The sequence below is a fragment of the Chanos chanos genome, chromosome 16 (genome assembly GCF_902362185.1).
Source record: "Chanos chanos chromosome 16, fChaCha1.1, whole genome shotgun sequence".
Taxonomy (NCBI): Eukaryota; Metazoa; Chordata; class Actinopteri; order Gonorynchiformes; family Chanidae; genus Chanos; species Chanos chanos.
The window spans coordinates 13,334,558-13,404,884 of NC_044510.1; the positions used below are offsets into that span (position 1 = coordinate 13,334,558).

Sequence of the window (70,327 nt, forward strand, 5' to 3'; positions counted from 1 at the left end):
TCTGCTCTGTCCAGTTCTGTTCTGTCCTGTCCTGTCCTGTCCTGTTCTGCTCTGTCCAGTTCTGTCCTGTTCTGCTCTGTCCAGTTCTGTCCTGTCCTGTCCTGTCCTGTCCTGTCCTGTTGTGTGTGTAGGATGGTTCCGACAGTCTGCCAAGTTGCGGTAGGACATGGGGACTATTCGAGCGTTTGTGGTCACCGTCTTTTTGGAATGTCTTGCAAATTGCAGAGGGTGTGAGAAGCATGTTTCTTCAAGTGGTTACCCATCCTTTTGTTCTACAGGGTAAAAACACACACATACACACATATATTTATATATGTAAAATAAAGATGGTTTTCAAAGAGGCTTTAATTGCAGAGTGTACTTTCTTACTTTATAAATGGGAGAATTTTTACTGGATCCTTTTACAAGACAAATAAGCAACAAGCACTTAAAGGGGGGGGGGGGTGCAGGGAGTTGCCCCAGAATTGCCTCTGTTGAACACATGGTAGAAACAATTTGATCCCCCTATTTGCTATCATGTGCAATTAAGGAGATTGCTGAAAAAAGCATGTGTGTGTGTGTGTTTGTGTGTATTTATGTATGTGTGTGTGTGTGTTTGCGTGTATGTGCATGTTTACAGTTCTCTTTTCCCCTTCCGATTCGATGTTTGTTTTCACAGCGAGTACGGAAATGTGGTTTGGAATAGCGGGGGGTACATATCCTGACACCTCTAATGTTCGGTATGGCTGCGTTCCGTTTTGGAAAATTCCAGAGGAAAAAAAAACCAAAACAAAAAACAGCCTTATGGAATCAGTTCAGTTCAGGGGGGACCTGTTTGCGTGCCAGCCCATCTCTGTACTCTCGATGGCATCATCTGCATTTTCACATATGCTGAAGTTCGAACTGTCAAGGTTTGCATTGAGAGGGTTTGTGGTTTTAGATGGATTTTAACACCACTGTTCGTCTTACGAGCCGGATAAAATAATTCTTGCCAACGTTTACCATATCACACTGAACTTGCTTTCCCTGCTGTTTTCGAATGACTCTGTGACGCGTCACTAACCCAAATCTTTCTTATGGTAACTTCCAGGCATGTTCGAATTTCAGTTTTAATGTTTATGTTTCTTTTGTGCTCTAATGTACTCCCTGTCTTAAAACATTGAACCTTCTCTTAAATCATGAGACAGGAGAAGATGTGCCAAAGACACCAGCTTATCATGTATTGAGACATGGCGTCTGTAGACAAAGTCTTTTAAAGCCAAGCCGACGGCTGATTATGGGTACGGCCTACCGTTAGCTACAGACACAAGTGTTTCCGCTGGCAACAGTATCAGTCACTTTATCACGAAACTCTCTGCCCGTCACGAACTCTTAGCAGGAGGTCATTTCCTATTGGGGGAGAGGAGAGTTGGGGGGGGTACAATATAACAGCTAATTCGTCTGTCTGTCGACCCCCACCCCCCCACCCCCGGGTTGCACTTTACTCAGACGGCTGACGTTATCCCTGGCCGCCCCAACTCTCCCTCCTGATTACATCTGACAGCGAGACCGGACTGACCAACCAGCCACAGACAGAGACCCCACCCCCCCCTCCCCAAACACCCCCCCCCCCCCCCCCCCCCCCCCCAACCCTTCCTGCATCACATCATTACGACATCGAGCATTCTCTCCACAGGCCCGGCTGACGCAGCGTCCCGCGACAGAAGGGACACCCGTCGTGAGCTGGGTAAATTGAAGCGGATGTGATGGTGCCTCGGAGTCTGTTCTCCAGTGACACGCGCACAGAGGCACAGATTTCTCTGTCTTTTTTATTTTACTGCTTCAGCAGCAAACGCCAACATAAAGGTGTCGTTCAAATCAAACAGGAAACCGGAGGGGTGGGGGGCGGTGGGGGGGGGGGGCTTCTCCTCAATATTTACTATGTGAATTATGTCCTAGAACAGTGTTTGTCATACAATCACAAAACGAAATTGTAGGGGGAAAAAAAAACAAACGTGATATAGACACAGAGATTATTTTGCAGACGGAAGATAGTAGATACCCATTGACTTGATTTCAAACAACTGAAAATAATGAACTTGGCTTGAAAACACATTTGAACTTCCCTTAAAAAAAAAAAAAAAAGGTACAACAAATTTGGAATAGTTTAGAGCTGACAAAAATCATTTTCGCCAGGAGGGTTATGTGGACCAGAAAAGTATTTTGGAATCTTTTGTAAAATTCCATGGCAGACTTCCTATTTTCATAACTTTCCGCTCGTTCGGAAAAGATGCATTTCATGCTGTAACACAGTGACCAAAGCCGACAGGAAGTCTAGTCCATAAATGGCAATCTCTGTCCTTAACCTCCCTCTAACACCCCCCCCCCCTACACACACACACACACACACACACACACAGACTCCCCGTTCCCCCTCAGTTTGTATGTCTATAGGAGTGTGGAGCAAGAACAAAAAATACATTGATGGGAGGGAGGAGGTGGGGGGGGTTAGTGGAGTAGGAGGTGTTTTTTGGGGGGGGGGTTGCAGGACAAGGTGTTGTTTGCAGGATACACTCCTGCCGTACACTGCGCGGCGAGAGGAAGTGGGAATTCAATCAGTCTCCTTCAAGGTCAGTTTGAGCTGAAAAGGGCCCCAGACTGTTTCTCTACCATTACCGGACAGAGCAGATTCACTCAACCTAATCCTGTTCATTCAAACTCTCTCTCGCGCACACACACACACACACACACACACCAGTGCCAGCACCGTGCAGTTTTGAACAGAAACGGATGAGACCTTGGCTTACGGAGTATTAAATACTCTGGCAAAAGCTTTGAGAGGTGGGAGGACGTCTGAGAAAATTAGCACACTTCACGTCCTTTTTTCTGAACGATTTTCAAAGAAAATATTTGAAATGTGTCTGAATACGAAGGAGAAGAAGAAGAAAAGAAAATGAAAACGTTACACGTTTTCACAGCCAAAGCTTTGGCAAAAAACCAAAAAACCAAAAACCATTTCTCTGAATTTCACTTTTGGCCATTTCTGAGTGTTACTTTACCGACGTCGAACACGATTTTATGTTTTTGCGCTTTTTTACGCTGCTAAAGTGTTTATGTCTATAACGGTACCTGGCAGCGATTTAAACAGCGCGTTGTCTCCGTGGTCGTTAGTATAACTGAACTAAAGTCTCGTTCTCTCTCCTTCTGTCTGTCACCACCTCGTTTGTCTGAAAAGAAGCGTCACGCAGACGCGCAGACAGGCCAGTCAGAGAAAGGTACTGAGATAGATTGCCACGTAAAACACAACAGCTGCCATGTTCTGGGGCTACGGCAACCACGTTCACCTTTCACAGTATCGCACACAGCCCCCCCCCCCCCCAAAACACAGACAGACACACACACACACGTACACACACACCCCCAGGAAACGTGCCCTCTCCAAAACCTTTCTAACCAAAACAGCCCCTGAAGAGGTGGGCACGTTGGTTATGACCCCTCTCCGTTCTGTACCAGCGTTCAGAGCGATTTCACACGTAATTAATGGACATAATTAGAGGCAATTAATGTAAGTGGAGGGGAAAGATGGCGTCGTGTTTGTAGCTTTAGCGTCCCCGCGACAGAGGAGAATGCCGCGTTTGATAGAATCTGCGTCACAACGCGTCGCAGAAAAGCCTGGAATCACTTAAGAGCCTTGTGTGTGTGTGTGTGTGTTTGTGTGTGTGTAAAAGAGCATGCATGCGTGTTAAACTTGAGCTTAATCTAAACGGAGAAGGGAAAAAAAACAAAGCACTCAAAAACAAGTCACGGTTTTCTGCTCAAGCAACATCGCAAAAACCACTGGCGTGTTTCCTCAACCACTTCCTTACCAACTAAAACACAAAAAAGATTAAGCACAGGTAACCGACGAGAAACACGAAACAAACAGTACATACCGATGAAAAAAAATAAAATTAAAAAAAGCATTTGCGGATTCAGGCTTTAGCCCACGTTTAAGATGGCCTGGAGCAGAGCTGAATTTAAACAGAACATTGAACTTTTTTTTTTTTCCAGAATCATTTATTTTGCACGGTATAAGAAATTTCATGTTCTCTCTTTCTCAAGCACTTGATCATAGTCACCATCAGTCTCAGTCTACCCCTCTGCTTGGTAGTACCATGTCTAGACCTCACTCTGGACTAATTGTGGTCCCCGTTTTGTTCCGTACAATGCTCTCATTTTTCCTACAAAAAAAGAAAGGGGGGGGGGGTTCCTGGGATTCTGAGGGGGCGTTCATCCTTTTCTTGACGTGACGGTGAGGACCCGCATCCGGCTACAAACATCTTCCCTGGGGGGCCCCAGCAGGTCACCCCGCAGCTGTGCCCCCCAGTCGGATCTGTCAATAGAGTGTCACTCACACTCTCACCTTCACTCTGTCGAGGAGGAGGGGGGGGCACGGGGTGGGCTGAGTGTATGTGTGTGTAAGTGTGTGTGTGTGTGTGTGTATGTGTGTGTGTGTGTGTGTGTGTGTGTGTGTCTGTGCGTGTGTGTTGCACGTCTGTAAAAAGCCTCATTTAGGGGAGCAGGAATGTGTGTCAACTAACCCTCTACACATGACCTTTGACCTCAGGATCTCAAAAGAGCACTCACCTGGATAGTGCTGACCACCTGCCTCAGGTTACACTCAGTTAGGCACACACACACACACGCACACATATACACACACACACACACACACACACACACACACCCGCACACACACACACACACCCTCCTCATACCTGCTAGGACTTCTCTGCAGTGGTGTCATTTCACTGAGAGTCATCCAGGCCATCCAAACCCCTCCTCCCTCAGTCTCAGAAGACACAAGCTGCCCTCTGCTCCACCACAAGTTACGATTTCTTCCCTCTCTCTCTCTCTCTCTCTCTCTCTCTCTCTCTCTCACACACACACACACACACACACACACAGAGGTACGTCTCATTAGCCAGATTTAGCTGGTAACAGCATGCTAAGCTGATTAGCCTCTATACCTGTAATTTTCTCTCTCTCTCTTTCTCTCTCTCTCTCTCTTTTCCACTCTCCTGACTCCATCCTCTTTAAGGGGAAGGGGAGGCTAGCTGAGGTGGGGGACAGACAGCAGGAATGGAAGGTGGGGGGAGGGGGGGGGGTTGCAGCCACAGTAATGCTGTAAACCAGCGACAATACGGCAGGGCCTAATTGTTCAGTTTAACGCCTAGCGATTACTGAAGGCCATAAAGACCACACAAGGCGCAAGTATACGAATCAGCAAACAACTTTTTTTCTTTTTTTCTCTCTCTCTCTCTCTCTTTTACTGTTTTTTGTTTTACTAGGGGTGGGGGTAGGGAGAGTGGGAGCGAGGGGGGTGGGGGGCCAGAGAGGTAAGAAGCCACCCCCCCCCCCTCAAATTCATTTGGGCAGACCAATAAACACCCCCTGATCATGGCCTTAATTGGTTATTTAGGTGGGGGTTTGGGGAGTGGGGGGTGGGGGTCATGAATCATGGCTTTTGTACTGGGGAACATTAGCACCTTGTTTCTAAAAAAGCAGAGGCAGCCTTATTCCCTAATAGGTAAACACACCCCCATCACCTGAAACAAAACATCAGTATATTTTTAATTTATAATACAAAGCTAGGTCTATGAGAGTCTGAATAATGATGCCTTACAGCACAAAGAGGATGGAGATGCAGATTTCATTTAAAACTGGATCAATTGTGTTGTATGTGCAGGTGGCAAGCTATATGATGAAGCAAGTAGCATTGTATTCTGCCATGCCTCACGGCTGTGTGCTGTGTTACGCTTTCATCGTTTACATTATTCTGATAGATTTTTTGCTTTAGAAACACAATCGCTGTAGACTCGGGTATTGTAAACACAACGCAGTGTGTCGGCTGACGCTCTATACGTGTTTGCTGTCTTTCTCCCTCCCTCTCTCTCTCTCTCTCTCTATCTCCCTCTCTCTCTCTCTCTCTCTATCTCTCTCTCGCCGCCTGAGACGCTCAGATATTTCTCGCTTGTCCGAGCGAGTGCGAGGACAGATTTCGGTCGTTTCTCTGTGAATCTCAGAAACGCTGTTTGTTCAGCTCAAATGTCAGTTATGTTTGCCCATTCCAGACCAGCTGAGTCCACACTGAACGTAATGACCTGAGCACAGAGACCTGGACTTCTAGACTACCTTCATTCCACATGACTCCGACGTCTCTGTAAACCTGAGCGTCCGACATGCGTGAAAGAGAGACAGCGAGACAATACGAAAGGCCTTTTTTTCCCTTTTTTTTTTTTTTTTTTACATGGATGGTTGAGTTTATGAGCGGGTGTTTAGGGTAAAATCTGTCTCGGTAAAGGAAGGGAGGAAGAAAGGTGGCGTGGTACCCAGTAGTCTGCAGTAATTGTTGGGCGTCTTTGAGCCGGGATCTCTGGGTTTGGTCATTACTGTAATGCAGTGGTTCATTGTTGTGCTAATCATGCACAGATGTGGACACCTAAACTGAGAGAGAGAGGGAGGGGGGAAAGAGAGAGAGAGAGAGAGAGACAGGCAGACAGAAAGAGAGAGAGACTGACAGACAGACAGAGACAGACAGACAGACAGACTGACAGACAGAATGGAGAGAGAGAGAGAGGAGGTGAATGGAGAGAGAGAAAGAGAGGGAGAGGAGGTGAATCCCTCTGTTTATTTCTCACATTTTTTTTCATGAGGGGACACATTTTAGTGTACGACTTTGTTTTTTTTTAGGAGAAGAGATTCTTTGGTGACAAAAAAGAAACATTTAAAATGGTTTAATTAAGATTTTCGTGGTTTTGTCTGGTTTCAAAAAATATTCAGTGCATTCTCCAAACACACAGCCCCACACATATCTCAGATCTCTGCAGTTTATTTACAGTAAATCGCTATCGTGTAAATCGCTATCTTTACCACCTGGTCGTTCTGAGACTTCATCGCTTCTTATTCATATTTTTCTTTTTCTGTGTTCGTCCCAACTGACAGCAAACATTCCTCTTATGTACAGATTACAAACTTGTGCGCTTGCTTCGAAGAAACAAATATTAAATACCGGTTTGAATGCGTAGAGCATATGTTTTGTCAAGAACCATTCACTGAGTGTGTCTGATAGTCATATCTGGCATTAAACAGTGCTAGTCTGAACCTGCACACCTTCTCTCTCTCTCTCTCTCTCTCTCTCTCTCTGATGGGCATGTAACTTCGCTCTCTCTTTTAAACTCTGATAAAAGTTCAAATTAATGTTTTTTTTTTCTCAACAAAAAACAAAACCCCTTCTTTTTCTTTTTCTTGTTCTTTCTCTTTTTCTTTTCTTTTTTGTGTGTGTGTAGGACAGGAGACTCTCCTGTGAAATTTCTGCTCCTTCCTTGCCGGGTTGCATTCAAGAGCACAAAACATCAGAGAGACACGGTCGTGAGAATGAGGTATGACATCTCCCAGACTTCATTCATACACACACACACACACACACACACACCCAAGAGGGGCCAGGTGTTGATCTGGGGCTGATGAAACTCTTATAAGGGGTGAGGGGGGGGGGGGGGTCAATTGTGTGCCTGTGATCCATGCAGAGGAACAGCAGTCACACCTGTTGCTTGGGGATCAAAACACAGACAAGACCCCCCCACCCCCCGACAACTCAGATATACTCTTCAAATAGTAGATTACAGCAAGAACACGGCATTCTTATCGTAATGTGGGACCAGTGACATTCCACATGGATAATGACATTCCACTTACTCTAGCACTCTAGTTTTGGCAAGACAGATAGATAGATAGATAAATAGCTAGCTAGCTAGATAGATAGATAGATAGACAGATAGACAGAGAGACAGAGAGATAGATAGATATACGTGTGCATGTGTGACATTCATCCACTCTATGTGGATGTACATATACTTATTTGGATGAATATTTGTTGCTTTTAACTAATAACTGAACCAATCAACCAGTCCTTCTCCTACGATGAAGTGACAACTGAATTCAATTCCAGCGTGACTGTGCATTAGTCGTGACAATAAGACAGATGCGTTCGCCGCATTTTTGCATTTTTTTTCTTTTTCTTTTTTTTTTCGAACGGCCGACAGCTCCACAAGCCGAGCTCTAATTCGGCCGCATCCCGTTCCTGACACTTGAGCCAACTTTAAAAGAGATGCTCTCCTTCCCCCTGATCCTCCGCAACAATGTATCACGCGAGAATGAGAGAAAGAGGAGAGAGGGGAAAGAAAGAGGGAGGGAGGGAGGGAGAGAGAGAGGGAGAGCCGACATGGAGAGCCAGGGCTCATCTCTCTCCCTGGGAGTGCTTAAAAACCTTCAGAAGCTCTTAATCAAGCCAAACAATGGAGTCTCCAGCTCCTTTACTCCTCAGCAGCCTGATCTAATAAGCCCCGGACCGAGGCAAGTATGGGGAGGGGTGGGGGTGTACGGGTGTGGGGTAGGGGGGGTGGGGGGTGGGGGGGTTCGAGTTTGCGCTGATCTCCAGGATTACCTCTGGAGATCCACCTCTATGGGGAAAGCCAGTGGAGAAGCTCAAAACCCCTTAATTTAAACCAGCTACATTCAACCCCTTTGAACCCTCCAGTGCCCGGTTCTCTATTGAGGCGGTGACCTCAAACAATGGCGTATGTGACGTTGTCAAACAGAAGGCTTAATGTCCTCACGAGACACCTCAGTTCGTGGAGAGCTGAAGAGGGATACAGAGAGAACAAAAAAAAAAAGAAGTTGTTTGATGCTTTTTTTAAGGGGGGGGGGGGGGGGTTGGGGTGGGTGGTGGTAGTGGTTTGGATTGTGACCTCTTTCCCAAAAGAAAAAAAAAAAGAAAAACAAAAATCAAAGGGCAAATATTCTGCCGCTCGGAGGAGAGGCGAATTTAATTAAAAATTAAGAGAGAGAGAGAGAGAGAGAGAGAGAGAGAGTGAGGACTTCCTTCTTCGGGCAAGCTTCTGAAAATTCCTGAACCTGCCAGTGTTTGAGCTCCTATGTTATCCTTTACACTCTTGTTGAAGAAATAAACTTTTTAACGTGGAACAGTCAGTCTAGAAGATCATGTCTCTCTCTTTCTCTCTCTCTCTCTGAAAATATAGAGATCTCAAAAAAAAAAAAAAAAAAAAAAAACGGCCCTTCAACTATGGCTTCCTCCAGATAGCCTCAAAAGGCAAATTGCACACAGGGTATGATCTGGTTACAAACAATTTTCTCTTTGTTTTCATTCCTGGTTGAAGTCTTGATCTCCCTTAGAGCTTGCCTTATGAACACAAACAGTGACTTTGAGGTTACTGCCTGTGTGCTCAGCTTGCCTGACATTTTTAATGTAAATCAATAAACTCCAAACGTGATTTTTTTTCTTGCTTCCATGAAGAGAGTAACTGCAACAGTTGAACTTAATCCTTAAAAAGAGAGGCACACAGAGCACTGACTGGTCAAGGCGATCGAAGAAACACAGAAGGCCTTCGTGTTTCTATCCAGCCCCCCCACCTCTCTCTTTCTCTCTCTCTTTCTTTAATATGTTTAAGCCTGGCAATTTTGATATTCAAAAACGTTTGATAAATATGCAGTTAGGACGTCAGACATACGTTGCTACTGTTCCAGAACTGTCTGCTATTATGTTATACAGTTTGAACTCTCTCTCTCTCTCTCTCTCTCTCTCTCTCTCCCACACACACAAACACACACACACATGCTAGTCTGAAATTGCTATGTCTTCTTTATTGGATGGGCCTTGCTCCTGTATGCGCTGGCATGGGTGTAAACTGGTTAATTACTGGAGCTAAAACATTAGAACAATGGTATGTTGTCTTAATGAAACGATGCTAATTCACTCCCCCTCAGTGCTTGAACCTTCAACAATCATTAACCATCGAACCCTCCCCCTTGAAACAAAGCCATACACACACACACACACTTTCACACAACAACAGAGGTCTCTTTTAGGGGTCTCCTTTCTATTTTGAAATTATATCACCCATGACACATGGTGATAGTCGAGAGAAAACAAAAACTGTTCTAATTCACTGTGTGTTCTAGAATAAACAGAATTCAAGTTCTAAATTCCAGTTTCTATGTTTAAATTCTTAGTTGTAAAACTGTGATTGTTAGACTCCTGTGAGTAAATTAAGAGGATGTTTCGTTTTTGGCGTAAGTTTCAATGTGGTAACATAGGAATCACGAGAAAGCCTCATTTTTGGCGTAAGGTTCGATGTGGTAACATAGGAATCAAGAGAAAGATTAAGTTTGGCTTAAGTTTAGATTTGGTAACATACAGTGGTCAATAACTTAAAAATGGTTCAGCTGCCAAAAAAAAGGAAAAAAAAAACTACCATTCTCACACTTGATCACAACCTTTACGCGGTTTCACATGGTGAAGAAGTCATTTACCGGTTACCAATCAGATTAATCAAACCTGACGAGTTCAGTGAAGGTGCAGCTTTGGGAACTGAATGCATCCCCCACTGACCCTCTGGGAAAACGCCAAGGGTAGAGAGAGAGAGACGAATGAGAAAAAGACTGTCCATCACACTATCCATCTGTGGAAAAACAGTTGGGTGTGGGTCTGTGTTTCTCTCTCTCCCTCTCTCCCTCTCTCTCTCTGTCTCTCTCTCTCTCTCTTTCTCCCTCTCTCTTTGCTTGTGTTTTGGAAAAGAAAAAAAAAACAAAAAAAACCAAAGAGGTCAAACTTACATTTCAAAGTTAGAACCTTGTATCAAAACTATTGTTGGGGACCAGTGCAGGTAATGATTAACACAAACAAGAGACAATACCCCAAGCACCAACAAACACCGCAGTTAATGAGCGACCAGCTCCTCCTCGCATTCACACGCACAGCGGTCGGCCTCTCACCGCCTGCTAACCCAAAGCTAAAATGTTCACACTGGGTCCACTATCAGGCATGCATCTGCCTAATTAGCTTATTAGCATAGGTATGCTAGTATCTGTGCTTTTCAAAGACCCCTCTTTAGAAACATCCAAGGCGTAAGAATGAATCCAGCTTATCACTGAGGATGTTAGGTGGGTCGGGCCGTAGGGTGTTGTTGCTGATTTCGTTCCAGGATGGAATTCAACGTGCTGGCTTTTTTTTTTTTCCTTTTCTCTTTTTTTTTTTTTTTTCCCGGGCCAAGTACGCAGAATGTGAGTAATGGTTTCGACCTTCATTTGAATGATAACATTCACAGAGACATGCTTATCCTAAAAGCACCAAATGCTGTAGACTGGAGGGAGAAATAAACATCTCTCTCTCTCTCTCTCTCTCTTTTTTTCTTTTTTTTTACCTTGTATGAGGGTTACGTGATTAAGTCACGCAGGTTGGTTTCATTTTGTTCTGTCTTGTATTTCCTCTTCATTCTTGTCATGTGTTTGTCTTAGATTCTCTGACACCGAGTTAGCATCAAAATCCAACCTCAAAATCCAACACGACGAAAGTAAGTCAGACCAACTCCGCAATATAGCTCCCCTCTTTTTTTTTTTTGGAACTGAAAATTAATAAATAAAGAACGAGAAGAAAGAAAGAAAAAAAAATTCAAATGTCAAGCAAATTGCTGGCTTATTTAAAGGAACGAGAGGATCTCAGAATCTGCCTTTACAGTGTAATAAGAACCTTCTATTCAAGTTAATCCCACTCTGGGGTTCTTAAAGGGGGAACTTTAGGATACAAAGCTGGGTTCCACGCCGAAACGCACTGGCCCGGGTGTTTGAAGTGCCCCCCTGTACTAAAGCGATGGTGCTCTCCAGGACCGAGCTGGGGGTGGGGGGGGGGGGGGGGGCTGGGTGGCGGGGTGTGGGGGAGCAAAAACCCCTCACCTGCATCTCATTAACACAACGACTGCTCACCATAACGTTGTATCAACATCGGTACATGTGCCTGGTAACGTTGTACCAATGTCCACACGAGAGTCTGAGGTGCCGCTGACGTTTTTATTAGAGAGCGAAATACGATATTGTGCCGGCGAAGACTTTGCGTTTTCGGGCCCAGGATTCCAAACATAGTTGGGGGTGAGGTCAGATCGCTTGCGGCCGACTTTCTTCGACGATGTTTATCGCAGCGTCTTGCCCTCTTGGCTGCGAAAGAGGCGAGCCAACCATCTATCGAGTTTTTATCTTTCTTTTTCTTTTTTTTCCCCCCTCTCTCTCTCTCTCTCTCTCTCTCTCTCTTTTTTTTTATGGCGCACCACTTTGCCCTCACTTATTTGTGTACTTTGACTTTCGCTAAGGACACCGTAAAACCTGACCAGGCCCTGCAATAAAAGTCACTCCCGGAAAGTCGGGCTGAAAAACGATGGAGACTATAAGCTCGACCTGAGTGTGTGTGTGTGTGTGTGTGTGTGTGTGTGAGGGTCGCTGCAGCTTAATCAACTCATGGCTCTCATGATCCCATTATGGAAAAAAAACCAACACACATACACACACAGACACACATACATACACACTCTCTCTTTCCCTCACACACACACACACACACACACACACACACACACACACACACACACTCACTCATGTTCCTGTACAAAACAATCTACCAAGAAAAAGAAACTGGGGTATAAACAAGTTGGAATGCACCTACATCATAAATCCATTCTGCGTTGCATGCTACGAAGCAGGGAGAATAGCAAGATAATGTGCGTACCTGATTAGCCTGGTCAGGCTAAGCTTTGGGGTGAGGGGTGCTTTAGAGAGGGGGGGGTGGCTGGTAGGGGAGGGGGGTGTGGGTTGGGGTAGGGGGAGGGGGGTGTGGGTTGGGGTTGGGGGGGTCTGCAGGGAAACAGAGGGGCTCCAGATAATAGGCTTTAATGGGGCATTCACATTCAGCAGGCTCACACAAAGGCCGGCCAGGGGGAAGTTTGGGAGAAGGGCTGATGGCGTCCCCGGTGCGTCTTTAATGCCAGGCAGAGGCCAGAGAGACCAGCCTGAGGACGAGTGTGGGGTAAAGTCTCCCTTTGTTGGCTGGAATGTCAGAGTCTTTCAAGGAGACCAAAGAAGAGCAGAAAGAGAGAGAGAGAGAGAGAGAGAGAGAGAGAAAGAGAGAGAGAGAGAGAGAGAGAGAGAAAGGGAGAGAGAGAGAGAAAGGGAGAGTAAGAAGATACAGGGAGAAAGACGAAACGACAAATGGACAGAGAGACAGACAGACAGAGGGAGGAAGAGGGAGAGAGACAGAGAGAAAGGGATGAGTGTGGAGTATAACAAGATCATGGACTTCATGTAAGATGCTGGTGTGCAGAGTACTGCCAGAACGCATGTGACACACATACTATTTCCACAACACCTCAGAAACTAACACAGGGTCTCCAGAGGAGCCTTGCAAGGGCGGGCATTAGGCAACTTGGGCTACTTGAGAGCTGCATCATCATCCTTAGCACTCAACTTGCAGTAGCTTCGGGCTGTTAAATTTTCAATTTACATTAGAGATTTTCTTTACAAGTCCAGAGTTTCTGTGACTTCAGTCTTCAGACTGACACACACACTCTTGCTTTGCTGTATACGTCCGTAGCGTTATAATTTGGGCTACGAGGTGTTTTGGCCCCTTCTGAAGACAGCGATAATTAATATGTACAGAATGATACAATACGTCCAGTATTTATTTAATTTTCAGCTTTATTTAGTTTCTGAAGGCTACAACGATTTTTAATACCCAACGTGTCTCCTAAACTGCACTGTGATAATCAGTGCGCTATCCAGATGTAATAATTAATGTGTAAATGATTTACAAATAGTGAATATGTTGTTGATTTTTTACAGCTGTGGTTTCAAATTTCCCTTGTTACACCTAACAGCTGCATCTGTTTGTGCATTTTTTTTTTTTTTTTTTTGGAGTACTCGCCACCGTCTCGCAGCACTGTTTCGCACTTGAACGGTGTTCCCCTTTAGAACACGGAGGAAAAAAATTGCTGGCGCTATGCCGGTCTGTCTCCCGTGAGGCTGAACTGGACTCCCGGGCGAACTACGCCACAGTCCGGAGATGAATGAGCGCAGCCGCGTTTATTTCAAACTCAATTCCCCGCTCAGATCAGTCTCAGAGAAACTCCCAACTCCACTCTCTCCGCCCCGGGGTCCCATTCATCACGACACCTGCATGGTTACAGCAACGTGGCCATCCGTCTCTCATACAGATTGCGATAGAAAAGCTGTTGACAGAGACTGTGAAGTTAAATCAGAATATCAGGTTTATAGAAAAAAAAAGCGGGAGAGAGCGATCGAACGAGAGAGACGTTGAATAAATTACAGTGTTATAAAAATGTAAGAGTATGAGAAGCCCTGATTGTCTACAGTTTATTTCACGGACGATTAAACGAAGGCATATTTATTAAAGACTGGTGATAACACAGGATTTGGAAAGTTCCGAACGGCAAAAGGGTTTATAAATCAGTCCAGGTATGCCGTGATGTGGCGAAACTGACAGGATTATGGTGAGGATAGAGCCGCGGCAATGATGCAATTACTAGAGAGCAATTCACAGCTATTCAATACAGTACGCAAGGGCCTCAGAGCTCCGCACGTTTCAAAGGACCATTCGGGTCTTATTTGTCAACTCGCTAATGAGCTAGGTAATAAACCAAGGTGTTTCTCATTAATGCCAAAACAAACTATTTATTCTCGGTGTTAATTTAATAGCTCGGTTATTCAACGTCTTGTATGTAAAATGTGAATACTGTATAATAATTAGTCCAACCAATTAATCATTTCAGGATATTCAATTCATTTATATTATATTTCAAGACATTTAAAATCTTTTGAGAATTTTGATTAAGGTGGGTTATTGGACTGTGAGTGTCTTGGTAGCTCATTCTATGTTCAGGGAAAGAAAGTCATTCGAAACTCTTTAGATGTTCGGACAGCTTCGAATGAATGAAGGCAACATCTTATTAGTTATTTGTCGCCGGGCCCTGCCTCCGAGGATTTGTTTTGGGGGTGGGGGTTACCAAATCGCACCCCTCCTCCCTCCTTTCTCCCTCTCTCTTTCTCCCCCTTCTCTCTCGTTTTAGTCCATTGTTGTGAAGCTCTTGTTCAGTGTAGTGAACCCTGTTGGCAGTGTTACACAGCCTTAGCCTGTGGTGAATTCGAAGGGTCGCCAATTGAGTCTTCGGATAGCTGATTTTAAACTTCCCTTGATCGTGTAGCGCGAGTCATTCACGAAGAGACTGCAGACCGGAGTGGGTCACTCAACTGTGCGTAAAGATCTAACATCGCTATAATTGCAAGCGCGCTGCAGCTGAATCCCCTTCTTGATTCTGAAAGGGCGAAGAGCGATACAATGATTCAACAGTGTACGTCGGATGTTTTCCTCACGTTATGCACAAGATATTAAGGAACTTTTTTCTCTCTGATTTTTGACGAGTTGCGGACATTTGGTAATACATTTCCTCTTGGTAAATTTCCCCCCTTGTGGATTTAACGGATTTTGTCCTGTGGGCGCAAGCACCGAAGCACGTTCTGCCTTAAGTGAGAGAGCCTAATCAGAGCGAGGGTAATTGGACTTTGTGCATTATAGCCTACTACGGAGAAGCTCTCGACTCGGCTTGTCAGTGCACCGCTGACCGTATTTTGGTATTAATGGATTTATAAAAGTACGTCCGAGATTTCCAACTATTTTCCGGCGAGTCAGCGGTTCCCCTACGGATCCATTTTGGGAGAAATAGTAACGGGGCAAATGAGGGTTACGGGACCCACCTCAGTCGTAAGGAACTAGAGAAGACTGGTACCTTATCGAACTGTACAAAGGACTGGGGCAAAGACCACGGGGAAAAGTGAGTCAGATTCAGGGTTTAATTGTGTGAGTGTGTGCGTGTCTGAGAGAGAGAATGATCGCCAAGCTTACGACGTTTGGATAAAGACTGGCAAACTTAGTTACACTGGCACTGACAATGTAAATATGTTCCATTTGCCTACCCTCGATTGTGTTACCAAATGTGGTGATGACTGTATCTTCGCCAACACTTATGTTCCCAAACAGTCCGGATCAAGTTATACGACGTTCCATTTCGCAGTGGGTAAATTAACTTAGTTAGATATATCTCGGGAGCTCATGAAATACATATAAACAAATTGAGAAATAAACGTCTGATTGTTACAAATAGCCTACATAACCGGCGAACACAGCGGTGTGTCCGAACCTTGCTTCGTTTCACGTAGTTCCTCGAGAACAGTGAGGCAAACATAAATGAAAAATGAATTTGTACAACATCGTGACACCGATTTGAGCGTCCGCGGAGTCTCGTGAGGCTCGTGTAGGTTCCTTGTACTCACATGTTTTAGCTATTCGGCTTTGATTCACACTAAAACAATGTGTGCCATTGCTCTCAACGCACACTCAGCTGCTGCGGTTTGCACGACAGCACAGAAATTGGGTGACGGGAGAATTTCTCCCATTCTGAACAGTTAAATTGTAACTCAAAGCCGCATTGATATCTGTTGGAGCGGAAGGCAAACGTTTGATTTATTGCAGGTGTATTGTGGACGACTGAAAAGAACATTCGTCGTAACTGATCGCATTTTCAAACGACTATGAGCATTTTTTTTTTAATTAGTGGTGTCTTTAATACACGTTTGCAAGCTGCTAAGCCTACAACACTAATCTTTGCTTTCTGAGGATGGACTCCAGGGGTTTAGGGCGACGCATTTGCCAAGTGGTTTCACACTTCTGAATGGCTGTATTTATCTAAACCTAAGTCGCACTCCGCTGTGAAAACTTCGTTCAGACTGGAGCATAGTATGTGTCTCTGTGTGTAATATCTTTATTTAAGAATCAAAAACGTGTGGAATGATTTCGGCTCCACATGGTTCCCAGTTGGCCCATTGAGTCTGGCGTCCGTATTGTGGCTTGTATGTATTCGTCTGGCATCTTCTAAACTGGGCTAATATTTTCTGCTTGGTCTCCGGTTCCTACTGAGTGCTCTTGTCACGCAACAAGGCGTGTGGGTACTGCTTTGTTTTAACATATTTTGTTTGAAAGTTACGAGGAACAGCAAGGGTTTTCCCCACACACGAAATCACTTTAAGCTTCCACAGTTATACATATAACAACAAAAACAGTGACATGCAGGGACTTTTTTTCTTTCTGCTTGGTTCCCTCTTGATACAAGAGTCCCAAATCACGTGTCTTCTGGGCTCGCGGTATCATCATAAAAAAGGGGGCAATTATGCGGACTGTACAGTCCCCCATTCAGAGACAAAAAGGCTTTAACTGCCGCTCTGTCAGCTCCACCGGATATTCATGACATGGAGAGTGGTCCACAATGTCCAGGAATGAGCCAGCAGTCAGTGTGTCTCTAACAAAATGCAAATATTTTGCAGGAGACTGGCCAAACATTTGTGCTTGTGTGTGTGTCTGTATCTGTGTGTGTGTGTGTGTTGCAAATGTATAAAACAAACTGCAGTTTGTTTTATTTTTCACATAGTCACATGGTAGGCTTATTCTTTTCAAAATCAAATCAATTCTTCATGGAGTTTTTATTTTTTTTAAGTTCTTTTTTTTTTTTTCCTTAAAAATTTCCCTGCGTTTTTGTTCTCTTAGGTTTTGAGAGTGGGCAGCAGGTTGCAGTTGCCAATGCCAGGGCTTAGCTTTTGAGGCTAAAGCCCCTCCTGGCCATACCATCCTTCCTCTCTCATCCCCTCAACAGCAAGACACGCACTCTCGTCACCTTGGCAAGATGGTGAATGTCTATGAAGTCTGCATTCTCGTCGTCTGCCTGTCGGATTCTGTCCTGGGACGATCGGTCATATCGGAAGAGATCAGGACAAAAGGTAGGTCGCAGAAAGCTAAATTGAGATCGTCCAAACCAGGACTATGTCTATGCGTACACGTAGCCTTGCTTTTTTTTTTTTTTCTCCGTCTTTTGTATTATTATATAAATACAAACTTTATGAAGCTGGAAGGAAACAGGGGCAAACTAACTGAAAGACGTATCCAGTGTGATGCAAAAACACATCTCTCTTCTTGATTCAACTGAGTAAATTTTATCCTCTGACAGTAAAAGTTTAACCAGCCCCCCGTAGTTTTAATTTGTGCCTCAATGTGGTATGAGCAGCAGCAGCAGCAAAAAAAAAAAAATTAAAGGTAAGAAAAACCGAAATGAAAACACTTCATTATTGGCTGGTGGTGTTCTGATCTTGAGGAATCTGTGTCCAGAGGAAGTCATCCTTTTCAGAGTAAAAGGATCCCAGTATTCCTTAAGTCATAAACAGTGCTACCTGATCCGGCCTAGGCCCTAAGGCTCGGAAGTGTAAATCTTTTTGGCTTGGTGCCAGAGGGAGAAAAGGAGGGAGGGTGGGAGAGGGGGTGGGTTTGCTGGAGAGGGTGGAAGGTATAGTGAACGGGTGGAGAGGAGTCTTGTATTGACTCTTTTTCAAATGCGGGTCCATATTCGTTTTTTTTTTTGTTTCGTTTACCTTTCAGCATGGCTCCTCCATTCAGTTTCGCGGCTTTGTTGTGATTGCTGGGTTGTTTGATTGCAGCCTCAATGAACTGCAGTCCAAAGGGCTATCCCACAGAAACAAGCTCCCTCTGGAAGTCTGGAAGTGCAGTGCTAATCATAGAGAGAGAGAGAGAGAGAGAGAGAGAGAGAGAGAAAGAGAGAGAGTTTTTTTTTCTCTTTCTACTTCTCCTCATAGGGCTGACTAGGCAGTTAATCTCCTAATGTGTTTATGATTGTCACAGTTGATGTATTCCACCAAGCAGAGCGTGGCGATCTAGCAAGAGAGAGCGAAGGTGGGTGGTTGGTGGTGGGGGGGTGGGTGGGGGTGTGGAAGACGTGGATCTGGTGAGATCTGAAGACAGCACGTTCGTTAAAAACGTCTTTCCCCGAAGCACTCCCAAGCTTAGTCCCAGCACCAGGGAAGCGCTGAACATTGAGGGATCCTGTAGTGTGGCTAAACAATGCCTGACTGAGTTTCCTGCCAAAGGAAATTAGAGTCATTTGACAACTGGAGGACTTTAACAGGCAGAACCACCCAGGCTAGCTCCAGTTACCAATGAGAAATAGCGAGTCATAAAAAAAAAAGAAAAGAAAGAAAAACAGACAGCAATAAATTAAAATGTAATTCATGAATGTTTTCTGAGAATGTAAAGCGATTTGTGTTCACAGACCTTGCGAATAAAGTGACATCTCTCTCTTTGCAAGAGGATTCCTGTGACGTTTTTTTTTGAAAAACACGAACGGTATAATGTCACTTGGTCGGTAACTTCAGTGGGTGAATCATTGTTGTAGATGGGTTGATGTACACATGGATATGACATCATACGATCTCACTCAGTCTGTTGATAAGTCCGACATTAATTTCATCCCCAGAGGTCTTCTTGTCCTCCCTTTTTTCTTATTTTAAAATAAGGACAACAGGTTCAAAGCCACTTTCATTAGGCATCAAGTTCACTCTGATTGAGCCTCAGAGGCTGCTTTTAGTTTTTAATGTGTGTGTGTGTGTATGTGTGTGTGTGTGTTTTGTTTAGTTTTCCTTTTATGGTCCTGCTGACCATTTACACCCTCTGTAAGGGTCAGCTGCAGGACAGGCCCCAGTTTTATTCAGTGAAGTTCATTAGCACATTGATGGAGGAATGTTTTGCCTTGGTCCTGGAGGTGGAACTGTAGGGTCGGGGGAAGTTCTTTACGCAAATGTCAACCACACTAACTGCTGTGGCGCTAGGACTGGGTGAAAAACATTGGTTCTCTGTTCTCTCTGGGGAAAAAAAAAAAACAACGAAAAAAATGTGTTGTCTCTTTGCTGGTATGTCAGCCTTGAAAGTGCATAACAGTGAGGTAAGCGTCTCAAAATAGCTGTGGAAAGTTTTAGGCACTGAAAGATATAAATTGATCAAATTTACACCAAGTTGATCTCTGGGCAAGACTTGTTTTTTTTTTTACGTCAGGAAAACTACATCAAAGACACAATCAACAACACCGAACACAATTTAAAGAAATGATTTTAAAGGCTGTAGAAATGGTGTATCAAATAGATTTTTTCTCTCATCTCCGCCTCTTCAGACCTCAGAGTGTCACGGCCGATCCTTCAGCCAGGCTTTCCTGAGAATGCCACCGTGTTCGTCGGAGGACAGGTAAAGCTCACGTGTAAAGTGCACCGGCATGCCAACACACGCCTGCAGTGGTTCAAGAGGGACAGGAATCGTCTGGAACCCGACGGATCGCCTCTGCTTAAGGCCCTCACGGTAAAACTGCGTTTGTGAACTGCAGCTGAACCTAACATTTTTTGGGGGGGGGTTGGTCATGGTTGGGGTGCTAACCTTTGATTTTTTTAGTTTCAATTTATTTATTTGTTTGTTGTTTGTTTCACTTCACAGCCACTTCTAGAAAACATCTCTAAAGTCAGTATTTTTCCTCTGACAAACATCTCTTTGGAGGATGCTGGGGAGTATGTCTGCATGGCGGAGAACTCAATGGGACGGTCAATGCAGTCGGCTTGGGTCAAAGTCTTATCAGGTCAGCCATTACGTTCACTCACTTCACTCCTATAGCCACGGGTCTATTGCATATTCCACCTAACATGTTATAAAGCAGAAACCTAATATCTAATGCGTCGTACTGTCCGCATATTTTAACTGTACGTGTCCTTTTCATTACAGAGTCCCTCTCCTCTCGCTCAGCAGAGTCTCTCATTGCACCAGAAACTCCAACAGGTAATGACAAATTAAAGGCTTTTTTTTTTTCTTTTCAGAGCACGAGGGCCTTGTGGTTTCAGAGCATGTCTGTTCTAACCTCTCCCATTCCTTGTGACCTGTTTCCCATCATTCTGTGACATGTTCATTAGCTGGAGTCTTTGTCAGGGCTTTTTTGTTGTTGGCTCCTGAGTGCAGCTCTCTTGCCCTCACTGGTGTCCATTGACTAAACAAGAGAGAAAATGAAAAAGGGGGTGGGGGGTGGAGGGGTTGGTGGTGGTGGTGGTGTAAGTCTGCCATCGTCATGACAACTGCTTTGTGTTGGTTGGGCAGACAATACAGGGAGCTAAAGTTGAAAGGTCAGAGTTGACTTGTGGACAACGTCTTTTTTTTTGTTTTTTTTGGGGGGGTTTATTGTAAGTCCTGGAGCCAGTCTGGTGTGTGCTGGATGGCTAAATGAGAGAAACGTTTGTTTGTGTCCCCCCCCCCCCCCCCCCCCCAGAAGTTCCTTTGGACTTGAACGAGGAGACAACTGAGCACCTGCTCCTGGAGCCTGGTGACGTTCTAAAGCTGCGTTGTGATGTGGATCGGCCAGGGGCCATTCACTGGTATAAGGGGGAGGTGCGGGTTCAGCACAGCCCTCGCATCCAGATCCAGCCGGGCGTCATGGAGATAACCGACGTGACTTACGAAGATTCGGGAGTGTACGTCTGCGTGCTACGTGGCACCAGGGAGGCTCTTCGCAACTTTACCATAACAGTAGCAGGTATGTCCTGTCATAATGAGTCAATTAGTTTACAACTCAAGGGTATCGCCTTATGTGGTGTGTAATAAAGGTATAATTTACGTCTAAGTAAGTGTCCTCTGTCGCAGATGCTCTAGGATCAGGCGATGATGATGAGGACAATGGTTTAGAGGATGCTATGGCAGAAACCGAGAATGACCAGGTTTACTTCTCCAGAGGTGAGTTACCTCATGCTGACTCACAGTTCACCTGAGATTGAGTCACATGGACATCACAGTAATGTCAGACAGACCTCACTGTGTTTGGTTTTATTCGTCTACCCAGTTCCCTGAAATAGCAGAGGCAATGACATCTGAGAACTTCCCTTTCACTTCTTTTTAGGGCCTTACTGGACCCATACCCAGCGAATGGAGAAAAAGCTATATGCTGTTCCAGCCGGAAACACGGTAAAGTTCCGTTGTCCCGCGACAGGAAGCCCCCTTCCCACAATCCGTTGGCTGAAAAATGGTCGGGAATTCCGGGGGGAACATCGTATTGGAGGCATTAAGGTACGCTCCAAATTCTCGGAAAAGCAATCCATACACAGGAAAAATCAAAAATCAGTACACGGGAAACAAACTTGGGTCATTCATTGCATTAATCTTGATGTTGAAACAATCCCAAAGATGCATTTTCAGCACATTCTAAGCACTCTTTTTTTTTTTTTTGCCCCCCCCTCACGTCTTTAGCTGCGACACCAACACTGGAGCCTAGTGATGGAGAGCGTGGTACCCTCCGACCGTGGGAACTACACATGCGTGGTGGAAAACAAATACGGCTCTATCGCACACAGTTACCTCCTGGACGTGCTGGGTAAGAGGTCCACCGCTCGCCTGCCTCTAGACAGAATCCTGGCCCCATGAGGTGCCACTGTAGGCCCTGCCATGCTTAGTACATGTCAGGACCGATTAGCGTCAGACCAGGGGTAGACCCTCTGCCGGCCGTCCGGCGGCGTCTCGCTAAAGAGACAGGCACCAAATGCCCCGTTCTGAAAGACCCACCCACGGGGCATGTGACTCTGGCACAGGCGCCAGGGTTCATCCCCGAGGCTTTAGATGTCTGTGGAGATATTTAAGATCTGCAAGGGAAGAGGGGCAATAAATGTTGGCCGCAACAAGGGACGGGAGGAGGGCCAGCGCTGGCTGGCGTCGGACTGTACGGGGACAAGCCTTGGAAACGCGCTGGGCCACTGTGTCCAGACACTGACCTCTGTAGGACCTGTTTGTTAAGAGTCCAGCGTGGGGTCAACTGCTGTCTCCAAGCAAGCAGAGGGGAAAAGAGCAGGGACAGAGAGAGAGAGAGAGAGAGAGAGAGAGAGAGAGAAAGAAAAGCTCAGCAACTTCAAAGGAAGCTCAGTTCACGGGCCTGGCGCACAAATCCCCTAATGGAACCAATTAGAGCGGGTTTTGGCCAGCTTTCGGACATGGCATTTATCTCTGTCTCTTTGCTTTCACCATCTTATCAGATTAGCGCTAGTAATTAACTAGTAAATAACATGTCTGTTTTCGTGTTATTGAAACGGTCATTTGACAGTTTGAAATGCCTCAGCCAACTTTTGTTTTAAAGCTGCTTTTAACGTCTTAGAGGAACGACTTTATCTCCACACTTTTGGCAGGGCAGGAGTTATTGTGAAATACTAGGATGTCTGATAGCCTTTAAACGACGGGTCTAGTTTCGAAGAACCCTTCAGCCGTGCGTTCGTATAAAACAATACATTTCCAGGATTTTTTTTTCTCGATTTATCCCTCATCACTCTCTCTCTATTTTTTCTTGCAGAGCGATCCCCACACAGACCCATCTTGCAGGCAGGCCTGCCTTCCAACACCACTGCTGTTGTGGGTGGAGATGCACAGTTTCTCTGTAAAGTTTACAGCGATGCCCAACCCCACATCCAATGGCTGAAGCACATTGAAATGAACGGCAGCCGTTACGGACCCGATGGATTCCCTTACGTCAAGATTGTTAAGGTACCTGACGTCAGAAACGCCTGTTTAAACACAGTTATGAATGTCTCACGAAAAAGTCCGGCAAAGGCGATAACGGTTTGTTTTTACCACTTGTTTCCTGTGTAGACGGGCAGCTTAAACATGTCCGAAGTGGAGGTCCTGTATCTGACCAATGTCACAATGGAGGACGCAGGGGAGTACACCTGCCTTGCTGGAAACTCCATTGGATTCTCTCATCAGTCCGCTTGGCTCACTGTCCTTACAGGTTTGTGAAGTCTCTGTGTCCACACTGGCAGGGCAGGAGTTATTGTGAAATACTAGGATATCTGATAGCCTTTAAATGACGCGTCTAGACGTTTTAATTTCCTACATAGATGGCAGGGTTTTTTTTAATAGGGAAGCAGGTATGTGCATTTCTCAGACAATCAGAGACCACAGTGATTGGCTGATTGGAAAACCAGCAATACTTTAGTTCTCCAGGATTAGACTTGGGCCCTCATTGTAAATGCTTTAACACCAAATAAGTACATGTAAGGGTTTCTTGAGCTTACTGATACTGATCGTGATGTAACTGTGGATCTCACAGAGGAAGAAGTGGCCAAGGAGATGGACCTGATGGAGACCAAGTACACTGACATCATCATCTATGCCTCTGGCTTCCTCGCATTGGTGATGGCCATTGTGATCGTGGTCCTTTGCCGAATGCAAGTCCACCCCAGCAGGGAACCTTTCGACACTCTGCCCGTGCAGAAACTTTCCAAATTTCCTCTCCGCAGACAGGTGAGTTGACCTGCTCAGTCTTGGTCCTGCTCGGGTGTTAAAATTAACTGGATGAACTAGGAAAATGTTACAAAAAGATACTTTTGGAATGTTCTGGATTTTAAATTTTTATTTTATTTTTTTTGCATCTTTGACACTTTTGCAGTATTCGGTGGAGTCCAATTCCTCTGGGAAGTCCAGTGCCTCACTTATGAGGGTGGCTCGTCTCTCCTCCAGCTGCTCTCCAATGCTAGCTGGAGTCATGGAGTTTGAACTTCCTTACGATCCGGACTGGGAATTTCCGAGGGAGAAGTAAGTTATGGCTAAGAGCTGAGCAACACAATACAGAATTGTTTTGCTGTTTTGATACCTGGTTGACTGTCCCTTCCTTCCCTCTCTCTCTCTGTAGTTTGACTTTAGGAAAACCGCTCGGTGAAGGCTGCTTTGGTCAAGTGGTGAGAGCAGATGCGTACGGCATCAACAAGGACAACCCAGACCAGGTCTGCACTGTGGCCGTCAAGATGCTGAAGGGTAAGCATCTCCAGAGCAAAAACGAACCGAGGCAATTCACCTCAATATCTTGAGTGGACATTGCGGTGTTCTTGGCACGTCAACGATTTTTGTTGATCTTTTTCCCCAGATGATGCCACTGATAAGGACCTGGCTGACCTCATCTCAGAGATGGAGCTGATGAAGGTGATGGACAAGCACAAAAACATCATAAACCTTCTGGGCGTTTGCACACAAGACGGTAAGTTTAGAAACGCTAGCCCTGTTAGCATTCATTCATTCATTCATTCATTCATTCATTCATTCATTTTCCAAGCTGCTTATCCTGATTAGGGTCATGTGAGCATTGTTAGCGGTCTAGTGTTTTTACCAAGCACACATTCATTCACATATTATCTCAAACAAGGAAAAATATTTGTGACATTTTAGTAGATAACATTGACTTCAGTTGAGCACTGGCAAACCTGTGACATAGTTGCGCTTTGTCACATCAACAGCTGCCCTAATTTTATGCTAATTTCAATATGGTCCTACAGGCCCCCTTTACGTACTAGTGGAGTATGCCTCAAAGGGCAGCCTGCGCGAGTACTTGCGAGCGCGCCGGCCTCCGGGAATGGACTACACTTTCGACGTCACCAAAGTCCCAGAGGAGCAGCTTACGTTCAAGGACCTGCTTTCTTGCGCGTACCAAGTAGCCCGAGGCATGGAGTACCTAGCCTCCAAAAGAGTGAGTCAGTCTCCATTGCTATGCTAATTTCTGTCAGCAGTCGAAAACAACTCCTTCTGCAACCCCTCCCCCCCCCCTCCCCCAAACCCCTTCCATTCACCTCTTTTGCCTTATCAACACATCCTTTTGTGTCATGCACGCTGCCTGGCATTCCTTAACAGAGTGGTGGTGTGCTGTGTTTACCGCTGCGTTCGCCCCTGTCTCTGTGGGGCTTTGTCCTTTTTAGCATGGCTATAAATCTGTTAGCAACCAGACTGCACAGAGCCGTCTGCACTCAGGATCAGGTTTCTGGCTTTTTGTGGCTTTGCTAAGAATGCAGCCATCTGAAACACTTCCATCAAGTCCCCAAAACTTACCCTCTCTCTCTCTCTTTTTTTTTAAATTTTTTTTTTCAGACCCCAAATACTACTTCTATTTAAACGAAAACCCAAAATTAACTTAATAATATAGAATTCAACTCAGATAAACTGTTTTTGTGTTGATTTTCTATCTAGCCATACTCTATTTTAAGCAAAGTCAGTGCTAAGCATTCACTAAAAATGCTCACCACACGCTGATGTGACCCTCGTCTGGAAATGCAGACTTCATCATTTTGGTCTCCTGTCTTATATGGTTTTGGGTCTGTGAAATAAGCGGCCATACTGTAAACGGAGAGCAGCTGAGAATGTTAGAACCGCTGACTGACAGGTCGACTCATTGAGCGTTCTTGTTCTGTGTGCGTCTCCTAACAGTGCATCCACAGAGACCTAGCAGCACGGAATGTTCTAGTGACAGAAGACAACGTCATGAAAATTGCTGATTTTGGTTTGGCCAGAGGGGTACATCAGATTGACTACTACAAGAAAACAACTAATGTAAGTACCAAAACTTATTGTTTATCAGTGGGGGGGGGGGCTGTATGTATTGAAGCTGAAGGGGTAGAGCATGTTAGTGCGTGGTTTCTTCTCAGACTCTTGTTTGTGTAAAAAGCCAAAGTCTTGCTTGTGTCTTGGGTCCTGCCTGTCTGCAGCCTTAATGCTTTTAAAGGCAGATGTTTGATGTGTCCCCCTGTAGATTGGCAGGCTGCTTAATGGGAAATAATTAGAAAAGCGGTCTGAGGGGAGGGTGTGTGGAAGGGGGTGGGGGGGAGCAGGATTAGGAAAAGAGTGGGCGGCAATGTTTCCACGGATCAAAAGGAGAGAGCGCTTTGCCTCTGTCAGCACGGCAACAGCCGACTGTCCTGCTCACGGTCCCCTTGTTTTCCGATTCCAGGGACGCCTGCCAGTGAAGTGGATGGCACCAGAAGCTTTGTTTGACAGAGTCTACACACATCAGAGCGACGTGTAAGTCCAGCTAATCATTGCAGCTATGCCAAAAAGTCAGCTGACCGGGAAATGCAGGGGGCCTTTGCTCAAATTAGTCGTAATTCCGCTTGGATTTAAGGAAGGCACCGACATCTCTTAATCCTCCTCCTGTTTCATGGAAGAGGAGGAGGGAAGTTTTTAATGACTTAATATAAGCCCTTTAATGAATGAAAAAGTGATTTGCAACGAGTGGAGGATGAAATTACTCATTGTACAGCCTTGTGGCGGCTTCCCTTGTGGCCTTGCTCATGCTTGGTTCTCTGCCTCTACAGTTGGTCTTTTGGAGTCTTGATGTGGGAGATCTTTACGCTGGGTGGTTCGCCGTACCCCGGGATTCCCGTGGAGGAGCTCTTTAAGCTGTTGAAAGAGGGTCATCGCATGGACAAACCCTCCAACTGCACTCACGAACTGTGAGTAGAGACCCCCCCCCCCTCTAATTCAATGGCTCTTCAATTTGTAGACAGCAACAGCATAAATGTTTTTTTTTTCTTAACGGTGGTTTCTTTTTACAGGTACATGATGATGAGAGAGTGCTGGCACGCAGTACCAACTCAAAGGCCGACCTTCAAACAACTGGTGGAGGAACTTGATAGGTTGCTGCTGTCCATTTCAGATGAGGTAAGCGATCTGTCAATCAATCATTTGACACGTGTTAGATTTTCATCTCTGTGCTGACAATATGCTAATGTAATCAGTGAAGAGCACTAAATTTCTTTTCGTTCATTTGGTGTTCTTCTAGTACTTGGACCTCTCCACACCTTTCGAACAGTACTCCCCGTCGTGTGAGGACACGTCTAGCTCCTGCTCGTCGGACAACGATTCTGTGTTTACCCACGATGCTTTGTCCACTGACCCCTGTCTCCTTGGTTACCACGACGTACGTTCCAGGATAGACATGAAGACAAATCTGCGATAGAGTGGACGGGATATTGTTCGCGGACAGGATACAGCTTTGCTTTGAATACATGCTCGTGAAAAAAGCGGTACGGGAGACATGGCCTCTGAAGCTTTGCCTAAGAACATTATCGCGATGCTTGGCACTACGAAACCTGACGATACAAAATAGCTGCCACAAACAGTCGGGTTTCTATCACGGTATCAGACCTGGGTTTGGTCGTAAAGCAATTTAGTTACAGTTTCCATCGGAAAAAAACAAATGGACATTGCCTTATATGTACAAACTCACAAGTGTCTGATCAGCCTCGAAACTGGAGTGTTTAAAAAAACAAAAAACAAAAACAAAAACAAAAACAAAAAAACAGAAAATTAAAAAAAAAAAAAAAAAAGAACATTTATTTTGATATAAAAAAGAGAAGCTGATAGCATTGTTAAATATAAATTTCTCTCTATATAAGATTATTTTACATTTGTTTCTATTTAAAAAACGAAAGAAAAAGAAAACCTTTGTCTTAAATCTCAGGATCGTGGTTGTTTTTGATGGCTGTAGTGGCAGTGAAGTGCCTGAATTTTTGATTTCCTGTGAATACCTTTAAATACACTATGTACATATCATAAAAAAAAGACAATTACAATTTATAAATTATTATAAATGACATGAAGTGAAGGTGTTACTTAGGTGAAGAAATTTTGTAAATTTGTATTGAATTCCCCAAAAAGAGAAAGAAAAAAAAATACCCCCCCCCACCTTGCCCCTCCCCATGAAAAAAAAAAAAGAAGTGTTCATTGTTGTGCCATGGCTAGCCTGTCAGGATTCAATACTGGCCGTTGCGAAAACAGAAAAGTGCGGGAGGACAGTTTTTTGGCGTTAGCAAGCGTTCCTCTCGCGTAACGCCATTCTCTGAGGGGGGACGAGTGAAGCTCCTACTGTCAGTGCTGTAGGGAGGAGAAAAGAGAACGGGACAGGAGTGAATGTGAAAAACATCCCTCTGGAGGGATTGATTTAAAATGGAGGGGGTGTGTTGACGGTGGGGAGATGAGATGAGGTGAGGTGGGTGGGTTTGGTTTGGGGGGGGGGGGGGGGGGGGGGGATGCAGAGAATCATCCTTTGTTTCGCAGTAACCATTTAACCAGCCTAGTTTGTTTGCAGGGTCCAAGCGTAGGCCGTGATGGACAATGGGCCAGTGCTGCTTTAATGGGTCTGACTGTAGGGGCAGAGGAACTCAAGGGGAGGGGAGGGGGGGGGGGGACAGAGGGGTGTCTGTCTGAGCCTGTGTGCAAATGAAGAGTCCTTATTATGCTAATGGCTCCAGCTGCCCAACCTTATCCAGCACCATCTTTTAATATACAAATGCTAATGCTGGCCTTTCGATGCTAGCTCTACAGTGTCCTTCAGGGAGTATGAAGGCTTCACCCCACAAGCTGATAAGACACCTATGCTTTTCTCAAGTTAATTTTTTTTCTTTTCTTTTCTTTTCTTTTCTATTCTTTTTTTTTGGAGTGGTTTGCATTCCCGCTTGGGGGACGCTCTCCTGGTTTTAAGTCCCCATCAAACCCCCCCAACCCCACCCCACACATACACACACACACACACACTCACATTTCCCTTTGAGTACAGGGGTGAAATTCAATTGATATGTCATCATTATTGAAAAGAAAAAGAAAAAAAAAACTTAGCAAATCTGGTCTGACCCTTTTCAGCCCTCTCCCGTTTCCAAGGCAGCTATACCAATGTATGACCCACAAATGAATACCAAATGATTTTCCTAGCGGTACATCGTTCCACACGATCTTCCAATTGTTGGAAGATCTCCATCTTTGTTCGTTTTTTTTTTTTTTTTTTGGGCAAAACACAAAAAAGTCAAGTTTATAAACTACATGACATTCCATTTATGTACTCCAGATACACTATAGTAACAATCAACAATGTTCTTACGTGTTTTTTTTTTTCCCTCAAGAGAGTTATTTTAGAAATATCTAATTTATTCGTTTATTGTTTCGTTTTATATTAAATAAAGTATAATTAAATATACTGCTTTGTGTCATGGTCTTTGCTCATTACCTTCATGTTTTCCTTATGTACAACTTATAAATGCATCTAACATTTTTAGAGGTATCTAAGAATGATAAAATCTAAAACTTATCACAAGATTCTAAAAAAGTCTCAATTCAAGTATCAAAGTTCGAGATCTAATTCTGTGGGGGGTTCTTTTCCCCCCTTTTCAGATCAATTTTTGTCTCAAGTCATGTGTTAATCTGTTTTAAATGACTCTAATTGCACTTTTTTTTTGTTTGTGGAAAAAAACAGTATCTACGTAATTGTCAGTCCACTATTACTAAAATGTTCCCTTTTAAATCCTTAACACCTTTTCCCAGCACGCTGTCGCCTTATCTCTCCTGTGAAACAAACTGCGTTACAGAGGGACCAAGCCTCCTGCTGTGGTCCATTAAAAGTCTCTCTGCCCGGACAGATAAGTCTCTGTGTCCCCTTGGATACTATCAAAGCCAGCTGGAGATAGAAAGACAGAGAGAGAGAGGGAGAAAGAGATAAGAATTGACCCTTCCATGGCTGGAAGCCTCTCTCTTTTCACCCCCCCCCCCCCCCCCCCCCCCAAACCCCAGCCTCCACTGTCACCAATTTCACCCCCCCCCCCCCTCCCCTGTCTCTCCACATGTCCTCTTGCATGTTTGGCTAAGGTATTTGACCAGCGTGTTGACCAAATGGCTTTTTTTCCTGCGTGGGTCTGGCAGTAACAAGACACGCCTGCGCCCCCCCCCCCACCCCTCCCCCCACCCTTAGGCAAAGGCAGATAACAAATCACACCACTCATTAACTGGGGAGTTAGTGAAACTGTTCTCTCCGGAGCCAGCCATTTTGGCTCCGCCACCAATTCAATTCAGTTTCAGTCCAATTCAGTTTAATGAATGGGCTACAGCCAGGGCATATTGTGTTTGACCATGTACATTGGTCATAGTGGGTAGTGGCTACAGTACCTGCAGTTCTCACATAACATTTCAAAGGGTTCAACTCAGCGGTAAAAAGAGGCATGGACAGACAGAGACAGACAGAGAGTCTATACATTGCTCTATGTTTGTTTTTCAGCACCTGTTTTAGGCCATTTCAACAACCGTTCTTAGGTACAACATTTACATTCAGAGCAACATACTGGCCTGAAATATATGGCTGATAACTGTACATATATGTATATATATACAAGTATATGTGTGTGTTTGTGTTTGTGTTTTTGTGTGTATGTTTGTGTGTAAGTGCGTGTGTGTACGTATGCGTGTGCATGTGCGCGTGTGTGTTTGTGTTTGTGGTTATGATGTGTGTGTGTGAGTGTGTCTGTATGCGTGGATGTGCTTCTCCCTTCTGCGTTTTGTAACTATCTTCCCCTCGAGTCCAGTAATGTAATTTTTTTTTTTGTCTTTTCATGATTTTTCATGGCAGCTCCAATGCGGTAGTTCCATTGACTAGGTCAGGGGTGAATCTGTTGACACAGTGGATCATATCTCCTGATAGTCTTCCTGTACTGAGGTCAGGACTGTTTAAACTGTGTGGTGCAAACAGCATAAACAGACAGGCAGCTAAGCGCTATCATTCACAGATAGCGAGACAGCACATATTTCCAGTCTGCAGTCAGACAGGGGATTGGACGACACAACAACGTGTTGATATGTGAGTGAAATGTGAAATGTGGATGCTTGGTGACATGTTTTTTTTTTTTTGTGCATTTGACCTGAAGTCTGTGTTAGGAGACAGCCGTGGGGACGAGGACAGGAAGGAGAGATGAAAGTGTGGATGGAGAGCTGAATCGTCTGAGGAAAAGGGTCGCTTCAGACTGAACTAAACCAAAACTGAAACATGCATGAATGAAATTCTGGTTCTCTTTTCATCAAACCAGCAAATTTTAATTTAACCTTAATTCAGCACATTTTGACATCAGTGAAACAAGCCATGTGCAATATTTTTTTGACCCTTTTTATTTTTGTAACGCAGCACCGAGGACGAGGTGAATTCACAGCGTTTTTTCCCCGTTTCTTCGTTCGTTTTCCTCCGCGCACCAGTTCTGAAGGTGACGCACTGTCAACGCCAGGCTTATCGGGGAACGCTGTACCGCAGACGGTTGCTGAGAGTCGCCATGGCGACTGCGTATTACATCATTCCGTTACGCCGAAGCCTTGGCCGCTCCGTTCATTCCAGTCTGAGATCACAGTCGCTGCCCCGCATTTAAACACGATCCAACCGCTTTCAGATTTTACTTCTGTACAACCCAGTAAAAAAAAAAAAAAAAAGACGCCAAGCCATGGGAGCTTGGGATTCTCAAATAGCATTTATTCTTATGCACCAGTGACTATACGCGAGCCAGAAACCATTATACAGGCGTATCACAATCCAAATTTTTTGGCTTGCCCTCACACACACACACACACACACACACACACACACACATACACATAACCATGCGACTGGACATTTATCATGTTATCGTTCGCAAATGCAAGATATGAGTCATGCCAACTGCTCCGCCGTTTATCACCGTTAATGTTCAAACTATTCAGCCTTCGGACCCGGGACCGGACACGCACACAATGGCTTATCTGTGGCACTCGAACACTTGTCTATAAACAGAGGTCCGCTGATAATGTTTAAAGAGTGTGTGGGCAGGAAGTGAGAATGATAAACAATCCAATAAAAGGCACCATTTTATTTTGACTTGCTCCCAAAACACATCACAAGTTCCTTCAAACAGATTTAAAGAGCATTTGTTATCAAACAGGTCTTATCTCACCTTCCGACGCTCTCTTATAAAACTGTATTTTAAGAGTTCACCCAGCTCTGGGTTCTTTCTGTCTTTCTTTTTCTTTTTTTTCTTCTCTTGGTTGAAGTTCTACCGCTAATTGCTCCACGAAAACGTCTTGTGAAAATTTTGATAAGTCAGCGAAAACTCTCTGACAAAGTCTTATTCTTCAAGACGCAGTGAAAAAAAAAAACATGTAAGAAAACTGAGAAAGAAGTATTTTTGTAAAGCTGCTTCTTCTGGGTTTCTTTAATCTGAGATTGTCTTGGCAAACACAGAAGGCTCACAAGTGATGAGAAAAAAAGGCCGTCATTAGTAAAAGAAAGAAAGAAAGAAAAAAGAAGAAAGACAGAAAGTCCAACAATTTGTTAGCCTAGCAACAAACTGTTCGGGGGGGGGGGGGGGGGGGGGGGGTAAAATCGAGAGCCAGTTGAGGGGCAAGTTTACACTTGAGTTTTTCCACATCCAGGGGGGATTAGAGGCAGAAGTGATGTGAGAGAGCAGGAGATGAATGCTCTATCGTCTCACTGTGCAGCAGGAGAGCCAGGGCGGCTGCAACAGTGTGTCTCACATAACCTGAGAATGCCCACAAGGTCACGGACAACAGAACACGCTGAAACCGGAGACACGGGGGGACTACGGGACCCGGTATAAAGTTACACGCAGAAAGAGAAAGATTTGGAGGGGGGGGGGGGGGGTTTGAAGGATGGAAAAGAGAGAGAGAGAGAGAGAGAGAGAGATGGGGTGATGGAGTAAGCTGTTTGTGTGTGTGTGCGTGAGAGAGAGAGAGAGAGAGAGAGAAGGGAAAAGCATGGAAGAGCAGTTAACTCAGTCACAGATCAGAGGCTGTTCAAAACTCCCTGGTCTGTTTTCTTGAGGTTATTTATTGCCCTGTAGTTTGGGAGGTGCCATAGGAGAGAAATTGATTCGGCTTAGATTTCAAGACGTGAGGAGGAGAGAGGAAAGACTCCTGCAATCAAAACAAAACAAAACAAAAAAATCTCCTTTCTTCACACACGCCCTGCAACAATCTGCAGACACAGACTACCAGCAACCCCTCCAACCCACCCCCTACCCCCACCCCCCTCCACCCGCCGTCATCAGTCATCAGTACCACTGCAGAAAACCTGCAACGGCGCCTCAACGCAAATTGCTCTAGACCAATCTCGACTCCACGAAACACTTTTTGAATGACGGAAATATCTGATTGGGGCCTTCCACGAGTGTTTAGAGATGGAGAAAGTAAGAGAAAGATAAACTTCCTAACCGCTATGATATAATCTTCAGTTATAAGCCTATGGAGAAATGGAGGGGGTTGGGTGGGGGGGGGGGGGTCTATGCGTGCAAAGGCTTTTTTAATGGGATCTGAAACTAACGTCAGGAAAAGGACTGCATCCATTGATAGGGATCAGATCATGGAGAGATAGATGCAGAGGAAAGGAATGCGGTCTCTTGACCCAGACAAATATGAAAGACTGGAAATATTGGATTTTTTTTCTGTGTGTGTGTGTGTGTGTGTGTGTGTGTGTGTGTGTGAATGTAAACATTCACGAAATGGGTTGACTTGAAAAGACAGAGAGAGTAAGAAAGAAAGAAAGAAAGACAGAGTAAGAGAGAGACAAAAAGAGAGAGAGAGAGAGAGGGGGGGGGGGGGGGCTATTAGGCAAAATCACCAACAAAGTTTTAGACTGATCCTTGTTTTTGACTCCTGTTAATCCAGACCAAAGGGAGCCATTGTGGGGCAAAGAAAAAAAAACAGAAAATGGGAGGGGGGGGGAGGGGGGGTGGGGGGCTTAGTTCCACCATCTTCCTGATAAACACCATTCAGCTGAGATCTGGAAAAACAAACAAATAGCAAATGTCCGTATGACAGGAGATCCCTGGCTACAGCTGAAAATATACGAGTCACTTCCACAGCCAGACTAACTCAAGAGAGTACAACCCCCCCTACCCCCCCCACCCACCCCCCTCCAGACAGCCTTTTGTCACTTGTTTTAAATCATCTAAACAGGACAACAAACCGACACGTTGTGTTTAGGTTACATTTCATATTCATACTTTTTTCTTTTCTTTTCAAATTCATATTTTTTTCCCTTTTTTAGTTTGAATCTCATATAATTTCTTCCGACACAACTTTCAGTTTGATTCATTTGTGTAATACCTCCGATAATGGAAGTGAACCTTTACTTTTTGCCCTGAGGAATCTCGAACGGGACACATAATTTATTTTTAAGTACATTTTTCTAAAAGTAATTGTCAAACAGTAGGAATGTAAAACTCAATGGTTACTGGTTCTTGGTAACCCACACTAAAAGATTTGAACTTTGAAACTTGATTTCGTCTGATGGTCTTTTTATGATCCTATGTCGTGTGTGTGTGTGTGTGTGTGTGTGTGTGTGTGTATGTGCGTGAGAGAGAGAGAGGAAGTGTGGTATACGACTGCAAAGTTGCAAGCTGATCCAGACTCCAGAATTCCCTGAGTCGTTGTTGACAGCAGCCCACTGGATGGCTAATTTGATTCCGGAGGAAACAGTAGAAATTGCTGACCATGCTGGAAACTAGTCTGCACTGTTTGTGTGAAATGAATGTGTGTGTGTGTGTGTGTGTGTGAGTGTGTGTGTGTGTGTGTGTGTGTGTGAGTGTGCTCGCACATGTGCATTTGTGTGTGTGTGTGTATGCATGTGTTTGTGTATGCATGTGTATGTGTGTGTGTCCTTTGCCAATGCTGAGATAAACTGAAACACATCAACTCATTTGACACAATGTGTTTACTGCTCACATAACGTGGTCTCTAACACACAGAGATCAACCTTACGTGGCTCCGCCCTCAGCCCTGTCGCTCTGTCAGGTAATTGACTGTGAGGTATTATCGTGTAAATCCTCGCCTTCCTCTGGAGCGCTGCCTTTACGCCAAACAGGAAGGAGGGATTAGGGAAGCGCACTGTGTTCCGATGTGCAGTCCTGCCTTTCACCGCGGGATCCCCACTCCACTCCTCACGGCACAGCCTAACACAGCACAGCCTAACACAACACACCCTAACACGGTCTGACTACGGTTACACCACAACACGACACAACACGACACAACACGACGCAACACGACACAACACAACACAACACAACACAACACAACACAACACAGCACAACACAACACACCCTAACACGGTCTGACTACGGTTACAGCACAACATGACGCATCACGACACAACACGACACAACACAACACAACACAACACAGCACAGCACAACACAACACAACACAACACAGTATGACCACGGTTACAGTACAGCACAACCAAACACACTCTGACTACAGTTACAGCACAGCACAACACGGCACAGCACAACACCACACAACACAACACGACACAGCACAACACGACACAACACAACACAACACAACACACCCTAACACGGTCTGACTACGGTTACACCACAACACGACACAACACGACACAACACGACGCAACACGACACAACACAACACAACACAACACAACACAGCACAACACAACACACCCTAACACGGTCTGACTACGGTTACAGCACAACATGACGCATCACGACACAACACGACACAACACAACACAACACAACACAACACAGCACAACACAACACAACACAGTATGACCACGGTTACAGTACAGCACAACCAAACACACTCTGACTACAGTTACAGCACAGCACAACACGGCACAGCACAACACCACACAACACGACACAGCACAACACGACACAACACAACACAACACAACACAACACAACACAACATAACACAACACAACACAGTATGACCACGGTTACAGTACAGCACAACCAAACACACTCTGACTACAGTTACAGCACAGCACAACACGGCACAGCACAACACCACACAACACAACACGACACAGCACAACACAACACAACACAACACAACACAACACAACACAACACAGTATGACCACGGTTACAGTACAGCACAACCAAACACACTCTGACTACAGTTACAGCACAGCACAACACGGCACAGCACAACACCACACAACACAACACGACACAGCACAACACAACACAACACAACACAACACAACACAACACAACACAACACAGTATGACCACGGTTACAGTACAGCACAACCAAACACACTCTGACTACAGTTACAGCACAGCACAACAGGGCACAGCACAACACAACACAACACAACACGACACAGCACAACACAACACAACACAACACAACACAACACAACACAACACAACACAACACAACACAACACAGTATGACCATGGTTACTACACAGCACGACACAACCTAAAACAGTGTGACTACAGTTACAATGCAACACGCCACTGCACAACCCAATATAGTATTGCAGTTATAACACAACACATAAATAACCCCAAAGGTTCTCAGAATATCTGTTTCCAAACAGACTGATAATTATCGTGTTTATTGAGATGCGAAATGAGCTAAACCCGAGTAAGCGATTCTTTCATGTTTTGTTTTGGTTACAATGACTGCGCTGGACAGCTTCGTTTGATACCGACAGTTTTTTTTTTTATTATTCAGCAGTGATTGTGTTTCCATGACAACAAAGCGCAATTGTCCACAGCTGTGCTGATGTTCTTTGTGTGACGTGTGAATTGTATTTGACACAGATTGTGTTTTTGGTGAACACAATACAAGTTTTGGCTTTCTCTTCAGAAAATCACCACTCAAAGTATTAGTCCATCCAGCATCAAGTGTGAATTTACAGTAAAATAACCCCCCCCCCCCCCCCCCCAAAAAAAAACACATGCGGTTGTAAAAATTACACATATAGGCTATTTAACAACTTTACTAAATCATTTAGCATTCAAACAGCACAGTTTGTTCTTTCATAGAGTTCAAAAATTCCCCCAAAATGACTCAAGTCGCGTGAAACTTTGAGGACAAATATTTCTTTTCTAGAGTGACGGCAACAAGAAATATTGACACGGATCTGTCAGGGGGACAAGGGCACAGCAAGGAATTCTGGGAACATTGACCGTTGTGGCAAATGACTCGATGTTGAACATCTGTTTGCATCAGACAGGGCAGGAGGGGTGAACGAGAGAGAGAGAGAGAGAGAGAGAAAAGAGAGAAAGAAGCTTTGGCTGGTTTTCCGTCTTGCAGGCATTATCTCATTCCCAGAGCACTCCCGTTCCCTCTCCTCTCCCTGGCTGCTTCCACACACAGAAGCATTACACACATCTGTCCCCCATTAATCGCCAAATTACGGAAGAACTGCGTGTCAAAAGCCATTAAAAGCGCCCGGCCCCTGGGGGCCCCCTGCTCTCTCACACTCTTCTTCTCCTCTGTCGTAGCACCATCCCCGATCACGCTCGCAAAACAAAAAAAAAAAAAAAAAAAAGAAAGAGAGAAAAGAAAAGAAAAAAGAAAAAGAGAAAGACTGTCCCACCCCTCACAGAAATTTGTGTAGGCTACGGGCTTAACTGTCCCGCAAATATCGTCGTTCGTTTGGGAGGTGCCGTCACCTGGTAGCGGCTCAAGCTTTACTCAGTCGCTGAGGTATTTTTGTTTTTTTGCTGTTGTTGTTGTTGTTCATTCAATGAGGCAACCGACTCTCTGTCTCTCTTGGCAGCACTGCAGACAGTAAACTGCCCATCGGCGTTGGACCGGCCCTGCCTTTCAGCTCGGCCCTGTCGGAGGGAAAAGACTCGAGTTTTGGTAGCTAATCTTCCTTCTTTTTTCTTCCTCTGATGGCCACATTACAGACTGTCCACTAAGTTTTTTTTTTTGTTGTTGTTATTGTTGTTGTTGTTATCTTTTTGCAGGCCCGAAGTGCGCTCTTTAGATGTGTCTGTTCTGAAAGGTGAAGGACCAGAGAGAGACTGTGAAGAGGGAGATAGAAGGTACACAGGATCAAGACTGAGATTAAAGGGGAGTGACGTTGGGTGAACGTTTTATTTTATTTCAGTTTTATTTTATTTCAGTTTTATTTAAACAGGGATCTCCATTGAGGCCGAGGGACGCCCAGGTCACGGACGTTCAGCTGAAGTAACAGACCTGTAAAGCACACACACAAACACACACACACACATGCAAAGATGAACCGAAATAAGACAAGTAAGAAAAACAGACGTTCCAATTATGTCACATGAAGCAATTTTACGATTTATATAACATATTTTCCATTTTCATCTAAGAATCAGTGTAAGACCATCTAAATGATTTTTGGATGTTGTTTCTGAGATCAGTAGGCAAGAAAGTTAAAAAGTTCTTTCTTTCTTTCTTTCTTTCTTTCTTTCTTTCTTTCTTTCTGTTTTGGTGTTGACCCATGGGATATGAGAATATGACAATGTGAGGCTGAACAGGAGCAAACTGCAGATCTCAAAAGAAAAAAAAATCAATTTAAACGAGTGACCATCAACCCACGTTCATCATTAACGACAAACCTAAAGCATTTGAGAATAACGTCTCTTCCACGGGAGTTGTCAACACCTTACCTCACCTGAACCTGTTCTTATTAATAAGAACAACCAGCTGCCCTCAGCACGTATGACTCACTGTCTACCACAAACTCTAGAATATTCCATGGGCACCTTTCAAACCGCAGAGTGGGATATTTCTGTTATGAGTAAAGGAGGTTTTTGTTTGTTTTGTTTTTTTTCACCTAGCTCATGCAACTCTAGTGTGAAAATCTTTTTTCGTTTTGTTTTGTTTTTTTTAATATGTCAGCACTAAACGCCTCGCCTTTGATTCCTGGCACACGTACGGCAAGCGTTCCCCGAGTCTGTAAACTTCCGTCGTTGTAAACACAGCGTTTCCCTGAAGATGAAAAGTCACTTCATTGTGGTGAACGAACATCAGAATACTGGGTTGGTTCCACATTAAAAAAAAAAGGGGGGGGGGGGAGCCACAAACACTCATTTTTTTATTGTTCTACGAATTTTAAGGGTTATGTCAAAACACCCCCCCCCCCCAAAAAAAACAAAAAACAAAAACAAAAATATTGTTATGAAAACCTCAGACGTCTGAGTGAATGCATAATGTATTAATCTGAATTCTGTTTGCGTTTGCAGATTCACATATAAAAACAACATGTTCTGGCAAATGGCAAGGCGCACCATGTCCAGTCTTTAGTCGGTTAAATCTCTTTTTGATTGTGGCCAACTGAAATAAGAGAGGGCGTTTTTTTTTCTTTCTTTTCTTTTCTTTTCTTTTCTTTTCTTTTCTTTTCTTTTCTTTTCTTTTCTTCTCTTTCCCCCTTTTTTTTCTTCGTTTAACGCGCTATTTCCAAAAGTACGCGTCAGCTGGCGGTCCACGCAGAGATGCTGCTTTTTCATTTTTTCCTTTCAAAAAATTAATCACTGGTCGCTCGTTCCGATTTGCCCGACCACAAATTGCACGGCGGTGAATCAATGTTGATTTGTGAATGAAAAAAAACCCCAGTGGTTTGAGGAAAGAAATACAATACTATTCCTGTTCCAAAAGTTGATGGATCCGTATCACGTTCTCTCCTTCCTGTGCTTTCTGCCAGTGACAAAACCACTCCTTAATTTTAAAGTCCTGCAAAAAAAAAAAAAAGAATAAATAGAATAAAAAATGTCTTTAATTATGATTTGTTGGACCACTCATATGCTACACAGACACTCACAAATCACACCTTAAACCTTTCCATTCATCTCAGACAGTTCAGAGACCTGGAGGGGTAGACTGTATGCGTTTGTTTCGCCATATTATATATTTTTTTCTTTTTTCGGAGGGGGTTGGGTAATAACGGTCCCAGTGCAAGAGGCCGTGGAGGATTAAATTGTCCTTACACTCTCCGTATCACCAGAGGACCGCTGGTACTTTGCCCCTTCACTCACTCAAGTGCTCTGTTGACAGAGAAAACAGCCCAGCGCGTTGTGAGCCAGGGGAACTTTGAGATCTAATTGCAGTTGCCCCACCCCCCCATTACCCTCCAACCCCCCCCCCCCCACACACACACACACACACGCACACACACACACACACACACACACCTCCCCTCTCGTCCCCAAAGCAGGGAATCTGTGTGTTTGATGGGGTATAGTGAGGCTTCACAAAGGCCTCTCAATTCAGGTAGAGGCAGGTCTCTGACCTCACGTCACAGAACTGTGTAGAGTAGGTGGAAGAGAACAGGGCTGTGGAGGTGGGAGGGGTGGTGGTGTGGGGGTGGGGGGGGGTGGCGTGGTGGTGGGGGGGGGGGCGGAGAAGGTTCAAACCGGCCCTTTTTACGCTATTCAGGGAACAAAGAACCGCTTATGCTGCTGGCAGTGACAGCTGAAAACATCTTTAAGCACAGGCTATGCGTGTGTGTGTGTGTGTGTGTGTGAAAGAGAGAAACAGAGAGAGAGAGAGAGAGAGACAGAGAGAGAAAGAGAAAAAAAAATGAAACAAACCAGATTGCTTAATAACTATGCAACCTGCTGCTCAATAACACATGGGAGATACTTGCACATTTTCAAACCTGAACGCACGTCACATTATCTTATGAAGTTTCCTCCTCAGAAATTTATCACGGTGCAGTCCTTCAGCTGCTCGCTCAAAACAAAGCGGTACTAATCAACCAGAAAAAAATTGCCCAAAAGTTTCTGCGTTTTCCCGACGTTGTGATGAATTCCACATAACTTCTCCGTCCCTTACTGGTTCTCAGGTCTAATCATTGCCCCCCCCCCCACCTCTCTCTCTCTCCCTCTCTCTCTTGCACTCTCTCTCGCTCTCTCTCTCTCTCTCTCTCTCACTCCTTCCTGTCCTGCCTTATTTTCGGTAAAGATCTGTGGGACGAGTGGAGAACAGCAGGGCTTCCATGCGTGGCCATGGCCGCAGTCCCGGGCTCTCACCCCTCCTCCGGCACAGCTGTTGTTTTGAAGCCCCCGTTGGAGGGCCACAGGTCAAGACCCCAGAAGAAACCACTGCAGACTCAATGTGGCTTTTGTCTCAGACGCCGAGGAGAGCAAGGTGTGTCCGCAGCGGGCGACCGCGACTCAGTAAACGGCTAAGGGACCCAACGCTCGTCATTCAGTATTCAGTGGGACACTTGTATTTTTGCATTTTTTTTAAACCTGCTGACAGGACCTGGTTGTTTTGTAAAGGAATATTGTTTTTTATTAAACTCATTTTACATCTACAATATTCCTTCCATTTAGTCAGGATAAATTAAAATTGAATGACTTTCATATGTACATATAAGTAATATGTCATATATATATATATATATATATATATATATATATATATATATATATATATATATGAGTAATACGTCCCCCAATCATTTTGGTTCATTTGTTTATTTGTTTATTTATTTGGGGTTTTTTTTCGCACTATCGTTTCAACAAGTAAACATTCTGTAAAGAGATGCTAACTTCCTATGTGAAAACAGCAGAGCACTTTTCCAGGTTCAAAATGCAAAGCTTAGAATGGCTTGCTCAGTTCTCCAGTCAGCTGTCGTGTGGTTATAACAGTAGCTGGAAAAATCTGCATATGGTTTTTATGATTATAGTCAAAACTAATGCTGAGGCTTCTTCGTATGCTAATAAACCCGAGTGTGAAAGTTCATGGTCAACGAGAATTAAAAAAAAAACCCCAACAAAACCAGTAACATCTTTAACTGGTATTACCCACGGTCTTTATATACCGTTAAGCATGACACACATGTTTACCTCTGTTATTACACCTGCAAGATGATTTCATTCAAATCAGTTCAATTTCATTTTATAACAAAACGGTTAAGGTGCTACCCAACCATTCTTAGGTTAAAAATTTGTCACAAAAATGTAAAAACGAAAGTGAGGGGCAGATGCTGACTGTGACTTATCAGAGCAACAAAAACAAACAAACAAAAACACACAAACAAAAAAAACAAAACAAACAAAATGCACTCTAAAATTTGGTTTGAGACAGACTTTTATGATGTTGCTTGAGGAGAATGAAATCATGTATTTATACGGTACGCCGCGTGTCATCATGAACCAAACTGCACAGCTGGATCCTGTCCAGCACGATAATGTCAGCGCTTTGGAGGTGCACAAAAAGCACCAATGGCAAAAATCCGATGTGTTTGATTTGGAATCCAACGTTTCTGTTAACTTTGGCGCAGGAGAGATTGCTCAAATGACATTGACCGAACACCCTGAAAATTTGACAACCTTTAAGGTCAGACAAATTCCTATAGAACGTTCTGGAACAGACGCCCCAGTGTTTCCGTTTTTGTTTTTAGCCATTCAACGTTAAACGAACTGGCATTAAACAACAACAACAACAAAAAAAATTAGCTAGTAAGCGCTGTTAGATCTTTCAGCCCGACTCGTCCAATCAGAAGCGTTTCCAAAAACGTTCACATCCCCCGTCCCGCGGTTTACACCCCTGCTTCTTTTTTTTTTTTTTTTTTCCCCCAAACGGTCTTCGTTCATACATGCTGACTTTAACATAGTCCTTATTCCTCTTTTTTTTTACCCCGTCTTTTCTTTTTTTTTCTTTTTCACTCTCTCTCTCTTTCTCTTGTATAGTGGGAGGTAGAGATTATGCAGTAAATCACTTCCTGAGGAAATGTCTCCACCGCTGACTGTGTTCCTGAGCCGACTGTTATGCTAATCTGGCCCTGTTTAGCTCCGCGGCTTTGCCTGCGGCCCTGAGTGGGAGAGAGGCACCGTGAAACTCAATAGCTCTGGGCAGGAAGCTGGGAGCGAGCCCAGGAGGAAGTGGCAGGAAGCAAACATGGCATGTTTTTCACCTCCTCTTCTCTCCCCTCCCCTTCCCCGCACCTTTTTCTCTCTCTCTCTGTCTCTCTCTTTTTTTTTTTTTTTTTTTTGGTGCCGGGGCTGACCCAGCTGAGTGAGGCAGAGGGGGTCTCGCATCCCCAGCCCAATTTTACAGCAGGATGGAGAACTTCAATGGAGTCAATGAAGCCCGGGCCAGACAATAGACGGGGCGGCCATACCGACACGCCAACCTAGGATTTCCTGGCTTACGGCACAGAAAAACGTTAGCCTCCCGTCGGACAATGAAGAATGAAACTCTTGTGCTTTTTTTCGGAAACTAGCTAGCACTCGCTCGGGATAGTCTATTGTGGCGTCCCCTGCTCGCAGTTCCGAATTGCATTCGCGTCGCATCGTGGGCTTGGTCGCCCCGGTGCGCGAGTCAACCCCCCCCCCCCCCCCCCCCCCGTAAGCGCGCGTGTAAAACAGCAACGAGATGAACCACTTGCTTTGCTTTGCTTTGCTTTGATGTGGCCGGTTACTGGAACTTGGGCGAACGTTATCAACACACAACTGACAGGATATGAAGAAAGAAAACATAGACGTCGAGGCTGTGGTGGGACTGGAGGGGGGGGGGCATGGGGGGAGGGGGGTGTGTGTTGGTTGGGGAGGGGAGGGGGAGGTGTTAGTGGGTGTTTAAGCAGCTCTAACACACACGGGTCCCTGCGAGATCTAACGCGGAGCAAACTGCCTGGCCCGCGGAGCCCTGTTCATCCGAGTACTTCTTGTTGATATTACTGTTGCATGGAAGCTGTCAGACCTCGTTAATGGGATACGCGTAAGGCTGACTCAGTGCCAATTTGCCATCCAGAGTCTGGGAATTGGCTTTGGTTGAGTTGGGGTGGGGTGGGGTAGGGGTTCGCTGCCATGCGTTCCACAGATTAACATCCTATTTCAAAGACAGGGTCCTGGCACTTTGCCCTTTGTGAAAAGGAACACCCTTGTATTCATCCGAGCTTCCAAGCCATCCATCCAGACGTCTTCGTCTATCCAGAAAACTTGTCTCATTAAACAGGCCTCTCCTTTTCTTTCTGTAAACACCACTGCACTGATAAGACTTAAGGGTTATCAGCTAGCGCTGGCAAAAGTTGAACATTTGGAAGGTATGAACCCCCCCTTCCTCTGAAAGATTGGAAACTCAGTACAACGGAACACTATATCATAAACTGGATTTTCTATATTCATCACAAACTTTTCTCTCTCTCTCTCTCTCTCTCTCTCTCTCTCTCTCTCCCTCCAGTCCGTCACTCTTTCAGCTCCTCTGATCGCAGCTGTAATGCTTGATTGGACCAGCACCCTCATCCTTCCTGCCCCCCCCCACTCTCATCCATCCATCCATCCATTCATCCTTTGCTTCTTCCCAACCAGAGCAGAGAACGTAAGCTTCTTAGAGGCAGTGTTGGAGTGGGGGTGGGGGGTGGGGAGTCAGGAGGCGTAAAGCAGTTGAGGAAGGTGGAGGGTGGTTATGTTTGCCTTGTGCCTGGAGTTTGGGTGGCTAAGCAAATGCCAGGGGAGGACTTTCCAAGATGCAAGCTCCACTCCTTTTCAGAAAACATCCCAACAGAGCTCCCATTGTTCGGCCCAATACAGGAGAAGCCTCTGATTACAAGCACCAATCCTTCCGCCTTAAGTCCCCGGGGAGGGAGGCCGAGACGCCGCAGCCCGAGCCAGGTCCATTCTTCCACCTGATTCCCGGGCACAAAAGCCTTGCTTAAGAGCAACAGGCTCCCAAATAATAACATGTGATGAGGGTGTTTGAGTCTCGGTGATTAAGACTATTGGGGAGAAAGCACCACACACATACACTCACACACACACACACACACACACACACACACGCTCAGTCCAAAGAATGCCGACATCAGAGGCCAGAAGCGAAAACTATACAAAACCTAAACACCTGGGACAAGTTAAGATGCCTTTCAGCTCATCCAAACACTCTCAAATGGCATCCTATCCTTGTTTAATTCAGCAGATGTAGTAGTAATCCTACACAAGCAGTTGGCTTCCTATGTGAAGAGAAAAAAAAAAAAAATCAGTCAGATTCGTTTTAGCGGTCAGTTAGCAGTGGTCAGTTTAGCAGCAGGGCAATGAATTATGGGTAACAGACTGCACATGTGAGAGCAGATGTTTTGGGAGGCATACAATGTTCCGGACAAATCAAAAAAAAAAAAAAAAAAGCCCTTCAATAAGATATTCAATCCACTTTAAGACAAGAACAGGTCTCGACTCTGACGGGTTACGTCCTGTTTTTCTGCTTCTGGGGTCCAAAGAGAGAGAGGTGCCAAAATACTGAACTTATAACTTTTCTGGGGGGGGGGGGGGGGGGGGGGGGGGGGGGTGCTATCCACCGGACCGTGAATGAGGTTATTGTAACAGGCTCGCTGCCTCGCTCGCTATGGTTTCGGTTCTAGCAGTCAGACCGGTTCCATTATCTCCAGTTCAGGGCCACGGCATAGGTCTGCTTCACATTGTATGGATCAAAGGCGGAGGAAAGGCCTCCGTAATGCAATAATGCGTTGCCACAGGGGAGTCCAGCTCTGGGAAAGTGCAATAGGTTAGAATATCAGGGAGATCCGTGGCCCGAGCGTGACCGCTCACCTGTCGTCTGGTCCTGTCTGGTCTGCTCTGTTCTGGTCTGGTCTGCTCTGGTCTGGTCTGTTCTGATTCTGGTCTGGTCTGGTCTGATTCTGGTCTAGTCCAGTCTGCTCTGTTCTGTTCTGGTCTGGTCCGCTCTGTTCTGTTCTGTTCTGTTCTGTTCTGATTCTGGTCTGGTCTGTTCTGATTCTGGTCTGGTCTGGTCTGTTCTCGGGGATCGGCAGACTATGTCAAAAGCGCTGCTTTATCTTCACTTCCATGGACACTTCATAAAAAGGGGAGGAAAAAAACCAAAAAGCCACCCCATCTGTTAGTGTGCAGGCGGGGATGCTTCCTGTGAAAAAGTTGATTTGTGGAGGTTTCCCGTCGCTTTCGGGGGGGGGGTGTGTGTTTTGTTTTGTTTTTCTTTTTTTTTTTTCTTTTTTCAAATGGGTCAGTACCTCAGAAACACTTTGAATGATTGGTTAATCTTAGAGATGAGCCCAAAGTTCGTAAATTACTTTTACAAGGTTTGGTAGCCCCGGGGTGGATTAGATTTGATTTAAGTGAAATATGGCAAGAATTTATACCAGTAACTGATACGCGGCTCTGTGAGCTGGTGGGTTCGTTTTTCAAACATTTCGGGTTGTTTAAACGTAGAAACATTAGACATTTATGATTTTTCTCCACCCTCAGCTCGGGTTTTTTCCCCCCTTGACAACATTAAGCAGACTGAACAAACACACTAAATTTGGCTCTCGCTATAAGACAGGGAGAGGACAAATGATGGGACAATTCTAAACATGAGAACACTAAAAAGAGACACACACTGAAGAGAAACACACACTGAAGAGAAACACACACTGAAGAGAAACACACACAGAAGAGAAACACACACTGAAGAGAAACACACACCGAGGAGAAACACACACTGAAGAGAAACACACATTGAAGAGAAACACACATTGAAGAGAAACACACACTGAGGAGAGACACACACTGAAGAGAAACACACACTGAAGAGAAACACACACCGAGGAGAAACACACACTGAGGAGAAACACACACAGAGACCGTGTTACGTCATGAGGTTCGTATTCTTTTATTTCTTAGACAAGTAGCACAAATACCACATTACTCAATCCAACCCCGCAACATCAGGAGAGGAACTGGAAGTTAAAGCTTCTTCTTCTCTCTCTCTCTCTTTCTTTCTCTCTCTCTCTCTCTCTCTCACTCACTCTCACTCTCTTTCTTTCTCTCTCTCTCTCTCACTCTCTTTCTTTCTCTCTCTCTCTCTCTCTCTCTCTCTCACTCTCACCCTCTCTCTGTCTCTCACTCTCTCTCTCACTCTCACTCTCTCTTTCTCTATGAGAACGTCGTGCCATGCCTTGGCTATCATGTGACACGGGTCCTGACAGGTGGCTGTCCAAGCCGCCTGTTCACAGGTTGTAGCACTTACCCGAAGCCCAGCCGCTGCAGATTAACTGTGCCCATCTGTCGGAAGAATTAGCAGTAATCTGCAGGAATTTTCAGATCGTGGAGAGGGTTTGGCAGGGCAAGAGAGGAGGGGTTACAAGGGGGGGTGGGGGGTGAGATTGAGGGGGGGGGGGGGGGTCGTTTGGGGGGGAAAGGAAAGGGCTAACTTTCACTTGGGAGTAATCCGAACCTCTTAACCACCTGCACTGGTCTCTGCGCCTAGGAAACGGAGCGCAGGACCCTTTCCCCCCTCGCTCTCAGGAAAGGGCTAATCCCCACTTGAGAACTGCACGCAGAAATATACTCTCTCTCCCATTACGCGCCCAGCGCCAGAAAAAAAGAGTTCGATTAGCATTTCTCTGAAATTAACTCGAAGAACTGCTCTCGGAGGACTCGAGGGTACGTTCTTCTCTTTCTTTTCTTTTTTTTTTTGTTTTTTTTTTTTCTTTTCTTTCTTTCTTTCTTTTTTGTTGCTTTTCTTTTCCGTTTTTTTTTTTCACTCAACAAGTTGGAGCACGATTGAAATATTCTGCACAGATGGAATAGAGTTTGGAATGTTCAGTTGTAATTTTTGAATTTAATTCAAAACATGATTGTTTTTATATTCTTTCCAAGTACTGTCAGTTACAGTGGAGCGTGTAAAGTATTGGACACTTTAATGTCACGTGACTGAAACTGTATTTCCGGTCGTGTTGCTTTTTTAGATGATGGCAGAATTGACATTCCTGCATTAACATCTGGTTGATAATGAAGATTCTTTCATGTGACAACATACCCAACCGACCGGTGGAATGTCAGAGTACAGGGACTAACGTCAGATTAGTCTGAGGCAACATGCCCCCCCTCGTCCCCCCCCCCCCCCCCCCCCCCACACACACACACAAACACACAAATGACCTCCCTTCCCTGCAAATCGCCAGCACTTTGACGAAACAACAGCAATGGTGAAAAACATTCACAAGTGGACTCTTGTCCAACCCTGCCCTCCATTTCTCTCACTCATTATTACTCTGTCTCTCTTGCTTTTCGTTTAACACCCCCCCCCCCCCCCCCCCCCCCCCCCCCAGCTCCAGCTCAGTCATTCCTACACCATTCATCTACGCAGAAGACCTGGACCCTAGTATACCCTCCCTCCCTGAAGGCAAACAAAAAACCTGACCTGCTCTTATCTCTCACTCCAAATTTCACTGATGTTTTTAGGATTAGGTCAGACCCGACATCCGATTTCAGATTTCAAAACCTTAGTGCTTTATCTGGCTCCGAATTTTCAACAGTGCAAAATTCCCGGAACGCCGCCTATGGGGAGACAGTGTTTTCAGCAAATACGTCTGAGAAAAATCCGATCGCGGAAAACATTGCAAAATTTTGAGAGAGAGAGAGAGAGAGAGAGAGAGAGAGAGAGAGAGAGTCAGTAAGTCTGTTAGATTTTTTTTTATTATTTTCTTGCCAGCATTACCACCTATAACTTGTTTTAAAAAAAAACTTTTCATTTTGGCAACAGTTTATGCAGTCTTCTTTAATGTTCAAATGAATCAACATCAAACATGCTGCCTCAACCCCTAATAAAAACCTCTTGAACTCTAGAATAATATCTCAGAAAACAAAACAAGTGCATCCAAAGGCCTTTCATATTATCCACTCACATCACCTGAAAAACTCTTTTTAACCCCCCCCCCTCCCCCCTCAAAAAAAAAACCAAACCAAAAAAAAAACAGGTGCTCTCCAGTCAGATTCTCAGACGTTACTGCAGCTTAAGAGGACACAACGAAGCAGCGTGAGGTCATTTCCATATAGATGAGGCTTGTCATTGCCACCTGTGATTCACATTTGGGGAAGAGCTCACGGAGGCCTGTTGAGTTTCCTACTCTCTGACTCTCTGTGAGGGAAACACAGCACTGAACTCTGGATGTCTCTATCTCAGACAATGCCCCCACCCCCCCACCCCAAACACACACACACACACACACACACACACACACACACAGAGCAAAAAAAAAAAAAAAAAAAGAGAGAAAAGATCCAGAAAAGATGAAAATTGTAGATGCAACCTTCAGTTCAAACAGCATCACTGCCATTCTCTTTATCAGGCCAGCGCCATAAACACACTTTCCCTCTCAGTCTGTGTCTGCGTGTGTTCAAAAGAGCCGGGGAATCGGAGAGGTCGCCCCCCCCCCACATCCTGGAATACTACATAGACGCACTCAGACAGACACGCACACACACACACACAGAGGACCCACATGCATACCCTTGTAGGACCTGTCAGCGTGCAAGGGCTAAGCAAATAAAGGATATTGTTCTGAACTTCATCTCCTTTTGTGTTATCCAGAATAACATTTATATTTGGGCTGTACGGCTTAGACTGGGCTCAGTTCTGTAAGAGGGCCCATTTGGTGGGAAGGGTGGGTAAGGGGGGAAAAAAATTTAATAAAAAGAGAATAACTGAACAGAAAGAATGAAACTCACAATCTCCTAGAATCGTTTCTCATTATTTTCTGATCTCTGTGAGATGATGATGATCGAAGTTAACAACAAGAAAGGTAACGGTGATGTTTTTGGATGGACTAAAAGAGTAAAAAAAAAACGTACGTGTGTGTGTGTTGGGGAGGGGGGGGGGGTGTCTGTGGAAATGTTATTGCTCTGCGCGAGTTCAGTTTACCAATTCTGTGACTAAATAAGAAAGAAAAAAAAAACCCCACTATGTCAGAGCCTACGTGCTGGACACATCTTCCACCAGACATGTGTTTTGGCTTTGCTGCTGAATGAAAGGTTTTTTGCATAGGGTTCATTCACCATGAACAGACTGTCCAGCAGGAAAAAAAGACTAGGCCTGTATTTGCCAAGACTAAACAGAACCTTTGCAAACACCACTTACAGCAAACAATCGCTCATGTGGCCAACCGAGCGGTGTAAGCATGAATCCAGACGTGTTTAAATTTGAATGGGTTTGTTCAGCTCATTCACGTTGTTCCCGATTTCTTCAAGTTCAGCTTGATTTCTCTTTTTTTTTCAAACTGGCGATGCGTTGACCCCCGTTTTGATCCCAGGAAACCAATGACCGAAGCACTTTTGGAGAATCTGGCTAACCGCATCCTCACTGGTTGTAGAAACAAGCTATGCGCGTTCTTGCCGTTGTGAGAGATTGGCTAACCACATTTTATTCTCACTTTTGGACAGACTAACCTCATTCTGGCTTTGATATCAAATATCTATGACGTCCACAGTTAGATTTCACCTTAATGTAGGTTGTAAATCTTAATTAATCACAGTTATTGTTATACAAGTATCACGACTGATACGACAGCTTGTCTTGGACGCCACCCGCGCATTCAAGATAAACCGTTGCGCATTTCAAATGTGTCATGTAAATGCTTTAAAAGCACAGTTCTTTCCTCGATACGTTGCACCTCGAACTAAGACGTTTTTCTTCTGTGGTAGCTTTGACATGGCCTACGTTTAAAAAAAACGCCTCATTTTTGGCTAAGGTAAATATAGACTTATTTGCGTTGATAGCTGCTTGGCAAGCGAAGGGCTCCAAACGCGACGCGTTTCTGATAGATGTTGTCTCGAGACAGCTGTATTTTTGCAGACAAACATCTGCAGACGCTTCGTTTTAATGTTGTTTTGGTTTCTTTTCCTAAACTGACCACCTCTGATTTGTGGCCAAGTCTCCGCAGGCTCTCGCTCTTTGGATCTTAAATTTTAACGTAAAGACAAGGCTTGGCTGCTAGTGTTCTTTTGTCATGTTGAAGGTCAAAGTCCAGAAGTACATTTACCGCAACAGTGGACTAGTATTCAAGAATCACCAGGACACACGTTGCTATTACGCTATAGTTTATACTCAGAAGAGACTTGATACTAACATTTTGATTAATTGAATACTGGCCGTTAACAAACATCATGTTCATTCATTTGAAGAAGAATCTTTAAAGGTTTATAAGGTTTTGTGGATGGTTACGGGGGACATAGATTTAACCAGACGTGGACTAAGTGTTTACTTAGAAAGTGTTAACTGAAAGTCCTTCTCAATCCTGGACTAGGCTTAAACGATGACTGTGGAAACTAGTCCATAAAAAATATATGGCATTTATTTTGTACATAATGTATTGTGAATGACCAACTTTAACATTTATGAGAAAAAGACTATAAGTATTACATAAGTTATAATTTCAAAAAAGAAAAACAAAAAATAAATTACAGCACACCAGGCAAGTTCTCAGCTGAAAATGAATGTGCTTCTGGAAAAGAAAAAAGAAAAAAAAAACTCCCACTAAATCTTAACGCTACACTGTTTGACCACGTCCTTGCAAAACAAGGGCCGTCTGCGTTCAGTCTCTCCACTGTAGTCACTGCTTATAATACACAGCGCTGTCCAGTTTATACGCCGTGGCGCCTGAAACAAGGAGGGAGGTGGGGGGGGGGGTGCCTCCCTCTCTGTGAATGGAGGGCCCCCAGACACCTCCCCCTTCAAGTAAATAGATGTTATCAATGAAAATACTGAACACCCCCCCCCCTTCCGTTTTTATGAATGGAACTTGTACCTATGCCAAATCAAGCTCATTCATCTTTATTGCACTGAAGGAATGTCCTTAACGGGTCCAGCGAAGTCCGGTGGAACAATGTAAACTTTAAAAACCCGGAGCAGACGGCCCTCGTCGACACAAGAGGACTTTTGTCTGGGTACAGTTGTGGTCCATTTTTTTCACGTAACCGTTCACCACCACCATCACAAGAGCTGCACAGCAAATTTAGAGAGATAACATGGCACTGGTAGATATGGGGTTGGTAGAGGGGAATATAGTTTCACAATATCATATTTCAACAAAACATAAATGTCATAGATGAATATGCTGCTGTGAGTCTGTTAAAAGAGGACCAGTATTGCAATTTGCCAACTGCAAAGTCCTTCGTCCACTGTGTTGTAATTTTGAATAGCCTACATACATTAAAACACTAAATGCTGGGTAAGAAGTCCATCTGAGTGGATGGCTCTGGAAGCAAGACAAAGACAAAGGACAAGTGCGCCATCTATAGGCCAAACGTAAAGCAACACCAACATTGAGGATCGGCACTTTCTGTCCTTTGTAGCAGGGTTTTTTTTTTTTTTTAAGCTGCTTCTAGAGGTCCAAATTTCCGTTGGTTTTTGCACACGCCTTAAAATGATAGGTGGATTATTACCTGGGAGACTGGTTATGCCTGCACAGGTGCGTGCAGCCAATCAGAGACCACGGTTGTTGAGGTGATGTGAAAAACCAGCAAGACTTCAGAACCACCAGGACTGGATTTGGGAAATCCAAACTAACTATTACTGAATGTTCAATGTTCGGTTGTTTTTTTGTTTGTTTGTTTGTTTGTTTCACAGCTTCCTAAACGTGCCAAAACCAAGACTACGTGACTACTATTTTTTAGCTGGTGCAAAATCGGTAACAAATAGCTTCACCAAACACAGGGAATGCAATTAATACAGCAGAAACAGAAAGGCTAAGGACATGTTCCAGGTTTTCGGGTGAGCTGACGCGGTGAGCTGTGTTTTTCAGATGAGCTAATAAAAAAAAACAAAAAAAACAAACAAACAAAAAACAAGAAAAACAAATCCAATACAACACCGTATATTCCTTTTCAAAAAACACATTTTACTGGATGAATATATCTTGAGGCAGATGGTTTCCAGGTCGAAAATAAATCTATTCATTCACAACACGACAAATTCTACGCTACCGATACGGTTTAGATTACAGCCCTCTATTTCTTAAAATTCTTAAATATATATATATTTTTTTTAGCAGTCGCTTGTCGTTACGCCGTTTTGAAGCCCTATTCTGTTTGAGCACACCTTGTAATAGGAGAACTCAAGCTTTTTAAGCTACAAAATAAAATCCAACAGTCAAAATAAGTTGTTTTTTTTCCTCCATATGCCATTACATCATATCTCTACACAACATCATGAAGCTAAGACTGCTTACAAAAAAAAAAAATAATAATAATAAAATTTTTGCAGCCTACTACATGTGCTGGATTAGAAGACACAAACAATATTTGAAATTTTACGACCCCCACCCTCCTCCAAAATAAACAAAACAAAACGTGTTTTAACAATAACACAATAAAAAGTACAAAACTAGGCCCTTTTGCTTTGATCAAGAGTACATACCGTACTGTACACCTTAAAGGCTATTAGTCTCTCCAACATTCAGTTCAAAGTACATCATTCACAACGTGGAGCTTATTATTCCTAATTCTATCTTGCTTGGATGAGATGCAGAAGTTGCGTGATTTCATCCTAGACCCTTTCTAATACGAAAGGTACTTCAGCCTTACCCTAGCTTACACTACTGCGTTGTCTAGTTACCTGTTCCTCTGAAAACTGAACTGTCTTCTTTTTTTTTTTTAAATATCTTTTAACATCGAGATGTTATGATAAATTATGAACATGGCAACACTGAGGAAAAATGGAACCAGAGCAGTTAAGTTGTCTTTGTTCAAAGACCTGAAATGAACTGTTTTTTTTTTTTTTCCCCATTCATACTCAGACTCTTATCACCCCGACAGACGGAGTCTTATTGCAAAAATGAAGAATCTACGGCCCAGCTGCTTACAAACATCCTGTTGCTTTGAGATGCCATGATCTGGGTAAGTTTGTATGAAGCAAGCCATTCAGAGAAGGCCAGGAAGAGACTAAACAGCATTAAAAATAAAAATCAGTTCAAGGCATACTTCACATGGTGAGTTCAGCTTAAACACATGAACACATTAAAAAAAGAAAGAAAAAAATGAACATCCCACTGATAGTCATCAAATCCTATGCTTCAACATAATTAAAATCTATAACAAAAATGTAAAAAAAAACAAAAAACAACAAAAAAAAAAACCACAGTAACAATTACAGCACCATCTCCATAACGCCAGTATCCTCTCTTTTTTTCCTTTGCATCCGAGAACATATGCAAATCATATTTATTCCAAGCAGCCGAGCTTTCGTTTGCACACACACAGAAATGGTCTTAACTGCGCAGAAACTTCCGGAGAGACGGTGACGAGGCGGTAAATAGAGCGGGAGGAAAAAAAAAAAAAAAAGATTCAGGAGATGCGAGAAACTACTTGAACAGAAACAGACGAAACAAAACTTGTTCATGTCGTACCAGTTTTGACCCGTGGGGGGAAAAAAAAAAAGAGGAAGAGAGAGAGATGAAAAGATGGATTCAGACTATCAGCTAGCTTATGTAATTTAAAAAAAAAAAAAAAATACAAAGAAAGAAAACCCAGAGGAAAATGTTGTACTTTCAAAAACAAATAAGAACATTCATATTAACGACGAAACAAGGAACACTCGTTTTGTGTGGGTGACGTAAAAGCGAACGCCACGCAAGACAAAAAAAAAAGGCAGTCGTTGAAAAAAAAGACGTAACACAATGCTAGTAACGGTCTGTCCGTTAATGATCCTTTGACCGTCGGCAAGAAGCTCAGTCCTGGATAAGGGGTAAAACGAATCACTTTTTAAACACTCATCGGTGTGCAAAATGAGAGAGACAGACAGACAGACAGAGAGAGATACAGATTATAAGACGGACAGAGAGAGTGAGAGAGACTGAGACAAACAGAGAGAGAGAGAGAGAAACAGAGAGAGAGAAATGCTGCAGAGGGAAAAGCTGGCGTCGGTGCGTTATGCAGGGAGGAGCTGGTCCACCTTCCGGAAGCAGTGGGTTTTTCTTTTTCGTTTTTTTTTGTTTGTTTGTTTTTTTTCCTCTCTGGTCACAAACGCAGAAAGTACTGAGAAACTCAGCGTTTTCCCCCTTCACGAATAGTCCCGCGCATAGGAGCCCCAGTCCTCTTGTACTGGTTTCTGGCTGGGACCATACTGGAATTTTGGCTGGGTGTTCTCTGAGACGTTGGGCACTGAACTGGCAGCTCTCTTGCCTCTGACGCTGTGAACACAACACGACACAGTGTGAGGAGGAGCAGGAAAGCGTTACGCTGGCCATCCAGACACGAGAAAAACAAAAGACTTGCTTTCCCTGTACGAGAGGGAGTAACAGAAAACAAAATCAAACAAAACACAGCCTGCGCAGTGCACAAACAAATGAGGCGGGGGGAAAAAAAAAAATGAAATGTTTGTGGAGATGACGGCGACTGAGTCGATCTGATCTGAATTAGCTTTTATCAGCTTTATTTGTACGGAGATTTTAACGACAGAAGGCATCACAGAGCGGTTAGCAGCGCGGCAGCCTCAGTGACAATGAAAGCGTCCTGTGGCTAAAACAGGAAATGAAAAAAAGACCAGGCGAGGAACAGAACAGGGGGCTTGTTAGAATGTACGTTAGTCTCCCATAAGGAGTAAGGAGACAAGAAAATCTAGATCAAAGCAGGTAAGCCAATAGAAAAGTCTACAAGAAATGACACGACTCCTTTGACCGACGATCACAGTTTTGGGAGCCCATCCTGTCTGTGTGTGTGTGTGTGTGTGTGTGTGTGTGTACGCAGTACTTACTGGTTCTTGTGTTTAGAGCCACTGATGTGCGCCTGATACTGCTCCACAGAGTTGAGTTCGATGTTACAGACAGTGCAGGGGTAACCTTTTACCGTGGAAGCTATCGACAACAAAGAGAAGAGCTTTACCTGGGATTCAACACCCCTTCCCAAAGTGCAACATCAACATAACCTGAGCACAAAGGCAAAAAAAAAAACACACACAGGCCAAGTCAATCTCCATCACATCTGAATTGTAAGCTGAGCTAAAAGTAGCCGAGAGCTAAAAAACAACACGGTTCACTTTTGACGGGATTCTTAAGTATCAGACATCTAAAGGATTTTTTTTTTTTTTTTTAAATCACAGGGTTTGGGCTTTTGCAGCGAGATCTTCTCGGAATTATCATCATTCGTTTTGTTTTTTTTTTGGTTTTTATACCTGGTACGGTGGAAGGCCCATATGTCTCCAGAAGCTTGAGTTTGGTCTGTTGTTTTTTATGCTTCTTGCCCACGTAGTGCTGTTGGGCCATTAGCGGGTTGTTGAAAGACGCGTGACAGATGGCGCAGAAACGATTGGGGTCTTTGTCACCCGAACCCAGAGTCCCGGAAAGCTGTCCGTCCTCCTTACGCACCTGTGCCAAAGGTGACGCTGTTTTGGGCAAGGCGACAATTTAGCTTTTTCTTTTCCCCCCTTTCTTTTCCCCTCCACTGAGTCTCGTTCATGTACATCATGGTAAACTAAAAGTTGCCTAGGAAATATTCAAAACTGATGTGACAGTTGATGGTTCTACATTCTACGAGACAACATTCTATGATGACTCTGATGACTCATACATTGACAACATTCTACGGTGACTCTGACATGATTCTATAATGATTCTAAAACGGTTCTATGACAATTCTAACATGGTTCTATGATGATTCTACGACGACTACATTAGAACAATGTGCTGATGCAGTGTTTCTTGAGGCTAAAACCCCATTTGTCCATATTTGGGGAATAACACACCTAATTTGTCCATTTCATCAAAGGCTGCTGTTACTGATGGTTAGAAGAATCACTACAGAATAAAGGTGTGGAGAGACCTCTTGTAAGGACAATCCAGCTTTTCTCTACGAAGTGCAACCAAGAATCTGATTCAACTACTACTCAGCTTGATAATTACTTAATCGGTTCAGCTGGGTTTGTTAGCGATACACAAATGAGCAGGGTGGGGAGTACTCAAAGACTGCAGTGCTTTAATGAGCCAATCGATTTATCAAGAACAAATCCGCACAGCCAATCAATGGATAGTGGGCTGCAACCAGTTACATCACAATGTGAAGCCAGACAAAGAGTCAAACACATATTAGCAATGTTTAAACGGCCAAGGTCTTACATGGCTCCTTAACACTTTGTCTTTTTACACTACAGGCGTTAAAACTGAATGCATTGAAAGAGCCTTCATCAAAATAGATATTTTTTCCTCTTAACCAAAGGAGCAAGGACACGAGGACAGGAAGCACTGAGAGGAATTGGAACGCGGCCCAGACGTTCAAACACTTATTTGCTCCCAGGTCTGTGTGACGCCATCGTATTTAAAGGACAGTAACGATAAACGCAGCGTCCTCTCTCCGTTTTTTTTTTTTTCTCCCCCCCCCCCCCCCAAACCGAAGTTTATAACCTAAACCCTCTCGTTCGTGTTGTGCCAGCATTAATAGGTGTAATATTCATACCTGGAGTCTGGTGCCCAAAGGTCTTCAACCTCAGGTTTTTGGAGTGCACTTTGCCTTGGTAGTGGGACTCAGCCACCACTGGAGAAGAAAACGTCATGTTGCACACATGACACGCTTTGTATTTGTCCCCTTCATCAGCGTTACCGCCCTAATGGAAGATGAGGGGGGGGGGGAACAAACAAACAAACAAACAAACAAACAAACAAATTGACGTGAGGGTTTCGTTCAGTCGGCGCTTCCTTGGGAATGCAGATCCGAGGGAATTTCTCACTTACGTCTTCTGGGGAAGGACTTTTGAATCTTTTTATGGATGGTTCTTCACCCCTGTGAAAACTCATGTAGCGTCTCACTTTGTTTGCATGCTTCTTGCTCTGTCCATCAGGAGATAATAGGAAAAAAGACAGTAGTTTTGGGTCAGGTTTAAGTCTCTGTTAGTGGTGCTTTTATTTATTTATTTATTTATGTATTCATTTATCTACTGTAAATCTCATCACATTCAGTGGCTGTTTCCTGCCTGGGATACTTCAACCAATCAAAGACAAGTAATGGTTGAATGGAAAAAATTCCTATTTGACTTCATGACATGAGAGCCTGAGTTTAAGAAGTGCAACCTTCGTCTAATATTACTATTATTTGAAATTTGAGAGTGTTCATTTAAAAGGTTGAATAAGTACATTTCTGCACAGCGTGTAACAGCTCGTATGTAAGACTTCTGTGGATATGGACATGTGTCAAACTTTTGAAGAGCAGACGTAATGAACAATTTCACAAAAAAAAAAGACATGCGCAGAAGACACACACAACCGCTGCTATTGAAAGCTATGTTTCTAAACTATGCACAAACGAACTCCACCACGAAGAGCATTCAAACTGTGTTCATCTACCTGATAATGCGCGAGTTTTTGGGATTCTGATATCAGCACCGCACTGCATACTTTACACTGCGAGTCAGAAAACAAGTCGCTGTTTTCTCTAATCATTTTGTCCACTGAAAGAGAAAGAGGTCAGCGTCATTAAAGAAAAAAAAATCATAACTCAAAATGACACGCATCAATATATTCTGATCACTATTATTCGAATGCTCCGTTGCGCTGTCACTTAGTTACACAAACATGCATTAGTGACAGTGCTGTGTACAAATACGCTGCTATTTCTAAACTACTAGCCTATATTTCGCTAAAAAGATTACTGGTTTCTCTATGCACTCGCTGATGCTAATGCAACATTGGACTCTGTGACGTGACCACTGAATCTGTCTGTTGTTTTGAAGCCTTCTCATGCGTCCAGCATCGACCTTGGAAACTGTCTTTGCCAAGCCGCTAGCCTTCAGCAGTCCACGGCCACAGTGAAGGGGCTTGTTGTGTTAGCCAACTAGCTAGTAGCATGCATTTAAGACCAGAGACACTTATGTACATTGCATTACAAATCCTGACAAAAGCAGCCCGGTTCACTGACGCCCATTCTACATTTAATACCAACTGTTGCGGCTGATTAAACATGTGTTCTCACCCTCCGCCGCACCCGAGGGTAAATATGGAGTATCCCCATTCGGTCCTTCGTGCGCCATGTTTCCAGGGGGCAGTGCGCGCGCGCACAGGCGCAGAACACGAGAACCGAGTCAAGGGGATGTCGGCTGGACATGGGCAGACTCGCCAGTCTGTGAATGTGTCTCTTTAGCATTTGTATGATATCATCTCATCTAAGTCTGGTTAGTCTGCGACAGACGTTAAACTTTCATATAAACTGCTGAGACGTCAACTCGCAGATAACACGAATACCGAGTACTCAGGAAACTGATGTCATGTAATGGCTACAAGAAACTGAACGGTAGCTAGCTACTACTGGATGATGTAGGGTAAGTTAAGTACTTTGCTAACTTTGCTTAAGACTTGTAAGCAAAGTGAACGGGTTAAAAAATGCCATTGCTGGTCGCAGTTTGGGATAATGCTACGCTAGACTTTTATATTCTGTGTAACAACTAGCTGAACGTGCTACGTGTCCTTCTTCGCCATTTGGATTTATTTTACCCGCCTGTTGCCGCTAACAAGTATGATTTTCCCATCCTGTCGCTGTAACGGTCACGTGACAACGTTGAGGAATTGTGTGTGTGTGTTTTTAACTCAATACCACCTCCCTGCTCGACTCAACTCTGCATATAGCAAGACAGCAGAACAACGTGACTTAGCTAACATCAACATGAAGTCGTTAGAAGCTGCTTATTCAGCTGTGACCGACATTATCTAAACTGGGTGTCATATTGTTCATTGACTGAACAATGAACTGTTTTTTTCCTCGTTGTTTTGTGTGGTAGCTCTGCGCTAGCCAGCTAAACAAACAACTGACTGTTTATGAACAGGTTATGCTTGATCTAGTCTAGGTAGCTATCACAACTAGACATTTCGCTATGCCACGGAGAAGGAGAACGCCCTTCAGGGGATCCGGGGATGGAGCTCCGAGAAAAGTTCATCGCACCGAAAATGCGGGAGAGACGTTGGTCATCTCTGACTCCGAAAATGAGGTAACTTTTAGAGATGTCACTTGAGTGAAGTGTAACAACTGCACTCTGAATTGTTCTGGAATCTGTAGTCTTTGAAGTTGGATGATACGTTACTTTGAATGTATGAAGTAGGTTTTACCTAAGTAACGTTAGGCCTAAAATGTACTTTGACACAGGAGGAAGATGATGTCCCCAGGTCGTCCTCACGAGCGTTGCGGTGGCGCGAGAGAGAAAGCAGATCCCATGTGCAAGGTACAGTTGCCACGCGCCGTCACCAAAACAACCCACTCAACTTTTAACACGGTATTGTCATTTTAGGAATACTATTTTAGAAGGAAAGCTTACTGTCAACGCGTATTAAAACAAACTTTGTTCTTTGCCGTTGAGTAACGTTATATGTATTGTATCTTTAGCTTCCCTGTGAAATTTTAGCGGGTTTTTTTTTTCTAAGAAATGACAGAAGATGAGATGTTGAGTCTGGCGATGAGACTGAGCGAACAGGAGGCGAACAGTGTAGCGCAAAGACGACAGCAAGAGGACGATGCTATGAAGAAAGCTATCGCGGAGAGTCTTCATGTAAGTTAGTTTTAGGACATGAGACCAAGCAGAGTTCGAGATATGTAAAGTGTAGCCCTGCCCAGAAAGGCCTTATTTGCATAACTCTTCCTACTACAACCCTTCACAAGCTGCACAAATAAACACCAAAAAGGCTACATTAAAAAAAAACCCTCCCTTTTAGAGAGGTTTCACAGTGAGTCAGATTAGTTTTTGGAGACATACAGTCAAATGTCACTTCTATTTATCAGCTCTGATTTTGTCTGCACGAATTCTGCCGTCAACTGGTTTACTCGTTCAGTAACCGCACCCCAATTTCACATCCTTGTCTTCTTTTCCCATTCGTTCAGGTAAACAACGATCAAGTTTCAGAGGCCAACCAAGAGGCAGACAGCGATAACCTCCCGCCCGATGCGGCGACTGGTAGACCTCACCTTCGACGTAAGCTCTCTTACCCCAGTCAGTGCGAGGATCTGGATGCTCCCGGCGCTGACAACAGAACATCAGGGACTCCAAGCGGATTGGCCGAGAGGGAAGAGGACAGTTCCCTCCTACCGATGCCGGACCTATCACAGACTTCCTCGCAGTCTGCCCCTCAGAGCTCAGCCAATCACGCAGTGCCTTGCACATCCTCAGAAGTAAGGGCACTCACTATTTGACCTGTTGATGAGCAATTTGTGTAAAGACAATTCTGGACATTGAAAATATTCCCAGAAATAATTGTGCTATGGTCCAGTTAAAGTTCAGAAGGTGAGTTACGTAAGTCACAGATGCTAGTATTGTCCTTCGGTTCCTCTATATTAAAACATGGGTTTTTTTTTTTTTGTTTTGTTTTTTTAAAGGTTATTTGGTCCTTAGTGGATTTTTCAAGTCACTGACACACTGCAGGTCCAAACTTCCTCTTTTTGTCTTTTTTGCACCGCTTACTTTCCACAGCCAGACCACAGGTCCTCCCAGCTGACGGACTTGGATGGGGCTTCGCCGTGTGGAAAATCTCAGGAGGTGGAGGAGGAGGAGGAGGAGGAAGTGGAGGAGGAGGATGGAGTCTCCCAGATCTCCTCCCAGCCCAAGTCTCCTGTTTTCCACAGTCAGCGCGTGCCTCTGTCCCAGCCCAGCGTGCGCATCAAGAGACTGAGTCAGGACCTGATTGGTAGCTGCCAAGCGTCAGGCTACGTGTTGTGCTCGCAGAGCAACACCCCCAGCCAGTTTTGTCCCAGCCAATCGCAGCTGTCCCCGGCCCCGAGTCCGTCACCTCCCAAAAGCCCCGTGTTTACCGAGACCGACTCCAAAAGGGCCGAGGAGAATTTCTGCGGCGACGAAGGGAGACCCGGGGTCTCGCCGGGGGAGGTGACCGTCAAAAGGGGCCTGTCGGAAGACGAGGGGGACGCAGACGAATCCTCAAGCCATAAAAGTGCGCCTGTCGAAAGCGGAGGTCCGCGATTACCTTCGGGAAAAATCCTGCCACCGACCCAGAGACGTACACCTGACGGAACTGACCGCGCCAGTTTGGATGTTCGTGTAAGACAAACGTTTGAGTTTCTCACGTGAACTCGACAGTCTGTTCCAGCTGTTTCATATCCTTTCCCAGCTCCCTTAGGGTGATGTGATGTCAGATACAGTCTGAATCACACAGAAAACAAACAAGTGACGTCCTTTTCTGAGGAAACCTAGTCCATGAACCATACACGCATGTTTATCACACAGGCCGGTCATTGTTATAGCTGCGTTATTGTTGTTGTTTAAAGGAATTAAAGGAACGGAACTGACAGCGACCGCTGAAAGAACCCTGTTCGTTTTTAAGCAAATCTTTGGCTCTTTTGTTAAAGTTTATCTGTCAAAATGATCTGTCTCCTTTAAGAAACCTCTTAGCAATACAAAGTCTGGCCAAACAACGGTCACGTGTTTGGCGAAGTTTAGGCCAGTATCTCTCACTGCTCAAGTCTACATGACTTGAAAGAATTTTTTTTTTTTTTTACTAACAGTGGTTTTCAACAGTTTGGCAAAGGATTTAGAATCTCAGTCTGGTATTTTTGTCTTGCGTTGATCTCCTAAACCACCTGACTTTTTTTTTTCTTTTTTTTTAAATCTTGCTCTCTCTTTTACAGGAGCGGGCCGACCCAAAGCAGATCAAGGACGAGTCTTTGCACGGAGGTTCGGGTAACGTTGACAAAGTCTTGTCTGCAACTTTATGAATCTTTAGGAGAAAAGAAAAAAAAAAACAGAGCAGCTTGTGCTGTCAGTCAGAAGTGTTTTGGGTGTGTGGGTGTCCAGCTACGGCTGCAGGACTAAAGAATGTGCCGCGGTCCGTCGACCCCACACAGAGTAAAACTGGTTCCTGCCGACAGGGCCCGTCAAGTGGTTGGGTTTCCTGTGCGATGGTTCCGAACAGTCTGTTTTTTTTACGCCAAATCGATTCATTCTGGTGTTCATTCGTTAACAACGCCGTTTCAAGTGGTCTTTTGCTGTAGAGAGTCAACCAGGACGCAGATGCTTAAAACACGCCGACTTGACGTTAGGGCCTGAACACGCAGTACCATTCAAATCTGTACTTTTCTGCATTTTGTGTTACTCTTTCATTGAATAACGCATCGTCAGACTGAGATACTGTGCTATAGAAATGAAATGGCTTTTTAGGTTGTTTGTTTATTTATTTTTGTGTTTGTTTGTTACTTACAGCATGAACGGTTTGGTTGTTTCTGTTGAAATGTGACAAACTGATTTTTTTTTTCCCGTGTATTGTGTCTCTGCAGAGGAAGCATGTAACTCGGACACGCAGCCCCCTGACGACACGCAGCCCCCTGACGACACGCAGCTCCCTGACGACACGCAGCCCCTCTCAGAGATTTCTAGTCACATGGTCTTGCATTGGTCAGACAACGAGGATGAGGATGACGATGACGAAGAAGATGTCTCGGGCAAGGTAAATCATTTGTACTGAGCAGTGCTCTGGTAGACCTAAAGAATTGAAATGCAATTCTGTAATGTTAAAGGGGTCCACTTGACGGCAAACGGGATGATTAGAGTTTCATTCGGCGATTGTTCCGTTTTGCATATCGCTGTGTTTTTTTTTTGGCAGGTTGCTTCTTCGTCCAGTCCAGTCTTTCCAAAGGATACCGCCCCACAACTGGACAAACGAAAACTCTCCCCAACCTTCGGCCCTCAGGAACCCACCTGTCGCTCTTTTTCACCAAGCTGTTCGTCAAACGGCCCAGAGAGGAGCAAACTCAGGCCGGTGCGGACCAAGTTCTCCTTCCCCGGCATGTACGCAGCCAGGCCGAAACAGACGGAAGTTTCCGGAAAGGCGTCCGAGCCCCCGAGAGGCGGGCGGGGCGAGGGGACCGTGCTGTATTACTGGGGCGTTCCGTTTTGCCCGCGGGGCCAGGACCCGGACATGTACACCCGCGTGATCCTGTCCCAGCTGGAGGTGTATGAGAAGAGCCTGAAAGAGGCGCAGAGGGGACTCCTCCGAAAAGCCGAGTGGGGTTCGCCTGTGAGTAACTCTCCTGTTCCATTTACCATCCACCTCTCTGCTAGGGCTGGGCTCCATTCAGAATTGTTTTGCTGTTGGTTCCCATTCTGTTCACATCTGTGAATTTGAACTGAATTGGCCACACTCCACAGGGTGCAAGAATGTGGATTCAAATTTTTAATGGCTTCAGGATGGTTTTATTGAGTGCAGTTCAGATCAGTTCCCAAATGCGATTTACTATTAAATCACAAATTGGATTGACAGTCGGTTTCGTTAACAGTAAAATCACTTATAAAGTCTGTCGTTTTATTCGTCTGTTGTTCTGCGTTCCCGAAGTCTGTCTGCTTTTGTTTTCGCCTCATACTCCTTACAGTTAGAAGTTGAATTTCAACTGGGAAATTTGTGCGCTTGTGTCTGTGTGTGTGTGTGCGTGTGTGTGTGTGTGTGTGTGTGTATGTATATGTATGTTCGTGTGAGCACTAGCACATGTGTTTCATGCAGTCAGAGACCACAGTGGTTGATAGAAAGAAAAACCAACAGATTCTTCAGTTCTTCCTCTGGGACTGGAATCATCAGCCCTGCCTCATGCACATTATCAAATTCAAAGTTTCAGAGAACTTCACGAACACATGCAAACATCTAACACAGGTGTCTTGTCCTTTTTTTGTTGTTGTTGTTGTTGTTGTTTTTTGTTTTTGTTTTTTGTTTTTTTTTTTTCAATGTTAATTTAGCGACAGAACGTTGGGCATTTCCTCAGCGTGTCCTCCGTATTTTTTTGGGGGGGAGTGCGCTGACACCCTGCTGACACCACCTGTGTCCAGATGTCTTGAGTGCCTTGAGTGACAGGCAGTTTGTAGATGACAGGCAGTGATGTGTGAAAACACACACACACACACACACACACACGTGAAACATAGACTGCGTGTTGGTGTTTGCAGATCTTGCCTGGTCCGGCAGAGAGGCCGCTCTGCAGGAAGAGACTGAAACGCCACAGACCCAGTCAGCCGCTGGATGACGACGACGGCGACGGCGATGATGATGATGATGCGGAGCGAGGAGGAAGAGGAGAGGAGGTGATAGTGGAGGAGGAAGAGGGCAAGAGACCGGCGTCACGCTGCAACTCGGAGGACAGCGCGAGTCGAAATTACGTCGTGTTGTCCTCCCCGGAGACGCAGGAGGTAGGTAGTAACACGTGTTTGTGCGTTCGAAAATTCACTCTTGTTTCTAAAGCGGAGTGCTGCAAGTTCGTCTTTTTTTGGGACTTGATCGGTGAACGCATCTTACCGCTTAATTTGAAATTGTGTTTAATATCTCCGCAGTAAATTACAAAAAAAAAAAAAAGAATAGAACAGTAACTTGTAATGTCAACGTTAAAATCTCTAAAAGATCCAGTCGAATGCAGCTCGCGAGAATGAAAAGATTTGACCACGAGCCAAAATCGCTGCCAAAGCTGAGCGTGCCAAATTTCTGCACAAATTTGTGTCGACCTAATAAGGAACGAATTTTTGTCACACAAACACACTGGAAAATAATCGACTCAATTTCACGTATTCTTCAGAGTGGGATGTAAAATATGCATTGGGTTCCTGGGTTTGATTTTGTGTTCTGCCACTAGATGGAGCCATCGAGTGAATAAAAAGCACAGGAGGTGCTTCTAAAAAAAATGCAGTGCATCACATTGATCACTATACACTAGCGGGCTCTGTAAATTGCATATTTGTTGAAAAAAAGGCTTAAAAATGCATCTTTCTTACTTTTCATTTAACAGCAAAAATCCCCTTTTTCTGTTCAAGAGGAGTCCACTGAAGCACCAAACACTGTCAGGTAAAAAAAACAACAACCAAACAACAACATTAAAAAAAAAAAAACAGTCATTTTTTGTGACTCTTTCATGACAGAAAGTAGTTCAGTTGCGTCACAGAAACAGTTCAGGGTAAAGAGGCCCAGATGTGTTGTAAGAGCGATTGTAACAGTTACTTAAGTGGCCTCAAAAACAGGTTCTCTCTCCGGTGGTTATGTTTCCCTTTGACTTGCACTCTGCCGTGGTACTCTGTAGAGCTAGCCGTAATTCAGCGTTGAGTTCATTTTGAGTTGAGGCGTACACTCACACGTCCGCCCACGCGGTCTGTTCACCGTAGCCCATTGGTTCTTTCCTGGAACACTCGCACTGCGCTGTAGCATTGGGTGGGTCTCTCTTGTTTCCATTAGAAACGCATACATCACAGGTTTCCTTTTGTCTCTCTCTCTCTCTCTCTCTCTCACCTTAACATAACAATGAGACAGAATGAGAGGGGCGTTCGAGAGCCGGTGCTTGACTTGAGTTGGTTTTTCATGTCATGTGTTTTAATGTATTTAATGTACTCATGTGTTTCACAGAAGGCGTGATGCTCAAATACAGGTGATCGAGGAGCAGGAGGAGGAGAAACGTAAAAATGAAAGAGAAGATGAGCCGGAGGACACTGTTTGTCCAGGTACAAATTACATCAGCCCTGACCCTGCTGTACATGCACAGGATGTCACGGCCTGTAACAGTGTTCACTTAACCACAGTAATTCAGATTCACTTACAGTGTTCACCTAAACGCAGTAATTCAGATTCACTTACAGTGTTCACTTAACCACAGTAATTCAGATTCACTAACAGTATTCACCTAAACACAGTAATTCAGATTCACTAACAGAATTCACCTAAACACAGTAATTCAGATTCACTTACAGTATTCACTTAATCACAGTAATTCAGATTCACTTACAGAATTCACCTAAACACAGTAACTCAGATTCACTTACAGTATTCACCTAAACACAGTAATTCGGATTCACTTAAACGCAGTAATTCAGATTCACTTACAGTATTCACTTAATCACAGTAATTCAGATTCACTTACAGTATTCACTTAAACACAGTAATTCAGATTCACTAACAATATTTACTTAATCCCAGTAATTCGGTTTCACTAACAATATTCACTAAAACACAGTAATTCAGATTCATTAATAATATTCACTAAAACACCGTAATTCTGTCTTTTTTATAATGGCAGTACCGCAAGTAGAGTCTTGGGCATTCAGATACGTATTGGACCCGGGGGTGGGATTGGCCCCGGGGGTGGGAGTATGATTAATCAACCGTGGTGCCTAACCAATTGGATGTCATTTTTGGGGTGTCTTACAGAGACTCAGATGACTGAAGACAGCACCCCAGAGCTGATGGTCACCAGCCCCGCCCAGGTGACCTGTTGTTTTTTTTTTGTTGTTTTTTTTTTTCCAATTTGCACAGCTGTCTCATTTACACTGCTTATCTTCTGTTAAGTGACGCTACAAGGTTTAGTAAGGAACATCTGACAATAGCTGTGCTAACTGAGAGCTTACTGGTTGAAAACAGCTGTGTGGAGTAGAGTGTACCCGTTTGACCAGTTAGAAACTTTTTCACCTTGAAAATGTCCAACATCCCAAATCATAAACTTCAGAGAGGACACTGGACTCCACGTATACAGAGGCACTAAGGCCTGTTTTATCACAACAAGTAAAAAAAAATCCGATAGGGTTTGATTTGAAATCTAATTTTATTTGGTTTTTGTTTGTTTGTTTACTTTTAACCTCACTGCTTCGTCACCTCGCGGAACATTTCGCAGTCACCGTCGCGGGCGGAGAGTGACGGGGGCATGGAGGTGCTGGAGGAGGGTGGAGAAGACGAGAAGATGGAGGAGCAGAGGGTGGAGGACGAGGAGGTGGTTCCGAGGTCTCCTCAGATCCACGTCCAGAGGGTGGAGTGCCCGATGTGCATGAGACTGTTCCCCCTGTCCAGGATCGAGGTGCACGCCGCCTTCTGCGACGGGGCCATCGAGCAGCAGCAGGACAGCCAATCACGAGGTCAGAACACAGGGCGTGGCACCTAAACCTCAGTTTCCAGCCAGGACTCTAATTAAAGTCCAGTGTTTTTTATATCTCAGATTACAAGAGCTGTTGACTGATCGCGTACACCACTCAGACGATTCTCTCTGAGCGTGGCTTTGCCGATTTGACGCAGTCCACTGTCTCCACAAAAGCAGCTGTTTTTTGAGCACTCTAGTGTGTACTTGAAGGAATTCATTTCATTTCAAGACATAAGTCACACACACAGTCGTGTGTATCCCTGAGTGGGCAGTTATACAGACATCGGATTAAGCCTGTTTGCAGACTAAAGTTGGTAGTCCACATGAAAAAAAAAAAAAGCAGTTTTAGTCCTGGAAACAGTGTAGTTTGTGTCCAGAAAAGCAGTCCTGTGATCTTTTTATTTGCACCCGCAATGACAAAGCAGAGATGTCTAAGATCTCTCTTTTTTTTTCCCCCCTTAGTCATCCCTCGCAGGAAGACGGTGAGAAGAGTGGAGATGATTGAAGAAGAGGAACCCAGATCTTCAGCTTCTGAGAAGTAAGTACCTGTCTCACCCCCACAGCAAATATTCCCCAGAAAAAAAAAAAAAAAATCCCACCATCGACCACGACCAGTTTTATACATGATATACGGTAAGACCACCACAGAATACACGTTTCATCTTGTCCTCTTTTACCGTTTTTTTTTTCTTTCTCGTTCATCCTCCTCTTCTTCTTCTTCCTGTCCAGCAGTGCGGGCGTGAGAGAAAAGTGCTTCCTGTGTCACAGGAAGTTCCACGTTACGGATTATCGGCGGCATGTGGACGAGTGCCTCCGGCAGACCGAGGAGCGTGGCAGGACCAAGCAGGTACTCTGACCGCAGAAGGGGCAAACCCGGGCTTGTTTTTTCAGCATGAGAAAGAGAATGAAACGACTCTGGAGCGAGTGCCAATGCGTGTACGTTTCTAGAAAGCGTCGTTGCTAATTCCTTGCCTTCGGGGAGTACGTTTTTCTTTTTTTTTTTTTTGTTTGGAGAAAAATTCCTCGCAAACATTTCCTCGTGCTTGTTTAGACGCTATAAACCAAAACGCTGTAAATCTTTTGGCTGGGGGGGGGGGGGGAGATAACGTTCTTCCAGTCTGCTCTGCTCTCCCATTGGACGGTTTTGACCCCTGACTCGGGATATCTGACTAACTTAAAAAAAAAAAAAAAACCCTGCTCTTTTAAGGGAACACCCCTCTGGTGGTTGAGTGGCTTTTGCTTTGGGTTTTTGTTGTTTGTTTTTTTTTTTGTCAGAATGTAAATGTTGACCGCACGTTACGCCTCAGGGATGCTGATGGGTTTGGTTTGATCTTGCAGGGAAACGGACTCCTCACAGCCCTGGACCAGACGGAACAGGCGCACTTCGGTAAGTAGAAGACGCTCGTTTATCCATCTGCAACGCCATGGAATTACAGCGTTTATAAAAACCTCGTTCGTATTCTCACCACCCCCCCCCGGTCTCACGTAACACCTTTTCAGATGACGACGGCGCCGGCGGTGCTGTGGCCGGACCATCTGATGCTGCTGCCGCGGACCGACGGTACACATCAGAAAATGTTTGGGGGGGGGGGGGGCATTGTCAATCGTTTGATATTACAGTATGGCCTGAACACCTTCAGAGCAGCGTTTCTCTGTATGCCGTGTTCTTTTCATATTATCGAATTTCAGTGAGCTACACCGACCAGCTCTGTCGGGATGATAAATACTGTTTATCCTTATTTAGGAGCAGTATTAAAACAGCCAACCGAGGAACTTTTGGGAAGTTTAGTCACTGCAGGGTTTAACACTTTAATGCACAGATTTAGAATTGCTTGCACTTTTTAAGTTTTAAATCTTGTCGTTTTGATTTTATAAAGGCTGGTTATAAAAGCTGTTTTTCTTTTTAAAACGTTTTGGAAACGTGATGGAACGCGGAGGCGATGTTCCACGTTTTTTGAACTGTTCCCCCCCCTGTACCCAGCGGTCTGGTGGAGCAGATGGATACGGATGCAGACGTCGGAGACGGAGACTCGATGGGAATCGGCTATGGGATCAGCTCTTCTCCCATCAGATCCTTCACCCCCATCTCTGAAGCGACGGACTGTCTCGTCGACTTCAGACAACAGTCCTCCGCCAAACCCAGCCAGAGAACAGGACGCAAAAGAAAATATAAGAGATAGCATCTACTCTGCAAACACAGCCGCCTTCAGATTTTATATCGAACCTCCTCTCTCTCTCTCTCTCTCTTTTTTTTTTTTTTTTAAACTCTTCCCGCTTTTTTTACTGAATTTGTACAAATGCAATTAAATATGAACCGTGGATTAATTTAAACTGGTTTGGTTTGCTGTTTTTCTTTACTGAGTTTGAAATGATGGTGAATCTCTCTGTTTTGGAAACTGGAGGACTTTCGGGGTCTATGCACATCTGTTTCTGGTTATTTGGGTTTTAGATGAAACAATACAGTTGGTTTAATATCGCGGGTTTTTTTAGGAACATATTTGGAAACTCGACAATGCCACAACCAGTTTTGATGTCATCTCCGGATTGCAATCTAAAAAAAAAAAATCTCTCGTTTTTGTTGGGCGTGGCAAGTCTAGTTGTTTCAGTGTTGAACATGTTTAACGGGGGAAAAAAGG

At 44.4% G+C, this 70,327-nt stretch overlaps 3 protein-coding genes and 1 non-coding gene across 7 annotated transcripts; 3 read left to right on the forward strand and 1 right to left on the reverse strand.

Moving 5' to 3' along the window:
• Positions 1-15,094: 15,094 nt before the first annotated feature.
• fgfr4 (fibroblast growth factor receptor 4) lies at positions 15,095-27,835 on the forward strand. Of its 2 annotated transcripts, none has more exons than XM_030793174.1 (21): positions 15,095-15,686; positions 17,453-17,682; positions 19,917-20,098; positions 20,231-20,369; positions 20,513-20,566; positions 21,048-21,311; positions 21,419-21,508; positions 21,672-21,838; positions 22,019-22,142; positions 23,106-23,296; positions 23,402-23,540; positions 23,862-24,055; positions 24,201-24,346; positions 24,444-24,565; positions 24,675-24,785; positions 25,081-25,271; positions 26,003-26,125; positions 26,523-26,593; positions 26,887-27,024; positions 27,127-27,232; positions 27,354-27,835. In XM_030793174.1, the coding sequence occupies exons 2-21, from the start codon at positions 17,589-17,591 to the stop codon at positions 27,528-27,530; spliced, it is 2,823 nt and encodes a 940-aa protein (XP_030649034.1). In that variant the 5' UTR covers positions 15,095-15,686; positions 17,453-17,588; the 3' UTR covers positions 27,531-27,835. The 2 variants fall into 2 exon arrangements, with proteins under 2 accessions (XP_030649034.1, XP_030649035.1); XM_030793175.1 differs by having other exon boundaries at positions 21,051-21,311.
• A 27,057-nt stretch (positions 27,836-54,892) lies between these two features.
• znf346 (zinc finger protein 346) lies at positions 54,893-58,869 on the reverse strand. Its single transcript, XM_030793821.1, has 7 exons — positions 58,806-58,869; positions 58,181-58,284; positions 57,572-57,667; positions 57,297-57,444; positions 56,020-56,229; positions 55,603-55,702; positions 54,893-55,039 (listed from the first exon to the last, which is right to left on the reverse strand). The coding sequence occupies exons 1-7, from the start codon at positions 58,861-58,863 to the stop codon at positions 54,910-54,912; spliced, it is 846 nt and encodes a 281-aa protein (XP_030649681.1). The 5' UTR covers positions 58,864-58,869; the 3' UTR covers positions 54,893-54,909.
• A 739-nt stretch (positions 58,870-59,608) lies between these two features.
• uimc1 (ubiquitin interaction motif containing 1) lies at positions 59,609-69,932 on the forward strand. 3 transcript variants are annotated; one of them, XM_030793723.1, is made up of 18 exons: positions 59,609-59,814; positions 59,970-60,045; positions 60,245-60,369; positions 60,699-60,986; positions 61,285-61,866; positions 62,454-62,505; positions 63,099-63,268; positions 63,425-63,838; positions 64,756-64,995; positions 65,586-65,641; positions 66,194-66,288; positions 66,992-67,047; positions 67,452-67,689; positions 68,154-68,229; positions 68,421-68,538; positions 69,030-69,078; positions 69,192-69,252; positions 69,673-69,932. In XM_030793723.1, the coding sequence occupies exons 1-18, from the start codon at positions 59,701-59,703 to the stop codon at positions 69,869-69,871; spliced, it is 3,009 nt and encodes a 1,002-aa protein (XP_030649583.1). In that variant the 5' UTR covers positions 59,609-59,700; the 3' UTR covers positions 69,872-69,932. The 3 variants fall into 3 exon arrangements, with proteins under 3 accessions (XP_030649583.1, XP_030649584.1, XP_030649585.1); XM_030793724.1 differs by having other exon boundaries at positions 68,424-68,538; XM_030793725.1 differs by having other exon boundaries at positions 62,454-62,499.
• Positions 62,608-62,738, forward strand: LOC115829943 (small Cajal body-specific RNA 14). Its single transcript, XR_004026016.1, has one exon.
• Positions 69,933-70,327: the final 395 nt, after the last annotated feature.

What these genes read in the sequence shown, in the direction of transcription:
- fgfr4 (XM_030793174.1), top strand. Translation starts at nt 17,589, where the DNA reads ATGGTGAATGTCTATGAAGTCTGCATTCTCGTCGTCTGCCTGTCGGAT. An exon ending in ATCGTATTGGAGGCATTAAG is followed by an intron (nt 21,839 to 22,018) that starts GTACGCTCCAAA and finishes TCACGTCTTTAG; the next exon opens with CTGCGACACCAACACTGGAG. An exon ending in GGCCGTCAAGATGCTGAAGG is followed by an intron (nt 24,566 to 24,674) that starts GTAAGCATCTCC and finishes CTTTTTCCCCAG; the next exon opens with ATGATGCCACTGATAAGGAC.
- znf346 (XM_030793821.1), bottom strand. Translation starts at nt 58,863, where the DNA reads ATGGCGCACGAAGGACCGAATGGGGATACTCCATATTTACCCTCGGGT. An exon ending in CTTTGGGCACCAGACTCCAG is followed by an intron (nt 56,230 to 57,296) that starts GTATGAATATTA and finishes TGCCCAAAACAG; the next exon opens with CGTCACCTTTGGCACAGGTG. An exon ending in TGGGCCTTCCACCGTACCAG is followed by an intron (nt 55,703 to 56,019) that starts GTATAAAAACCA and finishes TGTTGTCGATAG; the next exon opens with CTTCCACGGTAAAAGGTTAC.
- uimc1 (XM_030793723.1), top strand. Translation starts at nt 59,701, where the DNA reads ATGCCACGGAGAAGGAGAACGCCCTTCAGGGGATCCGGGGATGGAGCT. An exon ending in AAGCAGATCCCATGTGCAAG is followed by an intron (nt 60,046 to 60,244) that starts GTACAGTTGCCA and finishes TTTTTTTCTAAG; the next exon opens with AAATGACAGAAGATGAGATG. An exon ending in GTCTTTGCACGGAGGTTCGG is followed by an intron (nt 62,506 to 63,098) that starts GTAACGTTGACA and finishes GTGTCTCTGCAG; the next exon opens with AGGAAGCATGTAACTCGGAC.